This window comes from Oncorhynchus keta, chromosome 22, assembly GCF_023373465.1.
Source record: "Oncorhynchus keta strain PuntledgeMale-10-30-2019 chromosome 22, Oket_V2, whole genome shotgun sequence".
Lineage (NCBI taxonomy): Eukaryota > Metazoa > Chordata > Actinopteri > Salmoniformes > Salmonidae > Oncorhynchus > Oncorhynchus keta.
Genome location: NC_068442.1, coordinates 18,119,520 through 18,178,878, shown reverse-complemented (window position 1 = coordinate 18,178,878; position 59,359 = coordinate 18,119,520). Strand labels below are relative to the sequence as shown.

The window sequence follows — 59,359 nt, the reverse complement described above, 5'->3', positions numbered from 1 at the left end:
CCACCTCTGCTACACGGCAGTCACCTTTGACCTTCCCCATCGCTCCACAATGACCGCACCTGCTAATACATTAACTGACCGAGTCCCGATAAAGCCACCAATGTGACCGACTGAAATTGGTGACCAGCTGAATTTGAACGCTCAGTCGAATAAACTTGCAGAGTTAATCTTATTGGCCACCAGTGAGAGCAAATGTAATCCCTGTTCATCATGTTAAATTTCAATTCTGAATTTATTTTGGCACATTCTTCTATAATATTAAGATTACCTAGTGAGTTGCACAACTGAATGCATTCAACCGAAATGTGTCTTCAGCATTTAACTCAACCCCTCTGAATCAGATAGTTGTGCGGGCTGCCTTAATCAATGTCACCTGCGCCTGGTGAACAGTTGCTGTTGGGTGTTAACTGCCTTGCTCAAGAGAAGAAGGGCAGATTTCAACCACCAAGCTACCTACCACCCCCAAATACATATTATAATAATGTACACCGCCTTATTGCCTAATAAGGTATACCAACTTATTGTATCCCAACAATGAGATTTACACAGGGTTTTAGAAAACTCATATACTTCTGTAATCATCATTGAAGGTACAAAAATGTAAATAAACAGGAATGACATTTAATCTCATGGGTGGCCAAAAATAACTATCTGAAAGCCACGCCCCTACTAAACTACACCTCCAGTCTTCTGATCTGAACGGCTGGGTCATATCTCAATAACCCAGCACCAATAACCCAGCACCAATAACCCAGCATCAATAACCCAGCTGTTTCTAAAGAAAACAAATTAACTAAGTGACCCAACGCCTGCAACTCAGTAGTTGAGTCAACCAAACAACCCAGCATTTTTTAGAGTGCAACTGCCAGTTCATTCCATACCCCCAATATAGCCATTAGTGCTTGCAATAGAGAATAGTGAACATGTTGTTAACCTGACAACGCTACACCTGACCTCATACTGACACCCCTTGAACAAACACACACGCACACACACACAGAGAGATACACACAGACACGGAGGAGCAAAAGCATGTGTTTCAAGAAGGTAAAAGTGTTTAAACATTAATAAAGATGGGTGGGGGCATCAAGATTGTACCGTCAACCAACGAGGATCGGCATTCAGAGAAGAAAAGGGGTGAACAGGAGGAGGGGAGGTGGGGGAAGTGAAAGCGCAAAGGAGCAAAAGGAGCAAAGTAAGGCAGAGCTCATTCAGTGGGATTGTTGAGCACAGAGCTCCTCGGATTACTGTGATAGAAATCTGTCTGTTTGATTTCTGGTGCTGCTCTCGCTCATGCCCTGGACGCACTGAAGGCTTGCATTTCAGCAGTCGAACATCTCTGAAGCGGATGCACAAGACTCGGAGAAGGGAGAAGAAGAGAGACTGAAACTTATTCTCCAATAACTCTAAGATTGAATACAAAGGTGAGAGGCAATTATTATTATGTATGCACATTACATGTTTACAGGACATACGCTTTTGGCAAAAGAGGGGAGGATAACAATAATAAAAATAATAATAATTATTGCAGTAGGCCAATATTACATGATAAATTATAATCATGATGATCAGCACACGGTAATGAATTCTATAGGCCACCTAATTATTCTAATTCTAATTGTTATCATTTTTACAATTATTGTCACTATCATCATTATTAATATTATTATCCATGCTTCTTTACACCAACTTAAAGTAAAGTCGCAATGTGGTTAGCTACCAAAAGGTCAAAATGTTCATATACTGCAATTATAAGAGCATGGTTAGGATCAAAGTGTTGGAGCTCGCTCCTCCTGAAAACAATAGGCTGCGCTTCACATTACCAGCATGGGCAAAACAAGTGCACGTGGACACAATTTTAGGCAGCACAGCAATCTGCACTCCCTATAGACTCCAAAAAACACTTCACAATTGCTACATTGTCTTCATATTGTTTTATATCATAAATTGTTGACCTGCAACTAGTAAAAGGAACAGTAGGGTAACAAAGCACGCCCCACACCTGTAATTGTCACAAAAACCACATTATGTCACAAAACTACATTTGAACACTTTCCTTGCAGCCACTGCTCTTGCACAACTATAAATGTTCTGTCTCATCTACATTTAAGTCACTAACAAAACAATTCTAAGGAAAAAGTTATATGTATAATCTAATTAAATTAGATCTATAAATGTTATATATAAATGTTACAGTATATACCATTAGGGGAGCCTAAAGATAAAGAACCCACTTGTTTAGCGATAAACATTGAATTACATTTTTAATAAAGCAGTAAAAATTTAAGGTGAGTGCAAGCCAATAGTATTTAAATTAGCATTGTTCAAATCATTACACCGGTACTTGGGAAACACATCCTTTTCCAAAAACAACATTAGAACAAAAACTTTAGCCACTTATTTCCCTTCATAGTTTGTTTGCCTATGCATGACCATCATCCACATACCACATTTTTACCAAACTTTGCTTGTGTCAGTAACTGGACATTGGTTTTAGGGGGAGCTGGTTACCCCACGTTCCCCCAAGGGTGAGATTCAAGGTGTACTTCTGTCATAAAACACGTATCTAGTCTGCTACTGAGGAGGCAATGTAAGCAAACAGACAATGTGTGGTAATTAAATACCCATATATCTTGCATCTGGGTTTCTAATCCCGTTAATATAATGTCTCTACCAAACGGCTCCGTGCCTGTGTGCCAAAGCGCACATCTTTCGCGAGCTGCATCAGATCTGCTTTGCCGCAAGGCATTCCCACACGCGTGACTCTAGGTATCCTGCCAGGTCTTCTCAACGCAAGCCAGAGAGGACTACGATGAAGAGAGATCATTGTTGTTTTAGTGTTTTAGGTGTTAGCTCTTCTATTGTTCATGCAGTATCTTATCAATAGTTTACAACACAGCCATCCATATCCGTTGCGTAAATCGTAAAAAGAAACGTGTTCGGCAACATAGTTATCTTGTGGTGTCGTGTTATCAAAGTGGTTTGTTGTGAGCGATGAAGTCATTTTTCTAGTCCCAGGTCTGTTTTTATTTTAGACAGGTGCATGCTCATCAAACCATCATTTCAGTTAAATGTTCACTGTTTTCACTATTGTCAACTTCCTCTAGGAGAGTTTAAAATATTTGTTTTGGAGATATTCTCCAGATATCTATATTCACGGTTTGTATTTAACTGATAATCTACTTTTGATAAGGACCCTTATCAGTACTTACCATACTTAATCAAGCAAAAATATATATCAACTACAGTACATGATCAAAAGTATATGGACACCTGCTCATCGAACATCTCATTCCAAAATCATGGGCATTAATATGGAGTTGGTTCCCCCTTTGCTGCTATAACAGCCTCCACTCTTCTGGGAAGGCTTTCCACTTGATGTTGGAACATTGCTGAGGGGACTTGCCCCCATTCAGCCACAAGAGCATTAGTGAGGCCGGGCACTGATTTTGGGCAATTAGGACTGGCTCACGGTCGGCGTTCCAATTCAGACCAAAGGTGTTTGATGGGGTTGAGGTCAGGGACCTGTGCAGGCCAGTCAAGTTCTTCCACACCGATCTCCACAAACTATTTGGACCTTTCTGTATGGACTTTACTTTGTGCACAGGGACAGTCTCATGCTAAAACAGGACAGGGCCTTTCCCAAACTTTTGCCACAAAGTTGGAAGCACAGAATCGTCTAGAATGTCATTGTATAATGTAGCTTTCCACCACTCCAGCCGATGCTTGGCATTGCGCACAGGGATCTTAGGCTTGTGTGCAGCTGTAATTTTAGAGTCTCCCGAGTGGCGCAGTGGTGTAAGGCACTGCATTTCAGTGCTAGAGGTGTCACTACAGACCCTGGTTCAATTCCAGGCTGTATCACAACTGGCTGTGATTGGGAGACCCATAGGGCGGTGCACAATTGGCCCAGTACCGTTAGGGTTTGGCTCGGGTAGGCCATCATTTTAAATAAGAATCTGTTCTTAACTGATTTGCCTAGTTAAATAAAGGTTAAATAAACAGTTATTGTGCTGAAGTTGCTTCCAGAGGCAGTTTGAAACTCAGTAATGAGTACTGACTGGTTGGAAAGGTTGACATCAAATGACAGTGCCATGTTGAAAGTCACTGAGCTCTTCTACTGCCAGTGTTTGTCTATGGAGATTGCATGGCTGTGTGCTCGATTTTATACACCTGTCAGCAATGGGTGTGGCTGAAATATCCGAATCCACAAATTTGAAGAGGTGTCCACATACTTTTGTAGTATATATTTGTGTATTGGTTTAAGGAAGGGATGGTGATGTCCGCTTTTTTGGTTATTTTTATTTATTTTTAAGTTAAGGCATGTGCCTTGTTATTTCACTGATGATGTTAGATTGCTCATTCTGAAGCTGACCCTGTCAATATATGTAAAGATAAAGTCACTTTTTGTCTTGACCTATACACTTCATGAATGTTTACCCTAATATTTAGTTTGTTTTGTTCATTTTCCTTTTGTGCAATTTGCCAAATGTATACATTTTGTGAAGTTGGAAGTGGTATATATTCACCATCCCTTCCTTAAACCAATTACTTCACACCCCATACTCCCCTGCCCCCACTTCCCGTCAATTACGCACGCACGCACACACAAACACACACACTATCGTCACCATGGAAACACACTGTCTTGGCACTTGATTGCATTCACATTATTTTCACAGCCTGTCATTTGAACAAAACCAGAGGACATGTTTCCAGATGTAACGTCAATCGCTGCTTGATTGATGGTGGTGCTCGTCAAAAACAGGGAGAGGGGGTGTGTCTGTCAGGACTACAGGGGCTTTGAAGAGAAGACTATTAATGAATATTTCATCCTCCAGTGGGAGTCAGTCTGTAAGGACTGTGGGTGTCTGGAGATGTATGTGATAAATGTCCTCAGGCCAGGATCTGGTGAAATGTGGCCTTGTGTAATTGGAAGGAGAATTTTGAGTGGTAAAGTAGAAAGTGTCCATGCAACTAATATGTTCTGTCCTGAGCCCGGAGGCTGCTCTCCTATACTACAGCACTCGCTGGCTGCTGCCTTACATGAATGAATACACAGCAGACATTCGGGGAGAGCTTAATGTACTGTCTGCTCAAGTGCACAATGTGCCATTTCATGTGTGTACCTGGACAGGGATTGGTTTGTCAACAGCCATTTACAATAATCTACATGAATGTGTTTCTGTGAGAATGACTAAAGAAGAGACTCACATTATTGTCATCATGGGAAATAGATTTGATGGAATTCCAAAATCCATGTCTTATATCCTTGTTGTTTAGTATTGTCTTTATTGGGGACTCCAGTGCAGTAGAACAGCTTGACCAACATCGACCCCAAGCCAGGTTGCTCGTGTCACGCACGTACTGTATGTGTGTGTGTAGAGATGTGCTAACCAAGGCCAGAATAGGGAGTAACTGCTCAAAATAAACAAAACATACAATCTTATATGCTTTGATTGCCCTAATTGATAGATACACTATATATACAAAAGTATGTGGACACAAATTAGTGCATTCGGCTATTTCAGCCACACTGGTTGCTGACAGGTGTATAAAATCAAGCACACAGCCATTCAATCTCTATAGACAAACATTGTCAGTGGAATGGCCTTACTGAAGAGCTCAGTGACTTTCAACGTGACACCGTCATAGGATGCCACCTTTCCAACAAGTTAGTTTGTCTGCCCTGCTAGAGCTGCCCTGGTCAACTGCTGCTGCTGCTATTGTGAAGCGGAAACGTCTAGAAGCAACAATGGGTCAGCCGCAAAGTGGTAGGACACACAAGTTTACTGAACAGGACCGCTGAGTGCTGAAGCTCTGTTCCAAAATGCCTCTGGAAGCAACGTATGCACAAGAACTGTTCGCCAAGAGCTTCATGAAATGGGTTTCCATGGCCGAGCTGGCTAACACAAGCCTAAGATCACCATGCGCAACGCCAGGCGTCGGCTGGAGGGGTGTAAAGCTCGCCGCCATTGGACTCCGGAGCAGTGGAAACGCGTTTTCTGGAGTGATGAATCACACTTCACCATCTGGCGGTCCGACAGACGAATCTGGGTTTGGCGGTTCCCAGGAGAACACTACCTGCCCCAATGCATAGTGCCAACTGTAAAGTTTAGTGGAGGAGGAATAATGGTCAGGGGCTGTTTTTCATGGTTAGAGCTAGGTCCCTTTAGTTCCAGTGAAGGGAAATCTTAACGCTACAGCATACAATGTCATTCTAGACAATTATGTGCTTCCAACTGTGTGGCAACAGTTTGGGGAAGGCCCTTCCTGTCTCAGCATGACAATGCCCTGTGCACAAAGTAAGGTCCATACAGAAATGGTTTGTCGAGATCTGTGACTGGCCTGCACAGAGCCCTGACCTCTTCCCCATCGAACACCTTTAGTATGAATTGGAACGCAGACTGTGAGCCAGGCCTAATCGCCCTACATCAGTGCCCAACCTCCCGAAAGCTCTTGTGGCTGAATGGGAGCAAGTCCCCGCAGAAATGTTCCAACATCTAGGGGAAAGCCTTCCAGGAAGTGTGGAGGCTGTTATAGCAGCAAGGGGGGGGCAACTCTATATTAATCCCCATAATGAGATGTTCGACGAGCAGATGTCCACATACTTTTGGTCATGTAGTGCATCTAATGTACAGCTGTAGGATCTTAATTTGAGCCAGTTTTCTACAACAGGAAATGTGAGTTATTATATGAAATGTTTTTGTAAGGATTTATACAGGGAAAATCAAATCTGACATTTCAAAGTGGAAATTAAAAACTTCGGAAGCTTTTTTAAACCTCAAATACACTAAAAGTGTAAATGTCCTGCATTACAAGAAAGATCTCATGCAACAGAGTGACTAAATGAGGATCCTACATCTGTGTAAAAATATCATACATATCTAATATAGCAGGCATCCAATGTCTATTTGCAAAACTTTTCCACCCTAATTGAAAAAGTGTGTCTTCCCATGTGATGGTGTGGATGTAGGGGTGGAGGAATTCCACTGCAATATTACTGGCTGATAGACTTGGAAAGGGCCAGATGGTGGATTGGAGTGAAAAAATAAACATGAAACAAATCAAATAATTGAAGCTGCCTTCACGCTGGTGCAGATGTACTAGAAAGACTAGTAAACATTTACATCAATAATAGGTTATCCACATGGGGTAGACCACAAAGAGTATTTCATATATTATAATAACAGCCAGGCTTGATTGCACGGCAAAAATTACTCACGTTTGAGTGTGTGTGTGTGTGTTTGTGTGTGTGCATGAATGCGTGTGAGGGCATGATCCTCACAGCTCATTTTTCTGAAATATGATTTGTTCTGACACCTTGCTCTGTATTGTCATCCAGATGCTTTACAGTGTAACACAATCCTCACTGGAGAATGGAGTTCAGTTAGAATGGAGGGAAGTGAAACACTTTCATTTTCCAGCAGCGGAGGAGAGAACTTTTCATTTGAGAGAGAGAAAGAGAGTGAGAGAAAGGTTGGGAGAGAGGGAACAGAGAGTGATCTATCAGGTCTTTTCTTTGGAGGAGAGAAATGGGTAGAGGGGTAATAGTAGTGGGAATGGTGGTGGGTAGATAGACAGTGGGGCACTGTGTGCTGCTGAGAGGATGAGAGACTGAGCCTATGAGGGGGTCACAGGGCAGTGCCAGCCTCCTGGACGTCAGGCATCTGTTACTTGTCACCAGGCAGCCAGGCTAGGGGTAGTCAACCTCTATCTGCTGCTTCTCTGAGACCCAGCTAGTACTGGAGGAGACTGCTACTGAGGAAGAAAGGGAGACGAGAGAGACAGAGAAAAAGAGAGAGGGTGTAGGGGGCAGGGGGCAGGGAAGAATAAAAAAAAGAGACAGTTAAATATGCAGAATATGGTCAGAGGAGCGAAGGACAGAAAGCAAAGGTGAGAGTGTGTGTGTGTGTGTGTGTGTGTGTGTGTGTGTGTGTGTGTGTGTGTGTGTGTGTGTGTGTGTGTGTGTGTGTGTGTGTGTGTGTGTGTGTGTGTGTGTGTGTGTGTGTGTGTGTGTGTGTGTGTGTGCATGCGTGTGTGTCTTTGTATGGCTCCATTCATAGGGCTTCACTGTGGGCTCGCTGCCATTCTGTAGCATCTAGCACTTGAGTAATCCCCCTGGGAACATACAGAAGCTGCCAAAGTACCATCCAGATCCTTCTCAAACTGTTCACAACCCTCTTCTATCCATCTCTCCCTCTACTATCCCCTGTCTAGCTCTCTGTTTCTTCCACCCCTCTCCCCTGTCTATCTTGCTGTCTCTTCCTCTACTTTCCCCTGTCTATTTCTCTGTTTCTTCCAATCCTCTCCCCTGCCTTACTCTCTGTCTCTCCCTTTTCTAGCCCCTGTCTATTGGTCTGTCTTTTCCTCTACTCTCTTGTCTCCTGTCTTTTTGCTTCATCTACCCATCTGTTTATGCTCCTCTCGCTCCCTCTCTTCTCATCTCCTTCCCTGTCTGTCTCACTCTTTCCCCTGGTCCTTCAATTTCATCAATCAATTGCTTTTTCCTTTTTCTCCCTCCCTTTTACTCTCTCTTCCTTTTTCCTTCACTACCACTTCACTTATCCTTATCTCTAGAACTCTATGCTACTACAGATGTAGGATCTTAATTTGGTCCACCCTGTTGCAAGATACATTTCCAATGCAGGAAATGTAAAATGTGTAGTGTATTTGAGATTTAAAAAGGTTCTGAAATTTGAAATTTCAGACTTGTTTTTCCCTTTACGAAAAATGTATTACCCCCTTCACAAATGTACATTAATTATAATCCACATAATAATTCACATTTCCTGTTGCTGCAGGATTATTTTCCTTCAGAAGCAAACTGGCTCAAATTAAGATCCTACATCTGTATTCCTATCTGCTTCATATGACACTCCCTTTTCTAAAGGATACTTCCTCTCTCCGCCACTGTAGTCCTTCCTGTAACTCCAGTGTTTCAGTCGTCAGTGAGCTGAGAGAGAATGAGAGCCTATTCCCATGGATAGGACAAACAAAAGCCTACTTCCTTTCTGTTTGACTGCACCAGAACAGACACACAGGCATTCACCAGCCTGCCTACCCGCCTGCCTACCCGCCTGCCTACCCGCCTGCCTGCATGCCCATAGAGCTCCGCTGGTCACAGCGAAAACAATTTTCTCTAATTTAGAATAACCTTTGGGTCCCTGTGTAGTGTAGTTAGTTGCAGTTGCAAGGGAAAATAATATAGTCCTGAGTGTGTTTTCATGACTGTTTGCTGTTTGCTTTTCCTCACCTTCTCTCGTCTGTTGGAGGCTGTCTTGAATAATCAATTTCCTTAGGCTTGCTTTCAAGTGTTTGCTAGATTGTTATAAACTGTGCTTCTAGGAAAGAAGAGCTCACAACTCTAAATATATTCTGATAACGTGATCTATCGCATTAACAAGCTATTTGGGTTTTAGCTTCCCTGGTTTGGTGCTCAGGAGAGGGGCAAAGTACACAGGTGGACAGCTGTCACATGGACATGGTGTATTTCCTTCACTTCGACAGAAAAATACACACGTTTTCCTTGGGCATGTACACCGAGTGCACCCCCCCGCCCTCAGAACAGCCTCGAGGCGTGGACTCCACAAGCATTCCACAGCGATGCTGACCTATGTTGACTCCAATGCTTACTGCGGTTGTGTCAAGTTGGCTGGATGTCCTTTGGGTGGTGGACCATGCTTGATACACACTTCAAACGGTTGAGCGTGAAAAGCTCGGCAGCGTTCCAGACACAAAATGGATGCGTCTGGAACCTACTACCATACCCGTTCAAAGGCACTTGTATCTTTTGTCTTGCCCATTCACCCTCTGAATGGCACACTAACACAATCCATGCAATTGCATCAAGGCTTAAAATACCTTCTTTAACCTGTCTCCTCCCCTTCATCTACACTGATTGAAGTGGCTTTAACAAGTGACATCAATAAGGGATCATAGCTTTCACCTGGATTCACCTGGTCAGTCTATGTCATGGAAAGAGCAGGTGTTCTTATTAATGTTTATACACTCAGTGTATTTTACGGTAGTCTGCCTTAGCTGAACATGATAGTAATGTTTAGTCAGATTGAAAGGCTGCCCCTTGAATTCAGTCCAACATGCTTTCCTATTTACAGTTTGTAGGATAGCTGATAACGGCCAAAGCCAAACTAAGAGATCAATGTCAGTCTGTCATATCCGGTACAAAAACTGAGATGAATCTGTTTATGGAGTTCCAACAAACTCTTTCAGATCAAACTGTACAAGATGGACAAAATTGATACATTTTCCTCACGTAGATTATTTGCATCAGACCCAACTTTGTACTGTACCTGTGTATGGGTCAATATTTCTGTTTTAGAGGAATCTCACTGCACTCTAAATATTTTCAAGATTTCAAGTGTGCTTCTTTTGAAAGGCATCCTGTCGTCTGATTTAGATAACCACCATCTCAACGACGGAAGTCCAAGATTAGTATTTGTATGGGGTGTGCTGGGGGCTAGTACAGGCCAGGGAAGTGTTATGGTGGTCAGCATTCCCCCCACTTTCCCAAGCGCTCTCTCCAAACCCTAAACCACCCACAATCCCCTTGGCACCCGCTCCAGCGGAATTCAGGTCAGCGGGGGGAGTCACGAAAGGGCCCACGGAGGGGTTGGTGAAGTAGGGGTGCTGGAATGGGGTAATGGAGGGGAGGGGCACACTTTTTGTTCCCTTTCTTGGCACCAATGCCCATGCCACTGAGAACAATCCCCCATTGTGGGGCAACAAAAGAATAATCATAATTAAAGCAGAATTAAGGAATCATTAAAACAAATGTAAGACCTCATCCAAACAATTGTCCCAATATGCACCACGTCAGGCTCCGAGCAGCCAACAGATGTACACAACATTGAGAGTGTGCATTGTGTTTGGCACTCATACTCTTTTACACATCAGCATACTCCTAAACATACATAGTCACACACTCACAAACCAAGCATGTCAGCATTTTTGTTGGTGAGTACCAGATGTTGTTGGGAATTACAGAAAATTGGTTGGAGTTTAATGTCATAAATCCAAAGTCTGTCTAAAAACGGATACTTTTCAACATTTACATGTTTGCATGAGGCCTCCTGGTGATGTTCAGTAGAGTGAGTGGATTTCATTGTAGACAGTAGGAACCCAGTCCCTCTTGACCATCCTCTCTCTCTCCAGTGAATCCACTCCACTCCTTCGCAGGGAACAATGGCGGTTTCTCCACAGCCACTTGGGAGCTGTAAAAAAATCTGCCAAGCAATATCAGAGACTTTTCTCCACCGCTGTGGTCCAAGTCGGTAGCAAACGGATAGTGAAAATACACACCCTTCTCCTCCTCCATCACCCCCTCTTCATCTCTCCCCTTATTTCTCTTCTTTCCTCCCTTTTCTCTCCCCCCAAATCCTCAATTTAGAGCCTTAATGGGCCTGTGAGGCAGGTTTGTGTGCTGCTTTGTGCAGCCCAGGGGGATCGGTGGGCATTAATGTCCCTCTTGACTATGTAAATAGCCCGGGCTGTGGGAGCGCAGAGCTGAACTGCCGCTGTTTAATCGCAGAGAGCTCCATCACTTTCAGACACTCCGGGAGCCAAAAGGGGGACATGCATGAGAACTTCAGCACCAAGGACAATGGCCTCACTCTGAAGAGTAACCTCAACGACCTGCGCCCACTTCCCTCTCCTTCCGGAGGACCCCCCTTTCCCTCTGTTCACCCATACCCCTCTCCCCTCGTACCTCGCTCCCCGAACCCCTAATACTCCCCTATCATCCCTACCCCTCAGGCCTCAACCTTCCTTTCCTGCCCCTCCTCCCGTCCCCGCCCCCCATCCCTCAGCCTATCCTCAAGCCGAGCCGATGGAGCATACAGCCATGCTTGTCCAGTGGAACACACAGCAATCCCCTTCATCGCCTGTTTGTCAGCCCCCCTTTCAGAACTAAAAGAGGAGAGAGAGTGAAAAAAAATGAAAAAAAGAGGAAACAATTAAAAACCTCTTGTGAACCCTGCAATATAGCGGTTTCCCAGCCCTGGGCCTGTGAACTAACTTGGAGGACTCTAAAGTGGCCCATTATTCCAGCAAGGGTGGCGTGTTCCAAGAGCGCCAGGCCTCAATGGCTGACCAACACAGATGGGGTTTTGTTCCTGGCTTCTTGGCTCACCACACCATGCACTGGTTAATTAGGACCTGCATTCATTTATCTATCTATCCATCTATCTGTGTACCTCTCCATCTGTCCACCTTCAGTAGGCCTCGTTACTCCCTCTCTGCCCAAATCGTGCACATTTCACCTGTCATTATTCAATCGATTATTAGACACATTTGGAATTGACAAGTGTATCATTGTGTGCTGCTGTGAGCACATAGCGTCTACTGTACATCAGAGTAGGGCGCGGCAATGGGAGCAGTTAAATGTGTCTGCCTTCTCCCAACAACTGTTGAGTTGTGCGGGGCCCTCCAGGACAAGTATTAGCCTTCTGTGATGTATATTATCCTTTGTTTATGTGTTCCAAAGGAGGTGAGAACGGTTGGCTTATGCTGGTACAACAGCAGTTGGTGCTTGATGAGAGGAATGCACAATTTTCTACGGTATAAGCTATTTTCCTTCTTATGATAGTTGGATGGTTTGAGTGTAGATGGGGTGTGAATGGTTCTCTCAGAATCGGCTATAATGTGCAGATGTAAAGGTTATCTTCCTGATCTGTCTGTTATAAGCTCTGAGAGTTGACATGGCAGCAGTGAAAATAGATGCTAGCCAGGTCATTTTATTGATTGATTGATTGACTGATTTCTTACCAATCCTTTCAACAGCATGTATGGAGTGTAGTAGCAACCACCAGGCAACCACATACATTGGGGCAAAAAAGTATTTAGACAGCCACCAATTGTGCAAGTTCTCCCACTTAAAAAGATGAGAGAGGCCTGTAATTGTCATCATAGGTACACTTCAACTATGACAGACAAAATGAGAAAAATAAATCCAGAAAATCACATTGTAGGATTTTTAATGAATTTATTTGCAAAATATGGTGGAAAATAAGTATTTGGTCACCTACAAACAAGCAAGATTTCTGGCTCTCACAGACCTGTAACTTCTTCTTTAAGAGGCTCCTCTGTCCTCCACTCGTTACCTGTATTAATGGTACCTGTTTGAACTTGTTATCAGTATAAAATACATCTGTCCACAACCTCAAACAGTCATACTCCAAACTCCACGATGGCCAAGACCAAAGAGCTGTCAAAGGACACCAGAAACCAAAATTGTAGACCTGCACCAGATTGGGAAGACTGAATCTGCAATAGGTAAGCAGCTTGGTTTGAATAAATCAACTGTGGGAACAATTATTAGGAAATGGAAGACATACAAGACCACTGATAATCTCCCTTGATCTGGGGCTCCACGCAAGATCTCACCCCGTGGGGTCAAAATGATCACAAGAACGGTGAGCAAAAATCCCATAACCACACGGGGGTCCGAGTGAATTACCTGCAGAGAGCTGGGACCAAAGTAACAAAGCCTACCATCAGTAACACACTACGCCGCCAGGGACTCAAATTCTGCAGTGCCAGACGTGTCCCCCTGCTTAAGCCAGTACATGTCCAGGCCCATCTAAAGTTAGCTAGAAAGCATTTGAATGATCCAGAAGAAGATTGGGAGAATGTCAGATGAAACCAAAAACTCAACTCGTCGTGTTTGGAGGACAAAGAATGCAGAGTTGCATCCAAAGAACACCATACCTACTGTGAAGCATGGGGGTGGAAACATCATGCTTTGGGACTCTTTTTCTGCAAAGCGACCAGGACGACTGATCCGTGTAAAGGAAAGAATGAATGGGGTCATGTATCGTGAGATTTTGAGTGAAAACCTCCTTCCATCAGCAAGTGCATTGAAGATGAAACATGGTTGGGTCTTTCAGCATGACAATGATCCCAAACACACCACCTGGGCAACGAAGGAGTGGCTTCATAAGAAGCATTTCAAGGTCCTGGAGTGGCCTAGCCAGTCTCCAGATCTCAACCCCATAGAAAATCTTTGGAGGGAGTTGAAAGTCCTAGTTGCCCAGCAACAGCCCCAAAACATCACTGCTCTAGAGGAGATCTGCATGGAGGAATGGGCCAAAATACCAGCAACAGTGTGTGAAAAACTTGTGAAGACTTACAGAAAACGTTTGTCATCTGTCATTGCCAACAAAGGGTATATGACAAAGTATTGAGATAAACTTGTTATTGACAAAATACTTATTTTCCACCATAATTTGCAAATAAATTCATAAAAAATCCTACAATGTTTTCAGAATTTTTTAAATCTAATTTTGTCTCTCATAGTTGAAGTGTACCTATGATGAAAATTACAGGCCTCTCTCATCTTTTTAAGTGGGAGAACTTGCACAATTGGTGGCTGACTAAATACTTTTTTGCCTTACTGTACTTGACATGTCTCTCGCAGTTAAGGACATTTCAAAACTTGTGTGGGTCTGCTGTTGCCTGGGTTTTGTGGCTTCTGTAATTAGTGGGAAGCAAATAACGTTGACGTCCTTCGATATTAATCTATTGTAATCATATCGTATTTTGCACCAACTCCCCTCCCTGGGCTTGGGCCTTTACTAATATATCTGTCTGTGTTAAAAACACCGAACTAACACTGTGAGATAAGTGTAGCTGTGTCGAACGCACAAGCAGGCCCGTAATGATGGTGAATGAAGAGACCAGACCAACTCGTCGGCGGGAAACCTCTAGGGTCTTTCTGATTCAGATGTCATAGATGTTGTTTGAAATCAATTACACACTGTTTTGTTACAGAACAACTCAAACTTTCCATAGAAGGTTGCTGTCTTTAACTCACTGAGAGTCTGGCAGTTGAGAGAACAGCGCAGGGAATCACACAAAAGGGGATTCTTAGGCTGGGGTATTTGGGGGAATTTTAGTTTTGTGGCTCAGACCTCGATTCAAGGATATAACACACCCTTAGAGGATTCCCTGGGCGTGCATTTGGAGATTACATGTGTGAGTATCAGACACTTGATGGGAGAAATACATGTTGGTAAATGTAAGTAATTATGATGGACTCCCACTGGTAGTAGGCTAGTTGACATAAATGAGAGGGAAAAAGCTGTCCACCCCCAGCCCTCCCTCCCTCCCTCCCTCCCTTCCAACAGCATTCCATAACTGCGTGAGGCTGTAGAAATATCTACACAGTTTGACAAAACATGCAGCGAATCATGATGTGGAAAGAAAAACAATGAACCAGGGACCAGCCCCCAAGGGCATTTCACATGTTCAGCAGGCGGCAGTAGGCTACCCAGTCTCCAACACATTCAATATGCCAGTAGACTGTAGATGATATGCCTATTCCTATACAGTGAGTCTTCGGGCCTCGTGCCTACTGTACGCTATAAAATCCTGTATGGTGTTTGCCATCATTGTTTTTCATGTAAAACTCCTCTGTTTTCACTGAAGGTTTTGTGCAGCCAGAGTCGGATGGGGTTCTGAAAGAACAGCAGGCGGTCGTCCCGCTCAACGTGGTTCTGAAAGGACAGCAAACGTGGCGTGCCAAAGTATGAACTGAAAAAAAGTAGTCATAAAGAACAGGCTTTTAAATGCCAAGCAAATCGTGCTTACCTGCAAGCCCTAGGGTCCTACTTCAAAATACATTTGGTATATAAATTGTCGTTGAGTTATGTACTGTATTTCCCCAACATTTGTTTGAATTGAGTGGAATGCACAGTGCTAGGCTAGTCATTAGGAAAGCTGATCTGGTCCAGCTAGACTTTTTCCCATCAATGCAATAGGTTTATTAGTATGCTCTGCACTTGTTTGCTCAGAATCCAGTCCAGTGTTCCAGATTTTTTGGCAACAGGATCTTGGCTAAGAAATGTATTTCTTACCCAGGGCTATTTGTTCAGACACATCAGGACAAGCAAGGCAATGATCAGCAGCATAACTAGTGCTTATTACAGAGATGCAGATAAAATACATTGTATAAAGAGATGTATAGATTAGAGAATGAGAAAGGAAGGAAGAAAGAGAGGAGATGAGTCTTCTGAGCAAAACCTTGCTACTCCACTGACAACTCTGTCACACTCTGCTGCATCCCAGATACCAGCCCTCCTCTCCCTCCCTCCCTCCCTCCTCTCCATCCTCTCCCTCCCTCCTCTCCCTCATTCCGCACCCTCGCTCCTCTCCCTCCTCTCCCTCCCTCCTCTCCCTCCCACCTCTCCCTCCCTCCTCTCCCTCCTCTCCCTCCCTCCTCTCCCTCCCTCCTCTCCCTTGCTCCTCTCCCTCGCTCCTCTCCCTCCATCCTCTCCATCCTCCTCTCCTCCCTCCTCTCCCTCCATTCCTCTCCCTCCCTCCTCCTCCCCTCGCTCCTCTCCCTCCCTCATCTCCATCCTCGCCCTTCCTCCTCTCCCTCCCTCCTCTCCCTCCCACCTCTCCCTCCTCTCCTCTCCCTCCTCTCCCTCGCTCCTCTCCCTCGCTCCTCTCCCTCGCTCCTCTCCCTCGCTCCTCTCCCTCGCTCCTCTCCCTCCCTCATCTCCCTCCATCCTCTCCCTCCCTCCTCTCCCTCCCTCCCCACGGTGCTAGCTGGTATTGATCTGCATCCTGGTTTGAATGTATTATCCAACACAGACACAGTGTCACAATTAGAGAGACAAAATACAAAATGAATACTTGATGCCCTCACTGTCAACATCTATTAGCCTGGTTCTATTAGAGTTTACACGTGTTTACCAAGGATTTAAGTTTGTCACAGAACAGTATGAATGTTCAGTGCACTCTTTCCATATAGTGCTGTACAACTACTGTGGTACTTGCTGTTTAGTGAGCTTTACATTTTTTCTTGTCGATAGATGCCATATAGTGCTTCTGTAGGTATGTATCTCTAGAGTAACGGTAGCAGTATGATATGTTGTGTCTTGATACAGAGCAGCTGATAGATGACAGAGACTGTCTGCACTAATGAAGCACATTCCATATAAGGTTTGTATAGACATCGCGTGTATAGTGGATATCGCTGGATGTCTCTGGGTTATTGTCAAGCCTGTATATGAACCTCAGGAGGCTACTGAGGGGAGGACGGCTCATAATAATGGTTGGAACTGAGCGAATGGAATGGCATCAAACGCATGGAAATCCTGGTGTTTGACGTACTTAAAACCATTCCACTTATACCCTCCAGCCATTATTACGGCCCATCCTCCCCAATTAAGGTGCCACCAACCTTCTGTGATATGAACAGTTCAGCATGGAGCTGGATGTATTGACTGTGCACTAGGTATTAGCATATAGGGCTGCCAGTATATGGTGTAATGTGCCTGTCTATGTGTGTGCCTGCACTTAAGTGTGTCTGTATGTCAGTGTGGAGGAATGCTGGCTGTCTGGGGTGGTGTGAAGACAAGAAAGGAGAGTCACACTCTTAGAAACAAAGGTGCTACAGTATATAGAACCTTAGAGGGTTCTTCAGCTGTGCCCATAGGAGAACCCTTTGAAGAACCCTTTTTGGTTGCAGGTAAAACCCTTTTGGTTCCAGGCACACATGTATTTGAGAGTGTGGCCCTAGTGATGTATGAAACAGAAATGGTTTTGTAGATGCAAAAATCTAATTTCACAGGGTGAGCCTTCTAACACAGATGTCAGCCTCTCCTGTAACCCTCAGACTGGATCCCTCTCAGATACAAATACACTTACAGTACATACTCCATCTCCACTTCAATTGGTTGCTTTATTCTGGCCTCTCTATGTTACACTTGAACCATCCACTCCCATTTTCCCCTTCACTCTCTTTCCATTATCGCTTACTCTCTCTCTTTCTCACCCCCTTTCTTTGTCTCCCTCCCTCTTCCAACACCCACACCTTCCCTCATGTTCTCCTCCTCCTCCCATCTCTATCTCCTGCCCCCTCTCTTCCTCCATCCATCCATCTATCTATCCCTCCCTCCTCCCTTGCTCCCTCCTTCACCCCCCTCCCTCCCTCCCTCCCTCCCTCCCTCCCTCCCCCTCCCTCCCTCCCTCCCTCCCCCTCCCTCCCTCCCTCCCTCCCTCCCTCCCTCCCTCCCTCCCTCCCTCCCTCCCTCCCTCCCTCCCACCCTCTCATTCTAATAGATCAGTGCAGTGTAGCTGTGTAGGAGGGGGTGTGGTGGGCCTGCCTTCCGGATTTAATGAGCTCCTGTGGGGATCGGACTGAAGCCATCAAAAGCTGCGCTCTTCTCTTCTGTGCTCTACAGCCAGCTCTGTTAAACAGATGCGCCAGCACTAATGATAGCAGCACTGTCTCATGCAAGCGTGAACACAGGGATGGAGAAAAGTAGAGAAACGAGAGGACAGAGAGAGGCGAGAATAGAGGTGGAGAGACGCTCTAGCGTAGGAACATAGCCCCTCTCTGATTAGGCGGAGGGAACGAGGGATAGATGGAGTGGGAGAAAAGGAAAGTGCGATGAGGGAAATCTCCTAGATTCGCTGCTGGCCTTTCATTCTGCAGCATTTTCATCCAGGGGAGGGAGTAGGGGAGAGATGGAGAGAGGTGGAGGGAGGTGGAGAGGTGGAGGGATGTCTGGGAAGAGATGGAGAAAGGTGAGGAAGTGAGGGGTGGTTGGGGGAGAGGTGGAGAGCGGTGGAGGGAGATGGACAGCCCAGAAACCAAATCCCTGGGGTGTCTTTGTGAGAGCCAACAAAACCACAAGCTGACAGCAGCATCAGACCATAAAAGACTGTAAGGGAGAGAAGCGTGAGAGATGGAAATTGAGAGAATGTATTGTTTATTACGATCTATGAGTATGGAAGAGAGAGAAAGAGAGAAAGCAGGGGGGAGCATAGGAGAGAGAGTAAGAGGTGGAGAGAGACTGAATAGCAGTTGGAGGGAGCGAATAGGAAAAGGGATACAAGAATAGAGGAGGAGAGGGACAGAGAGGAAAAACTGAGAGATTCATTAATTCACTAATTGATTTACTCTCTCTCCCTCTCGCTCACTCATTCACTCACTAACTCATTCACTCTTACTCACCCTTAATCACTGTCTTTGTTTTTCTTACTCACTCTATTAATATGGCACAGATGAATCGGATTCAGCCAGCTCTGCCAGCTCTGCCAGCTCTCTCTCGTTAAAACATGGAAGTGCCATGGCAAAGCTTTTTTCCAGGACTTAGACGTATCACATTTCACAGGCCATGTCTCATGACCTGAAAGAGCCATATTGACTGAAATAACTCAATGTTGAAGTGGCATCCCATGTGTGCAGATCCAGGATAATTACAATGATATGTTTTCTCTAAATAGTGTGTGTGTGTGTGTGTGTGTGTGTGTGTGTGTGTGTGTGTGTGTGTGTGTGTGTGTGTGTGTGTGTGTGTGTGTGTGTGTGTGTGTGTGTGTGTGTGTGTGTGTCCTTGGCATGAAGGAGGGAGGGGGAAAGAGGAATATGGGTACAGGGGTCACACCATGCCTGCAAGGGGGAGAGAGGAGGGGGAGGGACAGGGGCAAGCAGCTATCCCTGTTCTTGGCTGGGATCTTGTGAAGCTCACTTCTTCTCCCTCTGAGGGGCTAAAGTGGACAGTCCTCTTGGTCCAGTGCAGTAGAACAGCTTGACCAACATCGACCCCGAGCCAGGTTGAGACACACACACACACACACACACACACACACACACACACACACACACACACACACACACACACACACACACACACACACACACACACACACACACACACACACACACACACACACACACACACACACACACACACAGTCCCGCTCTGGCTCTGTTAACATGAAGAGGCCGGGGGGCACAAACAGGGAGAAATGTTCAGCAGCCGAGTGTGCAATTTGGTCTGATTGGCAACTGGAGACCATTATGTAGGAAATATCCGATATTCTCTACACCACATAGTTATCAGATCTCTCTGAGCACCTCTGACACAACCATTCAGTTGTTTCCTCAGTAGTGACAGTGTCTATACATGTCCAACCATCTACATGTCTTGGAGTCCATTCACCCAATCCACCCTCGTGGAATAAGTAATGAAGACTTGCTAACAACTTTCCCCTTTCCGTCACTTTGAAGAATGTATCTCCTTCTTTTTACGCATGGCATAACCTTACGTGTTTGCTAAGAGGTTAATTTAAGCATCATCTTTCACAGCCATCCAGGCTAGTGTGTGATCCCATCTCCCACTGCATGGGAAGTGGCTGGGAGGCCCCAAAGGGGTCAACAGATATCCGGGGCCTGCCTGGCCCACCTCCAGCTATCTCTACCTCACAGCCATATTGTGATGCTACAGTCATGAGAACGGGCATGGGGCCCCTCAGAGCCCACTGGGAAACTGCAGGTCATTTACATCTCCCTGGCCCTCCAGCTCTGGCACCACACACATTATAACCAGCACACTGGAGAGTTTCAAGACAAGTGTTCGAAAGCAAAAACTCTGGAGTCACAATGTAGTTAGATTCACACCAGTGCCTTGCCTTATGTGCTATACAGAAATGTCAGTGCATTGTCCTGTGTGGAGTACTGTTGTACTGTATTGTGCTGATTTTAATTGGGATAGTTCTTTGGTATGTGAGCTAGGTGGTGTGGGAAAAGCCTAGTTAAGCTGCTGTGGTTTTAAAGCTGTTGCCATAGTGTCTGGGTGTATTTGATGGTTTTTTTTACACACTGTTCCTTGAGGTCTTACTTTCTTTAGTTGAAATGACAATCTAAGGTGCCTGCTATCTCCATTAATCTATCAAGTGTGTGTGTGTGTGTGTGTGTGTGTGTGTGTGTGTCTGTCTGTCTGTCTGTCTGTCTGTCTGTCTGTCTGTCTGTCTGTCTGTCTGTCTGTCTGTCTGTCTGTCTGTCTGTCTGTCTGTCTGTCTGTCTGTCTGTCTGTCTGTCTGTCTGTGTGAGACAGAGAGAAAGAGACTACGTGTGCACAGCAGCCATCGAACCTCCTCTCTTCCCATTCTCTCTGTTGCGCCGGTGCGTTGCTATGACAACTCCTCTGGGTGCTAACTGCACCACAACGGACCTCTGAAAGCCAGAGCTCGGGTAACCTCCTCGCCCCGGGAAAGCAGCATAAAATTGGGATAAACGCCTTCGATTATGGGACACAATGGCCTGCCGCTCCTGAAAGATTCATTCATTCCGGAAAAAGAGAACTGTGGAGGGAGGGGTGGGGGGGAGAGAAAAGGGGGCCTCACCCCCCTCCACTCCTCTTCTCTGCTCTCCCACGGTGGGCATAGGCATGACATCAACGGCCCTCAATGGGACTGGCATTCTTGACATGCCCACTGCCCCCCTCCCACCACTGGTACCCTCCATACCGCCTCCCTCCATCTCTCCCTTTCTCGCCACTGCCAGCTTGGACTCAGCTCTTGGCCGGGCGACTTGGGGCCAACACCACTGTTTGCAGGCGAGACAAAAGCCCCTCAGAGGGAGAAGAGGGGAAGCGGAGAGCTTCACATGGTCCCAGCCAAGAGCAGGGATTGCTGCCTCCCTCCCTCTGCCCTGCCCCTTAGCTTGGACTCAGCTCTTGGCCGGGCGACTTGGGGCCAACACCACTGTTTGCAGGCGAGACAAAAGCCCCTCAGAGGGAGAAGAGGGGAAGCGGAGAGCTTCACATGGTCCCAGCCAAGAGCAGGGATTGCTGCCTCCCTCCCTCTGCCCTACCCCTTATAGGCCCCAATTTTGGCTTGGTGGTGGTGGTGTCACCCCAGTATCTGCGAATCCCCCTCCCCAAAATGGTCTCTTTCCTCTCCGAGCTAGAAATGTCTGAAAGAGTATAACAAGTCAAGTTATTTGAGATGAGTGATATCTCATGCCACAACCTCTGTTGGCAGTGGCGCCATTCCTCTGGCTTTTGTTGGGCTGATGGTCATTTGTCTTTGAGAGGAAATAGCTTTCCAACACATTTCCTAGATTATAATGATGTAATAGTACTCTATACTGTAGGTTGTGAAATCCAGTGCTGATGGGAGACAGGGGACAAATCAGTATGATGACAACCCTAGAGGTATTCTCCTTCATCTGTGAAGTCAACTTTCAGTCTGAATGCAGTGATATCTGTTATTTCATAGATTGAGATTGTTTTAGATATTGTCAAAACGTTACCTAAATGTATGTATGACTTCTTCGTCACGTATGAAAATGTTGATTACGCTTTTATATCAATCGGATGGATATAGCGTTCTTGATATAGGGCTAGAATAAAAAAAGGATTACTATTCAGTACTTAGTGACACATACAGTACCAGCCAAAAGTGTGAACACACCTACTCATTCAAGGGTTTTTCTTTATTTTTTATTATTTTCTACATTGTATAATAATAGTGAAGACAACAAAACTAGGAAATATCACGTGGAATCATTTACTAACCCAAAAAGTGTTAATGTCACGACTTCCGCCGAGGTCGGTCCGTTCGGCGGTCGACGTCACCGGTCTTCTAGCCATCGCCGATCCACATTTCATTTTCCATTTGTTTTGTCTTGTTTTCCCGCACACCTGGTTTCATTCCCTCATTACTCATCTTTCATATAACCCTCTGTTTCCCCCCATGTCTGTGTGTGGAATTGTTTTTGTAAATGTATGTGTACTCCAGGCTGGTTTGCGCCGGGTTATTGTAACCCATGTGTGTTTAGTTTTCTGAGTGCCGTGTTTTGTTCGCGTCAATAAAGGGCTCCATTTGCTACCTATTTCTGCTCTCCTCCGCCTGACTTCCCTGCAGTTAGTTACGCACTACTTTACAGTTAAATAAATCAAAAACATTTTATATTTGAGATTCTTCAAAGTAGCCACCCTTTGCCTTGATGACAAATAAAGAAAAACGCTTGAATGAGTAGGTGTGTCAAAATGTTTGACTGGTACTGTACATGGCAACTATTATATTATATTTTAGAAACATACTGACATATGATATATACATAAATACATGATATATAGGATTATGATTCCTCTATGTTGTGTATTGACCCTGATATCCATACATAAAGTTAACCACTTGTGACCTCCACATTAGACCACCTATAGGTTATGAAGCCAGGAACCAGAGGTTTTCTGATGCAACATTTCATCCTGAACCAGTATCGGGGATGCTGGGTGAAGTATACAGTATATTGTCTGATGACATAGCTGGACACTGCTACACGACAACGTTAAACATTGTTTCCATCCCGTGCCATAAACTAGCTCATCTCTCCAGCAGAAGGTCTCTCAGACTCTTCCGCTGGCCCATCCAGAGGTTATGAAGCCCAGATTAGAGAGTGCTTCCTGGCTAGGACCATCCAGAGGTTATGAAGCCCAGATTAGAGAGTGCTTCCTGGCTAGGACCATCCAGAGGTTATGAAGCCCAGATTAGAGAGTGCTTCCTGGCTAGGACCATCCAGAGGTTATGAAGCCCAGATTAGAGAGTGCTTCCTGGCTAGGACCACCTAGAGGTTATGAAGCCCAGATTAGAGAGTGCTTCCTGGCTAGGACCACCTGGCTAGACCACCTAGGTTATGAAGCCCAGATTAGAGAGTGCTTTCTGGCTAGGACCACCTAGAGGTTATGAAGCCCAGATTAGAGAGTGCTTCCTGGCTAGGACCAGAGGTTATGAAGCCCTGATTAGAGAGTGCTTCCTGGCTAGGACCACCTAGAGGTTATGAAGCCCTGATTAGAGAGTGCTTCCTGGCTAGGACCACCTAGAGGTTATGAAGCCCTGATTAGAGAGTGCTTTCTGGCTAGGACCACCTAGAGGTTATGAAGCCCAGATTAGAGAGTGCTTCCTGGCTAGGACCACCTAGAGGTTATGAAGCCCTGATTAGAGAGTGCTTCCTGGCTAGGACCACCTAGAGGTTATGAAGCCCTGATTAGAGAGTGCTTCCTGGCTAGGACCACCTAGAGGTTATGAAGCCCAGATTAGAGAGTGCTTTCTGGCTAGGAAGATCCAGTAGGGAATGGATTAAGGAATTGAGGGATGTTCACTTTGAAACTAGGCTGTTGACTCCTCCCTCTAGCCATCTGTATGGTGTGTGTGAATCTGTGTGTTAGAATGTGCATCCTTTGGACACATGTCTGGTCCACTTCAATGGTAGTGACAGACATCAGGACTGACTGGGCAGCTCTGGTCAGTGTGGCTGGATGCTCTTGTCTTGCTGGATGCTAAAGAGGAGTTGCTGGCCTACAGTGAACTGTAGCTGAGTTTTTGGGAAGATCCATTCGTAGCCCTCAGGTTAATGTGCTGGGGTGTTATATCTTCTGACATACATATGACAGTGTCTGATGAAGCAGAAGGGATTCCACCTTGTCTTTCTATTGGCTGTCTGACTCCTTCTATAGAGCCTAGCCTGAGGCTGAAGATTATCTAACTTTGGTCAATGTACACAGCACTCATCTCGACCGCACCAGAGATGAAGTAAGTGCATTCCTGCAATACTCTGCTCATCTCTATTCATCTCTGGCACAGAGATCCTATTGTTGATTGATGGAAGGGCATCTGTGGTCTGCTGGTGTCGCTAATGAGCAGAGAAAACCTGCACTTTTGGAACATGGAGATGTTGGAACGTGTCTAGTGCATTTTCTACAGGCAGCTTATACTCACAGACAGGGTTATTGTCATAACAGTTGATGCTAAGTGGGAAAAAAAGTCAAGCCAGGAAACCCAGAGAAATCTTTTTGCATGGGAAGATCAGACCTGTAACGTAGTGTTTTAAATCACTATGCACAATGTGAAGGTACCGTCTGTGCCTAGAAAGAGACTATAGGCCTGAAGGTGTGTTCACAGGGCATTAGCCATAAAGTGATATGATCACAGATGGCATGTCTGGCCATGGTGATTTGAAATCAATTTCATTATAGAGGAACTAAACAGAAACAGAAAATGGATGTTCAGGTTTTCTACTATCCCCATGTCACCTCTCAGTTCTCACCGAGTGTGCATCAAGCCTTTGGTGGACTAGTGAGAAGTGCACCTACCTTTTGTGATATTAGGGAACCCAATGATCTTTCCATGTTTAAGAATACATCAAATCAAGGTTTATTGGTTGCATACACAGTTTAGCAGATGTTTTAGCAGGTGCAGCAAAATGTTACTAGCTCCTAACAATGCAGTAAAATGTCAAACAAGTACACAAATAATAAAAATATAAAAACAAGAATAATAATCAAGAACGTCGTGACGAATCCAATTAAAATCTCAAATAGCACTGTAACAGTAATCAAAATGAAATCAACACGTATGTACACTGGAATCATTTACACAAAAATGATGTCTACAGCCGTAGATATATTGGAGTGAGCTATGCCAAGAATCCAGTATATAAATAAATATGTGGTGTGTATAAACATTGTAGCTTGATACAAAGTACAGTAGTAACATTACAATAAGCTATAATGTACTATGTAATACAGTACTAATGTATAGTATGTGTGACAATGCACACATATCGTATGTGGCATATACTGTCATATACTGAAATGGCATTTTCTTATCCTATCTGATCTGATGATACAAACTTGAAGATAGATGTGCCAAAAAATATAGATATATGATTTTTCAGCTGAAAGATGAAATTGCCACTAATGCAGGAGAATGCATTAGTGGCTTGCTCTAATTTGCTAGTTATTCTGTTGAATTGGAAGGCTCTTGTCTGGACAGATCTTGTATCGGCTAGTACTGTGACAGGAGAACTAATGCGAGTGCCATTCATAGTTAATCATAATGTCACAACCCTCCCCACTCCCCCCTCGCCCTCGGTCTAACTATAATGAAAAGAGAGGGAAAAGGATCCAATTAACAGCAGTCATGCAGTAGATCTCTCCATACTACAAATTGATTGTTTTGTATTACATTTCCTTCTAATTAATATGGCTTCTCCTCCGACAACCCAAAGCAATAATAACAGCTGCGATGATAGTGTGATGATGACTGATGTGTGCCTGTGCATGGTGTTTACATGTCCTTTCTGCTTTTTCACACGTATGAAATAGGAAGTGAATAAGTGGGAGTCTTCGCTCCGTCTGTGTGCCTAGGAACAGGCCAGCTGTTCTATCCTATAGCCAAGGCTTAGACACATCGTTACAGAGGCTGAGAACCCCTTTCTTACATCTTCTCCTCAGCACGTGTGGTTGTGTGTGTATGTGTGTTTGCCTGTGTGTCCAATGAATGGTGTCCCATTGTGCAACACTGAACCTATAAGGTTGTTTAAAAAAATGTGTCAATACTTTGGCTTATTCCCAAAACAAAATACACAATCTTAGCTACGTTGCTCTCTAACTGTGTTCTGGCCGTCTTTCGCTCTACCACTGTAACAAAAAAATACTTGATGAATGATGACTAGGTTGAAGTCTCTCAATTCCGTTTAGCCATTTAGTGTCCATGAGGGTAAGGATGTGAGCAACAGAGGTCTATTGAGGAGACTGGGACACCCTCTGTGTATTTGTGACTGTGGTACTGCTAACCCCAGGGGTACGGTCAAAGTTCAGAATCACTGATTCAGTTTATTTCCTCTTCGTCCTTCTCTGTAATCTATTAACTGTCATGCTTCATGAATAGGGTCAGTGTGCGCATGGTGACTGACAAATTAAACAATCATCTCTGTGAGATAATTGACTGATGTTTTAAAGTGAAATTCTAAAGATGTTTTTCAAACAAATTGCTGGGAGAGTGGATTGTGAAAGACATAATAGAGATGTATGAATTGAGAAACAAAGATGTGTCCGTCTCTCTAGTAAACCATTCCCTCTCCTTCCCAACATGTCATCGTCATCTTCCTTCACACTTGTGTGAGTGTTGTATGACAACCACAGCTGTCCCTCCTCTCATTTCTCCAATTAACACAAATAGTCTCTTATTTAGACTGCTCTAATGAGCAAACACTTCAATTTTGTAAAGCTACTTTAAAAGTCTAGTTGACGCCCAACATTTTTCCGGCACTGAGCAAATTTCAGGTCTGCTGAGCACGAACTTGAACTTTGTGAAATACTTCCAGTGCGTTTACTGTGAACACTGAGGTTGTATCCACTTTGAGTTACAGTTTCAGACAGTGGCTATTTGATCATAATGTAGGCCTACCAGAGTGGCCTACCACCAGAAACAATGGAGAAAATGCATCCCATAACATTTTAACATGGAAATAGCTGTTGTGTCATTCAGCCTACAGTAGCAGCCAATGTTTGGTGCTCAATGTAGGCCTATATTCCATGAGATGGCTGGAAAAAAACATGCAGGACATTAACCTGTTTATCCACTTGTGCTTCAGTCAAAGAGGTGACTGAAAATGTTGTGTTGTTTGATGCAAGAAACCACTTCACAAAATAAAATGCATTATTTTTTCCCATACCATTATTACAGACAGATAATTACTGGTCAAAAGCCCCATTTCAGTTCCTGTAGGCCAGCCATACTGCGTGGAACCTCCGGACATACGATAATGGAGAAATTGAGAAAATAAGAGGTAGAGAAGGAACATGTGAGAAAAAGAAAGGAAGAGAGATATATTGTCCAGATAAGTTCAAACTGTCAGTCAGTCTGTCTGTTACTCTTGTACCATTCCCCATTATCTCCAATAGGCCTTGTTATAGACTGCCTCCTCCACCTCTCTACATCCCCTCTTTCCCTTCCTCCCTCCATCACTCTCTCTTCCTTTACTTCTCTCAGTGAAGGCTCAGAGGGGGACCGTGGCCCACCCCTAGGGGAACCTGTGTTGTCCTCTGGGCTACTGGATACTTCAGCTGAAATCAGTTCATGGTTAAAGTCCCCCTCCCATTAACTCAGCGGGGACCACGCTGGAGAGATTGTTCTCAAGTTGGTGTTTCTCTGGCTGATTTTGGTTGTGTCTTAGAGTATGTGTCTACATTTGACTGGTTGATGTTTAGGATACATTTTCTTCACACTGAAAGTAGGGGTTCATTTCATAGCTCCTTAGAGACTATTGAAGAAGAGTGAAGGGTGATCCCGTCATCAAGAGTGACGATATAAACCCGTCATTGTTTCTATAATGTTTGTATACAGAGCATTTGATTTTATGACATGGCCATTTTATCGCTGTAAAAATAGGGTTTCATGTGTAACAGTATAAATTTATAGCGTCCCCTCGCCCATACCGGGCGTGAACCAGGGACCCTCTGCACACATCAACAACAGTCACCCTCGCCCATACCCGGGCGCGAACCAGGGACCCTCTGCACACATCAACAACAGTCACCCTCGCCCATACCCGGGCGCGAACCAGGGACCCTCTGCACACATCAACAACAGTCACCCTCGAAGCATCGTTACCCATCGCTCCACAAAAGCTGCGGCCCTTGCAGAGCAAGGGGAACTACTACTTCAAGGTCTCAGAGCAAGTGACGTCACCGATTGAAACGCTATTTAGCGCGCACCGCTAACTAAGCTATCCGTTTCACATCCGTTACACATGTACAGTAGGTGGTACGCTGGACCAATCGATAGGCAGGTTATTCAACCCTGAACATCCAAAACAAAGGCTGAGTTGGATTGGGGATGGTTCATCTATTTTACTGTGAAGACCCAATCTAACCTCCTTCCTCACGCTCACAATATGAGGATAGTCACAAGGACATGCGTTATGATCATATAATGTACATCTATAGTTTCGCCAGACATGTGACTGATGTAATCAAACTGGGGGCCTGTCAAATGCAGATTATGCATGTTTAAATAACTTTCTCTCTCTCTCTGGCTCCCTTTTTATCTCTCTGTCTCCCTCTTTCTCTCTGACACAGTGCCAGCATCATGCCTAAGCAAGTGGAGGTGAGGATGCACGAAAGTCACCTGGAGCCCATCGAGGCCAGGCCCAGGAACAAGTGTATCAGCTGCTTCTCTTCTCTTTTCAAGAACCTGCTGCTCACGCTCACTGTACTCGGTCAGTACAATCATCAGCTGTTTTACCAAGCACAATATCACAATCTCTCTCTCTATCTCTTTCCCCTCCTTCCTTTCTCCCAACCTTCTTTCCTGTGTGTGTGAGCATGTGTAATATGTACATCACAGACCACTTGGCAGAACACTCTCATAGCGGCTCCCATAGCGGCATTGATCATTAGCGATCACAGAGAGGGTTAGAGATGTAGGATGCTCCCTGCACAGGAAAACAAGTGCCCTCCTCATCCAGCAGCTGTACAGCATCAACGGGGTGAGGTTACATTTCTGAAGCTGTGCTTGAATCTAAAACAGCTTACAGATATCAGTGAGCTTAAAAGGTTTGTATTGCTGACTGTGTTGTGAAACAGCCTCCCAGGGCCTGTGATATTTGGCAGGGATCTAGTAGCAGAGAAAGTGCTGCCTACTAGGGAGGTAGTTTGGGGTCTGGGCCTAGTTTTGTCTGGCCTGAGCAGGACAGAGGGAGACAGAGCCAGGGACAGGAACAGAGACTGACCACAGCGCCAGTGTGCAGACATAGCTACAGGGGGCAGGAGCACTCAGATGCCAGCTCTCTGGAGAATAGGGGTAGGAGGGGTTGGGAGTGAAAGGACATGGCTGGAGAGGTTGGGGTGTTGGGGGCTAGTTTAGGATACACTACCGTTGAAAGGTTTGGGGTCACTTAGAAATGTCCTTGTTTTTGAAAGAAACAATATTTTTTGTCCTTTAAAATAACATAACATTGATCAGAAATACATTGAGGGTTGCTAATGTTGTAAATGACTGTTGTAGCTGGAAACAATTTTTTATGGAATATCTAAATATGCGTACAGCAACCATCACTCCGGTGTTCTAATGGCACATTGTGTTCGCCAATCCAAATGTATAATTTTAAAAGGCTATTTGATCATTAGAAAACCCTTTTGCAATTATGTTAGCACTGCTTAAAACTGTTGTCCTGATTAAAGAAGCAAAAACACTGTCTTTCTTTAGACTAGTTGAGTGTCTGGAGCATAAGCATTTCTGTGTTTGATTACAGCCTCAAAATGGCCAGAAACAAATAACTTTCTTCTGAAACTCGTCAGTCTATTCTTGTTCTGAGAAATTAAGGCTGTTCCATGCGAGAAATTTCCAAAAAACTGAAGATCTCGTACAACGCTGTGTATTACTCCCTTGACAGAACAGTGCAACTGGCTCTAGCCAGAATAGAAAGAGGAATGGGAGACACTGGTGCACAACTGAGCAAGAGGACAAGTACATTAGAGTGTCTAGTTTGAGAAACAGACGCCTCACAAGTCCTCAACTGGCAGCTTCATTAAATAGTACCCGCAAAACACCAGTCTCTACGTCAACAGTTCTATTTGTCACCAAGATGGCATAGCAGTCAGACGTCTTTTGTCCTCGTCTTGTCGTGTCCCGTATATTTATATATATATTTACAACTTTCCTCGCATACATTTTTATATATATTTTTTATTTTCCATAAACTCACAAAAACACTCTCCTCCAACCCGCCTCACCAATTTATATATATTTTTAAAAAAGAAAGTATTATTCACCTCAAATCTGTAATCCTCCATTCAGGCTAGCCAGAAGCTAGCCTGAAGCTAACCAGAAGGTAATCAGTGTAACAGCGTTCTTCGTTCGTTGAAAGAGAGTCGGACCGAAATGCAAGCGTGGTGGTTACTCATGACTTTAATGACAAAAGCGATACATGAAATAACTATACAAATACAAAAACAACAAACGGAACGTGAAATCTAATTACAGCCTATCTGGTGAAACTACACAGAGACAGGAACAATCACCCACGAAATACACAGTGAAACCCAGGCTACCTAAATACGGTTCCCCATCAGAGACAACAAGAATCATCTGACTCTGATTGAGAACCGCCTCAGGCAGCAAAGCCTATACTAGACACACCCCTAATCAACCACAATCCCAATGCCAACAAAAACCCCAATACGACAATACAATACGAAGGGCTGGTATGAACCGCACCGGGCTATGCACCCGCACTGGAAACACCCTGCGCTCCATAGCATAACACGGTGCCTGCCCGGTGCCTGCCCGGTCTCTCTAGCTATCCGGTAAGCACAGGGAGTTTGCGCAGGTCTCCTACCTGGCATAGCCATACTCCCTTTAAGCCCCCCCCCCAATAATTTTTTTTGGGCTGCTTTTCGGGCTTCCATCCGTGTCGCCGTGCTACCTCCTCATAACAGCGCCTCTCCGCTTTTGCCGCCTCCAGTTCTTCCTTGGGACGGCGATATTCTCCCGGCTGCGCCCAGGGTCCTTTTCCGTCTAATATCTCCTCCCAAGTCCAGAAGTCCTTATATCGCTGCTCCTCACGATTAACAGGGAGAGTTGGCTCAGGTCTGAATCCTGACTCTGCCACTCTCTCCCTGAGCCCTCCCCCAATAAATATTTGGGGGTGACTTTCGGGTTTCGCTCTGCGCCGCCGTGTCTTTCTCTTCGACTCCATTCTCCTATAGCCCTCTTCGCACTGCTCCAGCGAATCCCAGGCGGGCTCCGGCACTCTCTCTGGGTCGACCGCCCACCTGTCTATTTCTTCCCACGTCGTATATACTCCAAGCTTCTGCTGTCCATCACGTCCTCCCTTCGCAGCTCCTTCTGTTGCCTCTCCTTTGGCTCCTGCCTGTTAACACGCTGCTCGGTCCGTGTGTGGTGAGTGATTCTGTAACGGCGTTCTTCGTTCGTTGAAAGAGAGTCGGACCGAAATGCAGCGTGGTGGTTACTCATGACTTTAATGACAAAAGCGATACATGAAATAACTATACAAATACAAAAACAACAAATGGAACGTGAAATCTAATTACAGCCTATCTGGTGAAACTACACAGAGACAGGAACAATCACCCACGAAATACACAGTGAAACCCAGGCTACCTAAATACGGTTCCCCATCAGACAAAAACAAGAATCACCTGACTCTGATTGAGAACCGCCTCAGGCACCCAAGCCTATACTAGACACACCCCTAATCAACCACAATCCCAATGCCAACAAAAAAACCAATACGACAATACAATAAACCCATGTCACACCCTGGCCTGAACAAATAATTAAAGAAAACACAAAATACTAAGACCAAGGCGTGACAATCAGAAGCTAGTTAGCTTCTTTACTGGCTAATCGTTAGTATTCAGCTAACCACGGTTTGTGGTCATCAGCTATCCTTTAGCTTGAAAATCTATCACCAGTTTTGTACGGCGCGCCTCGGACCGGAACATACCGGGCCTATTTTTCTCTCCATATCCCCGGATTTCAACCGCTAACTTTGGTAATTTGTACCTGAATCTCTCCGCTAGCTAGCTGCTATACGTGTGACTATCAGCTTACGTCGATTCCGGAGCAAACATCAATTATTCCGGAGCTAGCCAGCTGAAGAGTTCCATCAGTCACTCCTGGGCTATAATCACCTATACGGACCCGTTTTCCTGCCAACGCAGAGCCCCACTGGGCTTTCACAACTGGAATACCGATATTATCTACCCGAGGGAGTTATCCGGCTGGCTCCTCCGTAGCGATGTTACCTGAACGCCCATCTGCGGTCCGCTAATCGTTAGCTGTCTTATCGGCTGCTATCTAAATAGACCTATCGGACAATTTTTTTAAATTATTATATATATATTTTTTTTTATTGGGCCTCATATAACTATATCTATTGTTTTTTTTTGAGAATTGGATTGATCCCTTCTACCACACGGAACCCCACTAATCCTACCGACGGAAACGCACGAGGTGGCTAAAAACAGACCTCCATCCTATGCTAGCTTTCTACCGATGGCCCGGCGAGCTGTCTGAATCGCCATGACCCCAACCAACCTCACTACTCACTGGACCCTTTTGATCACTCGACTAAGCATACCTCACCTTAATGTCAATATGCCTTGTCCATTGCTGTTCTAGTTAGTGTTTATTGGCTTATTTCACTGTAGAGCCTCTAGGCCTGCTCACTATACCTTATCCAACCTATTAGTTCCACCACCCACACATGCGATGACATCTCCTGGTTTCAATGATGTTTCTAGAGACAACATCTCTCTCATCATCACTTAATACCTAGGTTTACCTCCACTGTATTCACATCCTACCATACCTTTGTCTGTACATTATACCTTGAAGCTATTTTATCGCCCCCAGAAACCTCCTTTTACTCTCTCTTCTAGACGTTCTAGACGACCAATTCTTATTGCTTTTAGCCGTACCCTTATCCTACTCCTCCTCTGTTCCTCTGGCGATGTAGAGGTGAATCCAGGCCCTGCAGTGCCTAGCTCCACTCCTATTGCCCAGGCGCTCTCTTTTGATGACTTCTGTAACCGTAATAGCCTTGGTTTCATGCATGTTAACATTAGAAGCCTCCTCCCTAAGTTTGTTTTATTCACTGCTTTATCACACTCTGATAACCCGGATGTTCTAGCTGTGTGTGAATCCTGGCTTAGGAAGACCACCAAAAATTCTGAAATTTTCATCCCAAACTACAACATTTCCAGACAAGATAGAACTGCCAAAGGGGCTGTGTTGCAATCTACTGCAAAGATAGCCTGCAGAGTTCTGTCCTACTATCCAGGTCTGTACCCAAACAATTTGAACTTCTACTTTTAAAATCCACCTCTCTAAAAACAAGTCTCTCAACGTTGCCGCCTGCTACAGACCACCCTCTGCCCCCAGCTGTCCTCTGGACACCATATGTGAACTGATTGCCCCCCATCTATCAGAGCTCGTGCTGCTAGGCGACCTAAACTGGAACATGCTTAACATCTCAGCCATCCTACAATCTAAGCTTGGTGCCCTCAATCTCACACAAATTATCAATGAACCTACCAGGTACCTCCCCAAAGCCTTAAACACGGGCACCCTCATAACTAACCAGCTTGCCCTCTAAATACACCTCTGCTGTCTTCAACCAAGATCTCAGCGATCACTGCCTCGTTGCCTGCATCCGTAATGGGTCAGCGGTCAAACGACCTCCACTCATCACTGTCAAACGCTCCCTGAAACACTTCGGCGAGCAGGCCTTTCTAATCAACCTTCGATTGATCTCATCCCATCAGTACAGGATGCCTGTTTTTTTTATGCCTTCCTAACCATCTTAAATAAGCATGCCCCATTCAAGAAATTTAGAACCAGGAACAGATATAGCCCTTGGTTCTCCCCAGACCTGACTGCCCTTAACCAACGCAAAAACATCCTATGGCGTTCTGCATCCTACCAATCCTCGACTTCGGCGATGTAATGTACAAAATAGCCTCCAATACCCTACTCAACAAATTGGACGCAGTCTATCACAGTGCAATCCGTTTTGTCACCCACCATTGCGACCTGTACGCTCTCGTTGGCTGGCCCTCGCTTCATACTCGTCGCCAAACCCACTGGCTCCATGTCATCTACAAGACCCTGCTAGGTAAAGTCCCCCTTACCTCAGCTCGCTGGTCACCATAGCATCACCCACCTGTAGCACACGCTCCAGCAGGTATATCTCTCTGGTCACCCCCAAAACCAATTCTTTCTTTGGCCGCCTCTCCTTCCACTTCTCTGCTGCCAATGACTGGAATGAACTACAAAGATCTCTGAAACTGGAAACACTTATCTCCCTCACTAGCTTTAAGCACCAACTGTCAGAGCAGCTCACAGATTACTGCACCTGTACATAGCCCACCTATAATTTAGCCCAAACAACTACCTCTTTCCCTACTGTATTTATTTAATGTATTTATTTTGTTCCTTTGCACCCCATTATTTCTACTTTGCACATTCTTCCACTGCAAATCTACCATTCCAGTGTTTTACTTGATATATTGTATTTACTTTGCCAACATGGTCTTTTTTTACCTTTACCTCCCTTATCTCACCTCATTTGCTCACATGTTTATACTGTATTATTGACTGTATGTTTGTTTTACTCCATGTGTAACTCTGTGTCGTTGTATGTGTCGAACTGCTTTGCTTTATCTTGGCCAGGCCGCAATTGTCAATGAGTACTTGTTCTCAACTTGCCTACCTGGTTAAATAAAGGTGAAATAAAAATAAATAAATAAACAGTGAAGAGGCGACTCCGGGATGCTGGCCTTCTAGGCAGAGTTGCAAAGGTTAAGCCATATCTCAGACTGGCCAATAAGAATAAAAGAATAGGATAGACAAAAGAAAACAGACACTGGACAGAGGAATATTGGAAAAAAGTGTTATGGACAGACAAATCTAAGTTTGAGGTGTTCGGATCACAAAGAAGAACATTCATGAGACGCAGACAAATTAAAAGATGCTGGAGGAGTGCTTGACGCCATCTGTCAAGCATGGTGGAGGCAATGTGATGGTCTGGGGGTGCTTTAGTGGTGGTAAAGTGGGAGATTTGTACAGGGTAAAAGGGATCTTGAAGAAGGAAAGCTTTCACTCCATTTTCCAATGGCATGCCAAACCCTGTTGACAGAGCTTAATTGGAGCCAATTTTCTCCTACAACAGGACAATGACCCAAAGCACAGCTCCAAACTATGCAAGAACTATTTAGGGAAGAAGCAGTCAGCTGGTAATATGTCTATAATGGAGTGACTAGCACAGTAAACGGATCTCAACCCTATTGAGCTGTTGTTGGAGCAGCTTGACCATATGCTACATAAGTAGTGTCAAGCCAATCCAACTTGTGGGAGGTGCTTCTGATTACCTCAACAAATTCACAACTCGAATGCAAAAGGTCTGCAAGGCTGTAATTGCTGCAAATGGATGATTCTTTGACAAAAGCTGTCACGCCCTGACCCTAGAGATCCTTTTTATGTCTCTATTTTGGTTTGGTCAGGGTGTGAGTTGGGGTGGGCATTCTATGTTTATGTGTTCTATGTTTTCTATTTCTGTGTGTTTGGCTGGGTGTGGTTCTCAATCAGAGGCAGCTGTCTTTCGTTGTCTCTGATGGAGAACCATACTTAGGTAGCCTGTGTCTTGTGGGTAGTTGTTTTCTGTTTTTGTGTCTTCACCAGACAGAACTGTTTTGTGTTGTTACATTTAGTTATTTTGTCTCAGTGTTCAGTTTTTTAAATAAATAATCACGAACACTTCCCACGCTGCGCTTTGGTCCACACCTTCTCCTTCCAACAGCCGTTACAAAAGCAAAGTTTGAAGGACACAATTATTATTTCAATTAAAAATCATTATTATATAACCTTGTCAACGTCTTGACTATATTTCCTTTTCATTTTGTAACCTATTTAATGTATGTTTTCATGGAAAACAAGGACATTTCTAAGTGACCCCATCTTTTGAACGGTGGTGTACATGTAGATGGGATTTGGAGAGTGGGTTAGGGATGTTAATCAAGGTTGAGCTATGGGAAGCATTTGAGGTCAGGTGGGGTTTAGGGCACATAGTTATATAGTCAGGGCCAGGATAGGATCAGAGGAGAGTGTCATTTTTTCCCCTCAGAATTCCCCTTGGTTATAGACCTCCATATACTGGAGTATAGTAAGAGTTACTATCCAACTCTGATGCTAACTGACTGTTTCCTAGAGAATCTGCCATCTCCAGAGGGAATATAGATGCTCCTCCAAGCACTGTAGGAACCTATCTCTGTCTGAAGCTCCTCTCCCTTCAAAGTGATCTCCTCTCAACCCCTGATCAGACTAAATCAACCTCTTTCACACTGAGACTGTTTTATGTCCCCCATCCACCACTACCCAATGGCCCCTATACATGGCATGTAATCCACATCCACTCATAACCAGTTCCAGACTGATGAATTAATATGCAACAAGAAGCAGTGATTTAAGGCAGACCTATGGAAATGAAATATTGTTATGATCTGTCTGTCAAGGTGTGTCTAAAGGCGAAGTCAGATGCAGGAGAGCAGAGTACAATAAATAAAGCGCACTTTATTTAAATCCCAAAACGGGAGCACAACAAAACAAATACGCTCAAAAACACGGAACAATAAAGTCAAGTCCGAAAGAATATTGTATGACATGAAAACAATTACACACAAAACATGATGGGAAACAGAGGGTTAAATAGAATTAGATTGATTGGGGAAATGAAAAGCAGGTGTGTATGAAAACCAGACAAGACAAATGGATATATGAAACATGGAGCGGCGATGGCTAGAAAGCCGGTGACGTCGATCACCGAACGCCGCCCGAACAAGGAGAGGAGCCGACTTCAGTGGAAGTCGTGACACTGTCAATCTTCTTATGGATCGCTTTTTCTCATAAGCAAGACCCATTTGGAAATCATTCTTGTTATTTCCAAACTCTCTTCACACAGAATAACAAAACGTTTTCTAAATGGAGAAAGTCCCCATGCTATCCCAGACCTTCTCACAAAGTAACCAGACAGACCACTCTAGGGTCACTTTCCAATCCTACCTGCTCTCAACTCCTTGGCTGGCCTCTGAGTTAGGCACCTATTGCCTTGCCTGCTCTATGTTTGTTATGAACACTGCCCTCTCTCTCTGAACTGCTCTGTCTCTGGTCTCTCTTTACCATTGGTTCCCCTCTCGTCTTATGGTGTTTCTCTCATTCCCAGACACAGCATTTACTTCACACCTCTTCATAGCAACTGACCCCCTCTTCCCCCTCTCGTTCTCCAGGTGTGATTCTGGGGGCTGTGTCTGGGATGCTGCTTCGTTATGCCTCTCCCATCCACCCAGACATCGTCATGGTGATTGCGTTCCCTGGAGACATCCTGATGAGGATGCTGAAGATGTTGATCCTGCCTCTCATCATCTCCAGCTTAATCACAGGTACAGTATGGTAGAGTCATGGGTTCAACAGAAGAGAGAGAACTGCTGTTTCTCCTAATATATACAGTAACTATAGACCAATATTTTATTGCCGATATAAAACTTTTTTTTTTTTTTAAACAGTTTATTATTTATTAATTGCCACAATATCAATCATCGTCTTTCACTATTAGCACTTCAAAGTAACTTAGTACACTTATTTCACACTTCTATATCAACACATATTAGATACAATAGAGGATAAATGCAAGGCCTAAAAATGCTTGTTTTGGCTGCAGGTCTGGCTGGGCTAGATGCCAAGTCTAGCGGTCGCCTGGGCACCAGGGCAATGGTCTACTACATGTCCACCACGGTGATTGCTGCAGTGCTGGGAGTCATCCTAGTGCTGGTCATACACCCTGGAAACCCCAAGATGAAGGAGCAGCTGGGAGATGGCCAAAAGCATGATGATGTGTCCAGCCTGGATGCCTTCTTTGACCTCATCAGGAACCTGTTCCCTGAGAACCTGGTGCAGGCCTGCTTCCAACAGGTACAGTACACTAAAACACCCAGAAATATTTAACCAGGCGAGTCAATAATGGCCTGGGTGAGGCACTCCCAGAACGATTCAGTTATATGAAGAACACATTTTATCTTTGCTTCCTTAGCGCTAGTTACCAAAAGTTAAGATGGATTGAGATATAAGATATGAAAGACTTGTCTGTCTTCTCTTGTCCAACCTCAGATCCAAACGGTAACTAAGAAGGTGGAGAAGGTGATTGAGGAAGACATCAATGCCACCACCACCTTGGAGGGCCTCCTGTCCAACGCCACCAAGGAGCCTGAGTTCATCATCAAGAAGTCCCTCCAGTTCAAGAGTGGCATGAACGTGTTAGGTATGGCGGTTTCTCTTTTGGACCAGGTCGCAATTGTTTCTACAACCGCCCAACTGAAAGAAACAGCACTTTTAAATTGTCTTTACTTCTTTGTCTGAGAATAAACCCAGTGCATTGCATCATATCACACCTCAACGGAACCCTGGGCGCAGCCCATTCTGCCTCACTAACTGTGTCATATTTTTGTTCTTCGTCATAAAAATAGATTCTCCATTCACTAGGATCCTCTCTCTCCATATCTCTCTGTGAGCCCATTTACTCTACTCATTCCCAGCTGTGATTCTCTCTCCTGATTGTGTGATGCAGGAGTGATTGGCTTCTTCATTGCCTTCGGCATCTGCATGGGGAAGATGGGAGAGAGGGCCAAGCTCATGCTGGAGTTCTTCAACATCCTCAATGAGATTGTTATGAACCTGGTTATCATGATCATGTGGTAAAAGAGCTTTAGCCTTTCAAGCACATTCTGTATGAACTGATGCTAATCATAGACATGTGTGTCCACTTCAGGAGTGTTTGTACATCTACATTTGATAATCTGGCACATATTGTAGACGTTGACTGAGATGGATACATCTTTCTCATCAGAATGTATATATTGTTAAACCTCTCCTCTGCCCCTAGGTACTCTCCCTTCGGTATCTGCTGCCTGATCTGTGGTAAGATCATCTCCATTGATGACCTGGAGGTGGTTGCTAGGCAGCTGGGGATGTACATGGTGACCGTGATTGTGGGCTTGATCATCCACGGAGCCATCTTCCTGCCTGCCATCTACTTTGCCATTGTCAGGAAAAACCCCTACACATTCTTCATGGGCATCTTCCAGGCCTGGATCACTGCCTTGGGGACAGCCTCCAGGCAAGGGCCACAAACATGGATGCCTCACTATTTACGCTATCTAACTGCTGTCACTGTAAATGTACAGATAACCTTATATAGAAAAGTATTAAATCTGTCAAATCTTTCATATCTGTGCTGAATGTTGTGGAATATACTGTATGCAACAGCATTACTCTCTCCTACTGTACCTGTGTTTGTCTCTGTCAGTGCTGGTACACTGCCTGTCACCTTCCGTTGCCTGGAGGAAAACTTGGGCATCGATAAGAGAGTCACCCGTTTCGTGCTCCCAGTCGGCGCTACCATCAACATGGACGGAACTGCCCTCTACGAGGCCGTGGCAGCCATCTTTATCGCCCAGATGAACAACATCTACCTGGATGCTGGTCAGATCGTCACTGTCAGGTAGGGACTGCCATTGAACATATTTTCTGATCAGGGTGGGAGTTCCACTGCCTACCTTCTTAATGTAAGTAATGACATAAACATGACATTACATTTAGCGGACACTATTATTCAAAGACACGTACATTTAGCATACATAGTTATGTGTTAATGGATCATGCAGGAACTGAGCACACAATCTGTGATGCCAGTTCCAATATCCTAAGTCACTATATTATTATTATAGTCACACCAACTCAGTCTCAAAGTGTTTCATGAAGTAGCTGTACCCATTAGCTCTGTAATTAATTCAGATAGTCCTTGGCCTTTGAACTTAATCTGTAGAGCAATTTTAACCATTAAGTTGTTTCTCTCTTGCCTCTCTTTCTCCCCATGCAGTCTGACAGCTACCCTGGCCAGTGTTGGTGCGGCCAGTATTCCCAGTGCTGGACTGGTGACTATGCTTCTAATCCTCACTGCAGTCGGCCTGCCAACTCAGGACATCAGTCTGCTGGTTGCTGTTGACTGGCTCCTGTAAGTTGATCTGCATTGATAGTGATTCAGAACCAAGTGCATGTAGTCATATGCATTCAAAGTCAAATGAGCTTATTGTATACACTGAGTACTGTATACAAAACATCAAGGACATCTGCTCTATCCATGACATATGACCAGGTGAATCCAGGCGAAAGTTATGATCACTTATTGATGTCACTAAATCCTCTTCAATCCGTGTAGATGAAGGGGAGGAGACAGGTTAAAGAATGATTTTTAAGTTTTGAGACAATTAAGACATGGATTGTGTATGTGTGCCATTCAGAGGGTGAATGAGCAAGACGATATTTAAGTACCTTTGAACGGGGTATGGTAGTGGGTGCCAGACACACCCGTTTGTGTCAAGAACTGCAATGCTGCTGGGTTTTTCACAGTTTCCCGTGTGTATGAAGAATGTTCCACTACCCAAAGGACATTCAGCCAACTTGACACAACTGTGGGAAGCATTGGAGTCAACATGGGCCAGAATCCCTGTGGACCGCTTCCGACACCTTGAAGAGCCCATTCCCCGACAAATTTATGCTGTTCTGAGGGCGAGGGAGGGTTGAAGGGAGGAGGGGGATCAACACAATACTAGGAAGGTGTCCTTAATGTTTGGTACAGTCAGTGTATGTACACCATGATTTCAATGATAGTTCTACCCCTATCCCCTATCCAAACCATTTTGTTTTTATCTCCACACAACACTGGTGTATTCCCAACCATTCCTATTTCCTATCCCAGGGACCGGTTCCGTACCTCGGTGAATGTGGTGGGAGACTCGTATGGCGCGGGTATCGTGTACCACCTGTCCAAGGCTGAGCTGGATGAGCTGGACGCTACACATGGCAAGTCGGGCGACATCGAGATGATGAACAAGACCTCGTCCTACTATGATGACCTCAAGAACCACCACGAAAACAACTCCAACCAGTGCGTCCAGTATGCCGCTCACAATTCAGTCGTAGTAGATGAGTGCAAGGTACAATTCACGCTTACGCACATAGATACTTGTATATAGACGCCTAACATGCTGCATGCTCGAACTGCACCTTTTCTTTTCTCTCTTTCATTTTTCATGTTTGTATGATGCCACTGTAAATACTCACAGCGTTATTTTAAGAAGAACATCTGAAAAAGACCAAAAAAATACAAATGTACTGTATATATTTCAGTGTGCATTCGCTTGGAGTAGCAGCTTTTGTGTCATTTTTCTGACTAAGAACACATTCCAAACTTGCAGAATGTATTTCTGTTCATGTAAATGCCACAAACACCTCTTGTGAAAAAATTGCAAGACAGAAAAGAGGCAACCCACAAAGTGAGACAACATCACTCACAAGTACAAGTGCAAATCCAAATCCGTGTGCTAAACAAAACTGAACAAATGTAAATGCTTTTTTCATAATGTCAAATAAAAGCAGTGCAATCTTAGCTCTGCCCTAATGCCCCCCTTAGTTCTGCCCGAATGCCCCCCTTAGCTCTGCCCTAATGGATCTGAGAGAGAGGAAAAACAATCTAAGCTAGGACCTCAGGACATTACATGATGAGCCCCAGCAAACCTCCACCCCTTCACTACACATGCAGGTTTCACCCCCACATCTCTGGCCCCAAATCCCTTGTCAAATGATGGGGCTTAAGGTCTTTCCCCAGGCTGCTTCAGAGTCTGTGCTGGATTCCTCCTGCTGCTTCGGGGCATCATTTATCAATTTGTGATCAAATGAGCTTTTGTGAGGTTTATGAGAAAGATGCTGTAGCAGTGCATTCTCTTCATACTCTGTCATATCCCTTAAAATGACTTAAAGTCCTCTGTCTAAATGTGTAATTTTAAAGAGAATGTAATTTATGTTGGGATATAAATATTCAGAGAATGCGATATAGTCCTTCATTAGCATTGCATATATTGACTGAGCCCTGGCACCCTCCAGACTGGGACTGAGTGATTCTCAGTCTTTAGAGTTGAGATGCCTTTGCATTTACACACTAGCTATTCTTGCTCGTTGTAAGAAATCTGTCTTGCAAAATTGGAAGATGCAAAGTAGCTCATGCAGAATCTGAAACGGTAACACTTTGAATCCACTGTTTGAATAGATCAAGGATAGTGTTGGCTGCTATTATAATGTGGAGGAATTTGAGCTGCTTGTTTTCTAGTGCAGCAGGCCTTACTATCAAAGGGCCTACTGATGAACCCATTCATTTTTTACAGGATCAAGGGTGTTGCTTCGCAACACCGAGGCCCTTGCACTCCAATGGTCAGACCAAGACAATATATTCTGACATTCTTGTATCCATCCATTAAACTAGCGAAACATGGCACAAAGGCTGTTTTCTTCCAATGTTTTCTCTCTTTACTTTCTTGTATGTCTTGGCTGTATATAAATGACCTCAAATAACATTTATCCAAAGACGCAAACCATTGTAGAACGCTTTGCAAAATAATGTGTACAGACTAAAACATAACATTGCACTCATTTGTGTTGTATTTTGTGCCTTGTTTTCTTTGTATCTTTTTCTTTGTATTTCAGAAATGTTATATATGTCACTGCATGCTAAAGTTGTGATTATATGTTGATTGTTCTCAGGTCAGTAGAAAGGGTTGGTGCTCGTTGTTAAGACTTCCATGCTTCCATTAGCATGATCCTCAGTGGTTGTCCAGGGCTTCCTGATACCTTCAGAATACACGTGTCTTCTATATTATCTTAATTGTTATCATTGGAGCACAGAACCTATTTTTTCTAATGATAGTTTCTTTTATCAAATTAAACCATTGCAAATGATATACCATTTTAAAGTAAAAGGCTTTAAGTATATACTTGCATGTGCAATCAAATGCAAACCAAAAGATCATAGTTGTTTTACAGTTCTTCTGGTGTCTGTGCTCAAAAGCATTAAGTCCAGAACATGAAGCATACACTGTGCCTGTTCACGCAAATGTGTGAACCTGCTGTTTAGATCTCCATGGTGATTGCTTTCAGGTAACCTTGGCCACTAACGGCTCTACTGCTGCGGCAGCCGTGGCGGAGCGCACACTTGTTGAGGAGGAACCCCGGAAAAGTGAATAAAGCCAGCACACAGAACCCCAGCTCCACAGGCTTTCTTATCTGGTGAAAAAAAATGTGAACAAAAAAAAGAGTCATGCGAACAGAACTACTAATTGTTTTTCTTATGTATCTTTATTTTGCATTTGTATTAGTCCCTTTACAGTGTTTCTAACCATCTATCTGACTGACAGATGAATAATACTAATTAACTTATCAGTGAAACGATAACAGAGGTATGTTTTACCTGTTAGAACACTAATGTGTGCATCATAGCAAACACTTGAACAACGGACATCAAGGCTTGGGAGGGAGGGTGGGAAGAGAAAAACAAACGGTTACTTAAATTATTCCTAGAATTCTTTCTATGAGAGCACTGCATTCAAAACAGGGGGAGGGAGGGTCAGTGTGTGGGGGAGTAACACTGGAACAACAGTCCTTCAGAGTGTGATGGTAGCTGTGAGTTTGACACTGGCAATCTGAAAGTCTAACAACAGACTGAGTGTGGGACATAATCATGCTAAACATAAGGTATGCCTGTATCAAACTGCACATTATATTTTTAGCAGCGTATCGTTACTATTATCAATGATACCACAGTAGACAGCTGTTATTTGACCCCTGGCCCCTTTTACCTCACAAGATAACCTTTTACCTATACCTGACAGAGCCCCTGTAACCTATCGGAGTGTCTTTGCTACCTGCTATTACCCACAATCCCATGGGGGAAGCCCGTTGGTGATAATGTAGAATGTAGAGATAAGGCAGGGTCTGCAGACTGAGCCTTACTCCACAAGCACATGTTCTCTGAAAAGCACAAAATACAAAAGAAACATGGAACCTCTACTCCCTTTTTAATTGTTATACATTTGGTTGACTACTGTAAGGGAGAGGGACTTTTTCAATGTCGCCTCTAGTGTGAGATTATTTACTGTATGATTTGTGTGATTTGTGTGATTTGTGTGTGTGTGTGTGTGTGTGTGTGTGTGTGTGTGTGTGTGTGTGTGTGTGTGTGTGTGTGTGTGTGTGTGTGTGTGTGTGTGTGTGTGGGATGGGAGTGAGAACATGACATATCTCCCCATTACTGATAAGGACCAAACAGGCATATGATAAATCAAGCCAGAAGCCTTCGAAACGCCTCCATGACACTTACAGTCATTGATATCGTCTTTTGGGGTTTCTTACTCTGCACACAATCCATTTGTAGCTAACTCCAGGTAGAAAGTGTCTCATCACTCATTTAAACTTCCAAATTAGCTATTAAGAAATTGATAAAGCTCTCTGCCCCGCAATTACTGCAACACATGAAAATCAAAAGTAAAGGTCAAATTTGTCTCCAAATACAAATATATCAATATCTTCAGTTCAGGACTGTATTTCATATCAATTAGTTCAAAGTACTAGGAAGTATTTATTATACCCATCCCAGATATTCTGAATTTCATGATGTTGAGAACCAAGAGTTAATTGGGAAGTACCTAGAAATATATCTAGAACCATGATTAGTACGAAAATATAAAGCACAAATTAAGTTGTTTTAAAACAGAATACAAAAACAGAATATAAATTGAATACTGAGTCCATATAGCACAATTGCAGCTTAGAGTATAAACTAGTTATGTATGATTTTTTTAAATCCCTTTTTGACACTGATCTCTTTTCACATTCATCATTCATACTTTGAGGAACCCAATAAGGGAAACTATACTCAGGCTTTAGCACAAACTCCTTGGATTTGAAAGAGACACTTTCACAAAATCCTCAACACGTTTAGCTGCTCATGAAATAAAATAGGCCATTGACAATTGCCTTGTATAGCACAAGTTGGATATGAATGCTTGACTTTGAACACATGGACTGTTTACCACCTTGATATTTTTTAAAGAGATGTTTTGTATACTTGAACCTATATGACAGAGATAAAGTTTCCCTTTACAACTATTCATGAGTAAGCTACTTTTATTAAGGGATTCTTGATAGGAACAGCACACAAAAACTTTTCCAACATTAACATTCCAGTGACTCAAACTTTCTTGGGTTCCCTTTTTGCATGAAAGCACAAACACATATTTGATCAAAGATGGTACAGAACAACCACAGAGCTTAAATTAAAGTGCAAGTTTCAACAGGTTGATAACTCCCTGCACAACTAGTGTCCAGGTGGAGGTATTACATCCTTACTATTTTTTTCCAGACCCTTAGAGGGGTCTTCTTAGTGATTAAACAACTCTAACCTCTTACCACAGATGCTGACGACTGTTCTCAGAAACCCTGAATGCTGCAGCTATGTGTATCATTGGTCTCATATGGTTACTACTGTAGAGCAGTCATCTGGATGCATGGAATGTTCACTGCAGACTTCCCAACTATTAGGTAGGAGAATTCTATCCCCCTAATGGAACCTAAATGTCTGAAAAGAGAAACACACACAAAGTTAGATCACCGGCTGCTAATATTTAATGCGCGTATGTGATTGTATGAGAGATGTTTTGTGCAGGTGAGGCGTTCTGCAGGTGTGGATGTCATTTCTTTATCCGTGTCGTGTCCTGCTCTCTTGTCTTGTTTTGATCATTTTGCTCAATGACAACCTTGCCTTGAAGATGTTAACTCTAAACTGTGCAGTCAGTTTGACCGTCAGGACAATGCTGATTAAAGTAACAGTAGAAAAATGAACACTCACATTCATAGTGCAGTACACAGTCCCTTAGTTACCTTAAACACTTTCTCAGTCAGAAGATCTACTCCATGTTGCTTTTGAGCTTGTATAACTGCCATCACACACAGACACACAGATGCAAATACACACACATGCATGCACACTTGCACACACACACACACACACACACACACACACACACACACACACACACACACACACACACACACACACACACACACACACACACACACACACACACACACACACACACACACACACACACACACACACACACACTTACACACTTAAACCTGGAAGGTCACCGCACACATTCGTACATGCAATGAAGAGCACAGCATTGAAACCCCCGATGGCCCTAGGGCCTAACCTTTGACCTTGTGACCTTCAGTAATAAGTCCTCCAGTCGGAGGAGAGGATGCAGACCAGTGATTCATCATGGGGATTGAGTGTTGGACCATTATTATGTTCAAACTCACTGTTTGCATGAAGTAAAAAACGAGTATAATTTTTATACACCACTATCTTAAAAGCATGATATTGAAGTGCCTCCTTGCACTTTGTGTATATATTGTAGGTAACAGATATTTTTTTGTTTCTTTTATTTGGGGGGGTGTTGACATGGTATGTAGAAATAGAAATGAATTGCTGTGACATTTTTTGTAATCCTCTAGAAAAATATAATCTATGTTCTGAATAAAAATAGATTAGTCAAAATGTATAGAAAATAATGTGCAAGAAATTGTTTTATTTTTATTTTTTAATAGCTGTTAACTAGTTGTCTCACATCAATGTATAAATATATTGTTTTGTATCTAATGTAAGCGTCTTGAATGTTTGTTCCATGGAGATATGTCGCGTGCATTCCTTTTCACTGTACATAAATATATATATATATATAATTACTCTGTTCAATGGCACTACAGAACGTTCCAGAGGATACAATGATTTTGAAGCAAACATGTTGAACTGGAAAGACAAAGTGAAAGAGGAAGGAAAGTATCTGATTAAAGAAGGGAGTCCACATGGGGTGGTGGGCTCTTTCTAATTTGGTGAGATGTGGATGTAATCATGACTAGGTGTGCAGAAGAAGAGAAAAATATCAAATTTACCCTGTACGTACTATTAACTAATGAAACAAGCACAGCTGAGCTGTTAGTTTACTTCATTACGACTGAAATAGCAAATCTGATCAGAATGTCAGGTGTAGTACCTGCCAAAATATATCTCCTAAGATCCTGGTCAAAAATTAATTCTAGACTTTCTACCAGAGAACACCAACACACCTTTAGTGTCCACCATCTTGTCTTGTGCAGTATGCACTATGCTGTGGCATGACATGGATATCTATACCAAACAGTCAAGGTTCATGTTTAGATTCTGCCTAAGAGTTAAACTGTAACAGTAGTGAGCCCAAGTGTCATATCCATGCACTAGCCTCTGTCGAACCAGCACTTTCAAACCACCAGCACCATTTCAATAAACCCTCCAGACACATATTGATCATTTTGCCTTTTTGCTTTTCCTAATTGTCATCACAATTGTCTGCATGCACCAACAAATCCAATATATTAAGTAAAGGATGTCAAAATGGAAATTGATTGGCACAGTATTTCTAAGAGTAGCCAGTAGATCTTTATATCTATAAGTCTGTATTCTACAGAAGTCTCTGTCTTTCTGATAGGATCATCCTGAGTATCCTGATAACCTATCTATTTGAAATGTTGTTGTTGTAATATTGATGTAAAGGGAGAGCTTATGTGGGGGGAGATAGAATATTAAAAAATAAAGGCAAAACATATATGAATGATTTTCTTTACCAGCTCTGTGGTATAAAAGTATGTTCATATCAATAAGTGTTGTACCTTTGGTGTACATATGATTATGATAACTAATAAATGTTGATTCATAACTAAACGTGGTCTGTCCTTTTAGATTTTTTGATGAACACAACTTACAAGACTGAGACAAAAATTGAATATTGTATTGTATATATGCTACCTTTAAACATTCTCCCAACTATAAAGTCATGACTTTTCATGGCATACTGTACTGTACTCTGAGGGTTGACTGTCAGTTGATTGACACGTACACACACGCACACGCGCGCGCGCGCACACGCACACACACACGCACATGCACACGCACGCGCGCCCACACACACACACACACACAAGTTTTTTACTGACAAGTTATGAATAATTCACTGCAGCCTTTTGCTCTGGCTCTACTGGACTCCTGTCTCTGTGGTGCTTCTCCAATTAAAGCTCAGTAATTATGAGTGTCCTTCCCCCACATTTCCTCTGAGACAGAGAAAGAGACATAGACAGATTCATTTAGACAAAGGTGATGAATTATTAATGTATTGATGAAAATGAATAACATTTAACATTACATTACATTTAAGTCATTTAGCAGACGCTCTTATCCAGAGCGACTTACAAATTGGTGCATTCACCTTATGACATCCAGTGGAACAGCCACTTTACAATAGTGCATCATAAGTAGTATTATTGATGTATTGATGAAAATGAATAAGTAGTATGGACACATTTACTTAATTTACTGTATTGCTCTGCATTTCTAGCATTAAAGACAAGCCAAACATACAACTGGAGGACAAACAGAAAACATGGATACACAGGAGTAACAATATCAGCTGAATGATAGGCGAGCACACTTGGTGTAAACTGATTGACACTTCTCTATAATTCAATACACCTGCCTCACACCTAAACCAGGTTAAAGTTTAAACCTAAAACCACAGTGCAAACAACAGAAGACAAACCACCATCATGACGCACATAATACTTACAGTTTAAAGTAGGTGATGCATAGAGAAAATCTCTACAGAGAGAAAATCCCTGCTGTTGTGTATTTAAAAAACATTTCATTTCACCTTTATTTAACGAGGTAGGTTAGTTGAGAAGAAGTTCTCATTTACAACTGCGACCTGGCCAAGATGAAGCAAAGCAGTGCGAGACAAACAACAACACAGAGTTACACATGGAATTAACACGCGTACAGTCAATAACATAATAGAAAAAAGAAAGTCTATATACAGTGTGTGCAAATGGCGTGAGGAGGCAAGGCAATACATAGGCCATAGTAGCAAGTAATTACAATTTAGCAAATTGACAATGTAATGATAGATGTGCAAGTAGAAATACTAGTGTGCAAAAGAGCAGACAAGTAAATAAAAACAATATGGGGATGAGGTAGGTAGATTGGGTGGGTTATTTACAGATGAGCTATGTACAATTGCAGCGAACAGTTAGCTGCTAGGATAGCTGATGTTTAAAGTTAGTGAGGGAAATATTATCCAGCTTCAGCGATATTTGCAATTCGTTCCAGTCACTGGCAGCAGAGAACTGTAAGGAAAGGCGACCAAAGGAGGTGCTGGCTTTGGGGATAACCAGTGAGCTATACCTGCTGGAGCACATGCTATGGGTGGGTGATGTTATCGTGACCAGTGAGCTGAGATAAGGTGGACATTTACCTAGCAAAGACTTATACATGACCTGGAGCCAGTGGGTCTGGCAACGAATATGTAGCGAGGGCCAGGCGATTAGAGCATACAGGTCGCAGTGGTGGGTGGTATATGGGGCTTTGGTGACAAAACAGATGGCACTGTGATAGACTGCATCCAGTTTGCTGAGTAGAATGTTGGAGGCTATTTTGTAAATTACATCGCCGAAGTCGAGGATTGGTAGGATAGTCAGTTTTACTAGGGTATGTTTCGCTCCATAGCATAACACGGTGCCTGCCCGGTCTCTCTAGCCCAACGGTGAGCACAGAGATTGCGCAGGTCTCCTACCTGGCATAGCCATACTCCCTTTTAGCCCCCCCCCCCAATATTTTTTTGGGGCTGCTTTTCGGGCTTCCAACCGCGTCAACGTGCTGCCTCCTCATACCAGCGCCTCTCCGCTTTAGCCGCCTCTATTTCTTCCTTGGGACGGCGATATTCTCCAGGCTGAGCCCAGGGTCCTTTACCGTCCAGTTCTTCCTCCCATGTCCATTTCTCCAGGTGGTGCAGCCTCTCCCACTGCAGCTGCTCTTCACGATTAACAGGGAGAGTAGGCTCAGGTCTGACTCCTGACTCTGCTACTCTCTCCCTGAGCCCCCAATAAATATTTGGGGGTTACTTTCGGTTTTCGCTCTGCGCCGACGTGTCTTTCTTTTTGACTCCATTCGCCTATAGCCCTCTTCGCATTGCTCCAGCGAATCCCAGGCGGGCACCTGCACTCTCTCTGCGTCGGCCGCCCACCTGTCGATTTCTTCCCACGTCGTATACTCCATGCCTTTGCTATCCATAACGTCCTCCCTTCGCTGTTCAAGCTGTCGCTGCCTGTTAACACACTGCTCGGTCCGAGTGTGGTGGGTGATTCTGTAACGGCGTTCTTCGTTTGTCAAAAGAGAGTCGGACCGAAATGCAGCGTAGTGGTTACTCATGTCTTTAATGAACAAAGATCGTGATACATGAAATAACTTATACATATACAAAAACAACAAACGGAACGTGAAACCTATTACAGCCTATCTGGTGAAACTACACAGTACAGGAACAATCACCCACAAACTACAAAGCGAAACCAGGCTACCTAAATACGGTTCCCAATCAGAGACAACAAGAATCACCTGACTCTGATTGAGAACCGCCTCAGGCAGCCACGCCTAACAACACCCCTAATCAGCCGCGATCCCAAATACAAAAACCCCAATACGAAATACAACAACATAAACCCATGTCACACCCTGGCCTGACCAAATAATTAAAGAAAACACAAAATACTAAGACCAAGGCGTGACACTCTGACAAATGAATTGTAAGTTACGGTGCTCCTCAAGGTTCCATTTTAGGACCACTATTGTTTTCACTATATATTCTACTTCTGGGTGATGTCATTCGGAAACACAACATAAACTTTCACTGCTATGCGGATGACACACAGCTGTACATTTTGATGAAAGATGGTGAATCCCCAAAATTGCCTACCCTGCAAGCCTGTGTTTCAGACATAAGGAAGTGGATGGAGGCAAGTGTTCTACTTTTAAACCCGGACAAAAAAGATGCTAGTTCTAGGTCCCAAGAAACAAAGAGATCTGCTGTTGGATCTGACAAATAATCTTGATGGTTGTACAGTTGTTTAAAAAAACTGTAACGTTTGAACAGCTTGAAGAACAATCTGGACTTAACCTTTTCATGCTTGAGTTCCAAATACTTCTAACTGTTGCTCCTGCATGAGTTTATTCATGTCAGAATAATCTCACTGTTCCAAAATGTGATTGTTATGCAACAGGACAGTTACCCGCACTGCCCTCAAACCAAAGCACACTACCTGCTAATTACCAATAGGCTATGTTATGTCAGCAGCATACCACCCTGCATCTCACTGCTGGCTTGATTTTGAAGCTAAGCAGGGTTGGTCCTGGTCAGTCCATGGATGGGAGACCAGATTCGGCTGGAAGTGGTGTTGGAGGGCCAGTAGGAAGCACCCTTTCCTCTGGTCCAAAGAAATATTCCATTTCATATTGGCTGGGACATTAAATGGGTTTCCTGACTCTCTGTGGTCACTAAAAGATCCCATGGCACTTATAGTAAGAGTATGGATGTTAACCCTGGTGTCCTGGCTAAATTCCCAATATGGCTCTCATACAATCATGGTCACTTAATCATCACCAGCTTACAATGGGCTCATTCCTCTCCCCTGTAACTATTCCCCAGGTTGCTGCTGTAAATAAGAATTTGTTCTCAGTTAATTTACCTGGTAAAATTAGGTGATAAATTAAAATGTTTCAAATTATTTTCTAACAACAGTTTGAATTGAGGTGTGTTTCGCATAAGAAGTAGCCCATCTCACTCTTGCAGACAATTTATGTTTGAGGCTTTACTGAGTGGACAAACCTCTCTCTTTAACGTGAGCCCTTCCCGAGTGTTTCTCCAGATCAAGTATGAAGACATTGCACATCTTTAGTCAGAACAGGTCTTGCACAAACGTTTTCCAGAACACATTTTCTGGCTGGAGCCCACATGGCCATCCTCGTTGTTTGTCTTACAAATTGGAGCTTATTTTCTGTATATCGTGTTGTCACTGTGCTGTAGCACACCACATGTATGTATGGATTGTAATGTATTTACTGTTTTATTAACATGTTTTCAAGTACTGGTTACAAATAATGCATTCTGATTATTGCATAGTTTGTAATAGACACATATGATGTGTTTAAAATAATTGAATGTTGAACTGATTATGATAAGCTAATGCTAAGCTATTTGTGGCGCCATGTTTGTTGACAACATACAATGGATTCTGTTTGTCACGTTAGCGTCTGTCAGTCCAAAGATGCTATAACAAGGGATAGTTCACTTGACTAACTTATGGTGTTTTCAAAACCACTGTGCACTCTGAAAAATACTAGTTAAAATCATGACGGCAAAGATCTTCAGGTCGGAAAGTCGGAGCTCAAGAAAGAGGCCAGAGTTCCCGAGTTAGAATTCCGAATTGGATGACCATTCCATTTTTTTTTAATGAGTTCCCAGTTGTCTTGAATGCGGCATCAGATTGTAACGTTAGTATCTCAGGGTTGCCAGCTCAGACCCCCCTTTCCAGGGGGTTAATTTGTATTATTTGTTCCTTCTCTTGTGTTAGCCCCCCATTTATTGATAAATCCCCAATCATAATAGTATTTCCTGCATCATATCCCCCCATGATACCTTCCCCCATTTCTACACCCCACAAACCTTGAAAAAAACACAAATTAAATGAACCCCCCCCCCACAGACCCCCTAAAATGGTTTCATGCCTGTTTAACTTTTGCGCTTCGGTTAGACTAGGCAGTAGGCTTGTATTTGATGTGATGAACTGTGAGGTGAAAACATTTTATTTATTTTGTGTTTGTCAAAAACAGTAAATGACTTGTCAAGTCATGTGCTCTGGTTCTTGTATACACTCTAACAAGTATATCCACAATTTGTAATAAGCTCAAAAGTGTCTAAACTAGGTTAATATTTTTCAGACAATGAGCGCAGCCATCTATGACTTTGTTTATTTGTGTTTTATGGTGAATGGCATTCTGGTATTAGGAAGTTTTCGCTTGTCAAACGTCAACAAACATGGCTGCCATCATAAAAAAATTTAGCTGACACGCATTTATTTTCTAAACAGCATTACATTAGTCTCTTGTGCTCACCAGAGATGTGGTACATTGTAAACTAGTCTAGCTGTTAGGTGTTTAACTTGTGTTTTGTTTTTTTGTCAGAGCAACCTGTTATTTAGACTGGTTTATGGAATGAGTTTGGCTGTGGATGTGTTCCGTGTGATGCTTGGATGATGAAGTTCGCATTTATCTTTTACAATAAAAGGTCCATTTGAAAAATAAAGTTTAAAACCTTTATATTACATCAATACCAAACAATATTTAGATACTGTTCAGACGACAATGGTGTTTAGACACGTTTGTTGCAAAATTCGTTCTGTTGCTACTGTTCCAATCACGTATTTCAAATCGTACGCTGCAGGGACCACTCAACAATGATCACAAATACGTGATTGTTCGCATCAAAGGGTTAATGGCCATGTACTCTTATATATTCTCAATTTAGCCACCCCTAAGAGCCTAAGTTCACCTCAAGGTTTCTGCCTAAGTTTGTGCCTTTTTTAGGGAGATTCCCTAGCCACAGTGCTTCTACATCTGCATTGCTTGCTGTTTGGGGTTTTAGGCTGGATTTCTGTATAGCACTTTGTGACATCTGCTGACGTAAAAAGGGCTTGAAATACAGTTGATTGACTGACTGATGAATCACAGTTAACCTCTCTTGGGTAGGGGGCAGTATTTTAAATTTTGGATGAATGCTGTGCCCAATGTAAACTGCCTGTTACTCAGGCCTAGAAGCTAGGATATGCATGTGCATGGTAGTATTGGATAGAAAACACTCGAAAGTTTCCGAAACTGTTAAAATGATGTCTGTGAGTACAACAGAACTGATATGGCAGGCGAAAACCTGAGGAAAATCCATCCAGAAAGTGGCATTCTTTTGAATTTTGTGTTTTTCCATTGAAAGACTATCCACAATATAAATGAATGGGACCTAGATTGCAGTTCCTATGGCTTCCACTAGATGTCAACAGTCTTTAGACATTGTTTCAGGCTTTTATTCTTTATAATGAGTAAGAATGACAACATTATCTGAGTGGTCGGTTGAATGAACCAGAGATTTTTGTTCGCACGACCGGGAGCGAGCCCTCTGTTCTTTTTCCTTTGTATTGAATACGCTATTGTCCGGTTGAAATATTATTGATTATAAAGACAATAGACAATAGAGGATTGATAAAAAAAACATGACATATTTCAACAAACTTTACCGGTACTATTTGGATCTATTCGTCTGCCTGTTGTGACCGCCTTTGAGCCAGTGGATTACTGAACAAAACTATTTATGAATGTTTATTATGAGTATTTCTATACTTTGAATTTCGCACTCTGCAATTTCACTGGATGCTACCATCCCACCTGCCCATAGTTTTAATACTGATGCACAGAAGAATATGATAAATACTTCAGCTCAGTTAACAATGTTTTGATTTTTGTTTTATAATTTCAAAGAGAAAATGGAAAAAAAGCTTCAGAAGTCCAAAGCGGGGTTCTCTGTCCATCGTGCAGATAGGAAGAAAGAACTCCCTTGTTTCATGATTAACAACTCATGTTGTGATTGTGATAAAGTACAGGAACTCAAGTCCTTTTGATCTCCTGATCTGGAATACCTCACCATAAAATGTCAACTGCATTACCTCCCGAGATAATTTTCCTCTGTCATCGTCTCTGACGTGTATATCCCCCCACACCCAAGCCGCCACCGTGACAGCTCTCAAGGAACTATAAATCAAATCAAATCAAATTGTATTTGTCACATACACATGGTTAGCAGATGTTAATGCGAGTGTAGTGAAATGCTTGTGCTTCTAGTTCCGACAATGCAGTAATAACCAACGAGTAATCTAACCTAACATTTTCACAACAATTACCTTATACACACAAGTGTAAAAGAATGAAAAAGAATATGTACATAAAAAAATATATGAATGAGTGATGGTATAGAACGGCATAGGCAAGATGCAGTAGATGGTATAGAATACAGTATATACATATGAGATGAGTAATGTAGGGTATGTAAACATATAAAAGTGGCATTGATTAAAGTGGCTAGTGATACATTACATCAAGATGGCAAGATGCAGTAGATGGTATAGAGTACAGTATATACATTTGAGATAAGTAATGTAGGGTAGGTAAACATTATATGAAGTGGAATTGTTAAAAGTGGCTAGTGATACATTACATCGAGATGGCAAGATGCAGTAGATGGTATAGAGTACAGTATATATATTTTTCACACCTTTATTTAACCAGGTAGGCTAGTTGAGAACAAGTTCTCATTTGCAATTGCGACCTGGCCAGGATAAAGCATAGCAGTGTGAACAAACAACACAGAGTTACACATGGAGTAAACAATTAAAAAGTCAATAACACAGTAGAAAAAAAAGAGTCTGTATTACATTGTGTGCACAAGGCATGAGGAGGTAGGCGAATAATTACAATTCTGCAGATTAACACTGGAGTGATAAATGATCAGATGGTCATGTACAGGTAGAGATATTGGTGTGCAAAAGAGCAGAAAAGTAAATAACTATAAACAGTATTGGGATGAGGTAGGTAAAATTGGGTGGGCTATTTACAGCCGCGATCGGTTAGCTGCTCAGATAGCAGATGTTTGAAGTTGGTGAGGGAGATAAAAGTCTCCAACTTCAAAGATTTTTGCAATTCGTTCCAGTCACAGGCAGCAGAGAACTGGAACGAAAGGCGGCCAAATGAGGTGTTGGATTTAGGGATGATCAGTGAGATATACCTGCTGGAGCGCGTGCTACGGGTGGGTGTTGCCATTGTGACCAGTGAACTGAGATAAGGCGGAGCTTTACCTAGCATGGACTTGTAGATGACCTGGAGCCAGTGGGTCTGGCGACGAATATGTAGCGAGGGCCAGCCGACAAGAGCATACAGGTCGCCGTGGTGGGTGGTATAAGGTGCTTTAGTAACAAAACGGATGGCACTGTGATAAACTGCATCCAGTTTGCTGAGTAGAGGGTTGGAAGCTATTTTGTAGATGACATCGCCGAAGTCGAGGATCGGTAGGATAGTCAGTTTTACTAGGGTAAGTTTGGCGGCGTGAGTGAAGGAGGCTTTGTTGCGGAATAGAAAGCCGACTCTCAATTTGATTTTAGATTGGAGATGTTTGATATGAGTCTGGAAGGAGAGTTTACAGTCTAGCCAGACACCTAGGTACTTATAGATCTCCACATATTCTAGGTCGCCATCCAGGGTGGTGATGCTAGTCGGGCGTGCGGGTGCAGACAGCGAATGGTTGAAAAGCATGCATTTGGTTTTACTAGCGTTTAAGAGCAGTTGGAGGCAATGGAAGGAGTGTTGTATGGCATTGAAGCTCGTTTGGAGGTTATATAGCACAGTGTCCAAGGACGGGCCGGAAGTATACAGAATGGTGTCGTCTGCGTAGAGGTGGATCAGGGAATCGCCCGCAGCAAGAGCAACATCATTGATATATGCAAAGAAAAGAGTCGGCCCGAGAATTTAACCCTGTGGCACCCCCATAGAGACTGCCAGAGGACCGGACAGCATGCCCTCCGATTTGACACACTGAACTCTGTCTGCAAAGTAGTTGGTGAACCAGGCAAGGCAGTCATCAGAAAAACCGAGGCTACTGAGTCTGCCGATAAGAATATGGTGATTGACAGAGTCGAAAGCTTTGGCAAGGTCGATGAAGACGGCTGCACAGTACTGTCTTTTATCGATAGCGGTTATGATATAGCTTGATGTACCTTGAGCGTGGCTGAGGTGCACCCGTGACCGGCTCGGAAACCAGATTGCACAGCGGAGAAGGTACGGTGGGATTCGAGATGGTCAGTGACCTGTTTGTTGACTTGGCTTTCGAAGACCTGAGATAGGCAGGGCAGGATGGATATAGGTCTGTAACAGTTTGGGTCCAGGGTGTCTCCCCCTTTGAAGAGGGGGATGACTGCGGCAGCTTTCCAATCCTTGGGGATCTCAGACGATATGAAAGAGAGGTTGAACAGGATGGTAATAGGGGTTGCGACAATGGCGGCGGATAGTTTCAGAAATAGAGGGTCCAGATTGTCAAGCCCAGCTGATTTGTCCAGGTTTTGCAGCTCTTTCAGAACAGATGAGTAATGTAGGGTATGTAAACATTATATGAAGTGGCATTGTTTAAAGTGGAAAGTGATACATTTATTACATCAATTCCTCCAATATTAAAGTGGCTGGAGTTGAGTCAGTATGATGGCAGCAGCCACTAAATGTTAGTGATGGCTGTTTTTTTTTTCAGTCTCTCAGTCTTTCAGTCTGTCGGTCCCTGCCCTCACCACCTGCGGGCGGCCCGTCAGGAAGTCAAGGACCCAGTTGCACAGGGTAGAGTCGAGACCCAGGGTCTCGAGCTTGATGACGAGTTTGGAGGGTACTATGGTGTTAAATACTGAGCTGTAGTCGGTGAACAGCATTGTCACATAGGTACTCCTCTTGTCCAGATGGGTTAGGGCAGTGTGCAGTGTGATTCCAATTTGTAAGTCGCTCTGGATAAGAGCGTCTGCTAAATGACTTAAATGTAAATGTAAATGTAATTGCATCGTCTGTGGACCTATTGGGGCAGTAAGCACATTGGAGTGGGCCTAGGGTGTCAGGTTGGATGGAGGTGATATGGTCCTTGACTAGTCTCTCAAGACACTTCATGATGACGGAAATGAGTGCTAGGGGGCAATAGACATTTAGCTCAGTTACCTTAGCTTTCTTGTGAACAGGAACAATGGTGGCCCTCTTGAAGCATGTGGGGACAGCAGACTGGGGTAGGGATTGATTGAATATGTCCGTAAACACACAAGCCATCTGGTCTGCACATGCTCTGAGGACGCGGCTGGGGATGTCATCTGGGCCTGCAGCCTTGCCAGGGTTGACACCTTTAAATGTTTTGCTCACGTCGGCTGCAGTGAAGGAGAGCACACAGGTTTTGGTAGTGGGCCATGTCAGTGGCAAAGAACCTTCAAGCAAGCAAAGAAGTTGTTTAGTCTCTCTGGGAGTAAGACATCCTGTTCCGCGACGGGGGTGGTTGTCCTTTTATAGTTCGTGATTGACTGTAGACCCTGCAACATACCTCTCGTGTCTGAGCCGTTGAATTGTGACTCTACTTTGTCTCTATACTGACGCTTAGCTTGTTTAATTGGAATAGCTACACTCTTTGTATTTGGTCATGTTTCCGGTCACCTTGCCCAGATTAAAAGCAGTGGTTTGCGTTGAACAGACCTGAGCGAGGGAGCTTCCGGTTTTAGTTTATGTCTATAGGCTGGAAGCAACCAAATGGAGTCGTTTGTCAGCTTTTCCGAAAGGAGGGCAGGGGAGGGCCTTATATGCGTCGCGGAATTTGGAATTACAATGATCTAGGGTTTTGCCAGCCCTAGATGCGCAATCGATATGCTGATAGAATTTAGGGAGCCGTGTTTTCAGATTAGCCTTGTTAAAATCCACAGCTACAATGAATGCAGCCTCAGGATATGTAGTTTTCAGTTTACATAGAGTTAAATTAAGTTCGTTCAGGGCCATCGATGTGTCTACTTGGGGTGGATATATGCGGCTGTGATTATAATCAAAGAGATTTCTCTAGGTAGATAATGCTGTAGGCATTTGATTGAGAGGAATTCTAAGTCAGGTGAACAGAAGGACTTGAGTTCCTGTATGTTGTTATGATCACACCACCTCTCGTTAATCATAAGGCATACACCCCCGCCCTTCTTCTTACTAGAAAGATGCTTGTTTCTGTTGGCGCGATGCGTGAAGAAACCAGCTGCCTCTTCCGACTCCGATAGCATGTTTCGAGTGAGCCATGTTTCCATGAAACAAAGAACGTTACAGTCTCCGATGTCTCTCTGGAAGGCTACCCTTGCACGGATTTCGTCTACCTTGTTGTCAAGAGACTGGACATTGGCGAGTAGTATGCTCGGGAGCAGTGCGCGATGTTTCCGTCTACGGAGACTGAGCAGAAGACCGCTCCGTCTGCCCCTTCTACAGCGTCGTTGTTTTGGATCGACGGCTGGGATCCGATCCATTGTCCTGGGTGGTGGGCAAAACAGAGGATCCGCATCGGGAAAGTCGTATTCCTGGTCATAATGTTGGTGTGTTGATGTTGATCTTATATCCAATAGTTCCTCCCGACTGTATGTAATAAATCCTAAGATTACCTGGGGTAACAATGTAAGTTGTTAAATAACACATAAAAAACAATACACTGGACTATGTGCAAACTGGAGACCTCATATTCTGAGGCTGCATTTCATCTTTAATCCCTTTGAAGATTTAATTTTAAATTGTGCAAGGGTTGTG

General features: G+C 43.7%; 1 protein-coding gene across 2 annotated transcripts; it reads left to right on the top strand.

Annotated features, from left to right (window-relative positions):
* Nucleotides 1-1,164: 1,164 nt before the first annotated feature.
* Nucleotides 1,165-46,160, top strand: LOC118401137 (excitatory amino acid transporter 2-like). 2 transcript variants are annotated; one of them, XM_035798408.2, is made up of 11 exons: nucleotides 1,165-1,424; nucleotides 28,680-28,819; nucleotides 37,410-37,562; nucleotides 37,841-38,091; nucleotides 38,287-38,437; nucleotides 38,744-38,870; nucleotides 39,059-39,292; nucleotides 39,482-39,676; nucleotides 40,055-40,189; nucleotides 40,934-41,171; nucleotides 43,165-46,160. In XM_035798408.2, exons 2-11 carry the CDS (start codon nucleotides 28,690-28,692, stop codon nucleotides 43,249-43,251), a joined length of 1,701 nt encoding a protein of 566 aa, XP_035654301.1. In that variant the 5' UTR covers nucleotides 1,165-1,424; nucleotides 28,680-28,689; the 3' UTR covers nucleotides 43,252-46,160. The 2 variants fall into 2 exon arrangements, with proteins under 2 accessions (XP_035654301.1, XP_035654302.1); XM_035798409.2 differs by having other exon boundaries at nucleotides 1,168-1,424; nucleotides 40,934-41,122.
* Nucleotides 46,161-59,359: the final 13,199 nt, after the last annotated feature.

What these genes read in the sequence shown, in the direction of transcription:
- LOC118401137 (XM_035798408.2), top strand. Translation starts at nt 28,690, where the DNA reads ATGCCTAAGCAAGTGGAGGTGAGGATGCACGAAAGTCACCTGGAGCCC. An exon ending in GAGTGGCATGAACGTGTTAG is followed by an intron (nt 38,438 to 38,743) that starts GTATGGCGGTTT and finishes TGTGTGATGCAG; the next exon opens with GAGTGATTGGCTTCTTCATT. An exon ending in GTTGCTGTTGACTGGCTCCT is followed by an intron (nt 40,190 to 40,933) that starts GTAAGTTGATCT and finishes TTCCTATCCCAG; the next exon opens with GGACCGGTTCCGTACCTCGG.